Source organism: Pristiophorus japonicus, chromosome 6, assembly GCF_044704955.1.
Source record: "Pristiophorus japonicus isolate sPriJap1 chromosome 6, sPriJap1.hap1, whole genome shotgun sequence".
Classification (NCBI taxonomy): domain Eukaryota; kingdom Metazoa; phylum Chordata; class Chondrichthyes; family Pristiophoridae; genus Pristiophorus; species Pristiophorus japonicus.
In genome coordinates this window covers 63720431-63792519 of record NC_091982.1, presented here as the reverse complement: position 1 = coordinate 63792519, position 72089 = coordinate 63720431, and positions in this window count along the sequence as shown.

Genomic DNA, 72089 nt, shown 5'->3' with positions numbered 1-72089 from the left:
TTCCGTTTTGGCCTTCCCACGGGCATTTTAGAGATAAAATACGCACCTACCTTAAGCTGCTGCCCACGTTCAATTTTCTGATTCTATGGCCTCCTTCGACTGCAATTCGCAGCATGTGCATGTCGGGACATGCGCAGACCTACAGCTGGAGTTACATGGCTCTGGGCAGCCAATCAGGTAAAGTATCATATTAATAGGCGTTCCGCAGGGTCCTAAACTCCTATTACTATGATTCTGATAGAGTCCGAAACACCCAAAACACAGCCTCAAACACCCAAACCACAATAAAAAATAGAAAATAATTACACTACATTCATTTAAATTAAGGTTATTAATGTCTTAAATAAAATATAATTTCCCGATTTTAAAAAAGTTTTTTGAAATAAACTTACCGTTGTGGGGAGGGTTTTTAATGATAAAATATGTTTTAATAACTTTATTTTTATATGTTTTTATGTTTCTTAAAACACCTGCGCTTGTAAAATTAGGCTATGCGCCTGCTTTTTCAGGCGCAAGGTTTTTGAAGACATTTGTAAGTGTAAATATTGGAAATTTACATTTACAAGTGACCTCGCTCCCGATCTGGCTACGATCTATCAAGCCAGAAACTTGACAGATCGGAAATGCCGGTTTCCACCGCTTGCAGCATTTCCGATGCCTTCCCGGGCCCGTAGGAACTCCGTACGGACCCGGGGAGGCCTGAATTTCAGGGCCACTATCTTATATCTATGGCCCCTAGTTCTGGTCTCCCTGTAAGTGGAAACATCTTCTCCACATCTACCCGAAAAAAAACCTTCGTAATTAGATGAAGAATTAAGGTGGGAGGAGGCTCGTGTGGACTATAAACAGCGACATGGACCTGTGGGGCTGAATGGCCTGTTTCTCTGCAATAGTTTGCTCCAACTAAATATTGGGAAGACTGAATCCCCGTCCCAAACTCCATTCCCTAGTCATCAGCTTCATCGCTCTCCCTGGCCTGAAGCTGAACCAGAACATTTGCAACCTTGGTGTCAGATTTGACCCTGAGATGAGCTTCCGACCACAAATCCACCCCTTCACCAAGACCGCCTGCTTCCACCCCGTAACAGGGCTGACTCAGCCTCTACCTCAGCTCTCCTGCTGCTGAAACCCTCACCCATGGCTTTGTTACCTTTCGACCCAACTATTCCAACGCACTCCCTTCTTAAATATCCAAAACTCGGCTGCCCGTATCCTAACTCCCACCAAGTCCCATTCATCCATCACCCCCTGTGTTTGCTGACTTACATTGGCTCCTGGTCTGGCAACGCCTCAATTTCAAAATTATCACCCTTGCCTGGGCCTCATGCTCAAGAATTACCTTTCGAATCCTCTCAGCCTCGCTACCTCTCTCTCCCCCTTTAAGACGCACTTTAAAATCTACCTTGTTAAAATGTTGCTGTTCATGGGATCGTGCTGCTGTGAAATGGCTGATTGTAAAAGAACAATCATGCACTTTAAGTAATTCATTCCCAGGGAACACCTTGCAATGTATCTGAGAGATGCAATAAAGTGCTGTACTAACATAAGGCATTAAATGCAGATAAAACTCACAATGAGTTCTTCTGAGAGCACATTTGCTTAAAAGCTGCATGAAACTGTTTCAGTGCTCGTGTGCGTGAGTGTATGTATGCGTGTGAGTGTGTGTATGTGTATGAGTGCCCACATGTGTGAAAGTATACATTATAGATTCATAGAAATTTATAGCACAGAAGGAGGTCATTCAGCCCATGGTGTCTGTGCCGGCCGAAAAAGAGCTATCCAGCCTAATCCCACTTTCCAGCTCTAGGTCCATAGCCCGGTAGGTTCAAGTCCACACCCAGGTACTTTTTAAATGCAATGAAAGTTTCTGTCGCTACCACCCTTTCAGGCAGTGAGTTCCAGACCCCCATCACCATCTGGGTGGAAAAAAAAATTCTCCTCAACTCCCCTCTAACCTTTCTTCATCATGTCAGCTGTGGCTCAGTGGGTAGCGCTCTTGCCTCTGAATCAGAAGATTGTGGGTTCAAGCTCCACTCCAGAGACTTGAGCACAAAAATCTAGGCTGAAGCTGAGGGAGTGCTGCACTGTCGGAGGTGCCGTCTTTCGGATGAGATGGTGAACCGAGGTCCAGTCTACTCTCTCACGTGGAAGTAAAAAATTCCATGGCACTTTTTTGAAGATCAGCAGGGGAGTTATCCCCAGTGTCCTGACCAATATGTATCCCTCAATCAACATAACAAAAAAAAACAGATTATCTGGCCATTATCACATTGCTGTTTGTGGGAGTTTGCTTGTGTGCAAATTGGCTGCCGCGTTTCCTACATTCCAACAGTGATCACACTCCAAAAGTGCTTCATCGGCTGTAAAGCACTTTGAGATGTCCGGTGGTTGTGAAAGACTCTATAAATCAAAGTCTTTCTTTCATTTTTACAATTACTTTAAATCTATGCCCCATGGTAATTGAACTCTCCACTTATAATTTTATACAATTATACCTGTGTGTGAGTGTAAACGCATGTGTGTGTGTGTGTACATGTGTGCACGTGTGTGTGTGTGTGTGTGTGTGTATGTGAGTGTGTATATATACGTGTGTGTGTATGTGAGTGTGTGTATATACGTGTGTGTATGTGTGTACATGTATGTGTGTGTACATGTGTGCACGTGTGTGTATGTGATTGTGTGTGTACATGCGTGTATGTATGTGCACATGTGTGCACATGCATGTGTACGTGTGTATACATGTGTATGTGTGTGAACGTGTGTGATAGTCTGCACTCCAGAGTACTTAAGGAAATGGCCCCAGAAATAGTGGACGCACTGATGATCATTTTCCAACAGTCTATCGACTCTGGAACAGTTGCTATGGACTGGAGGGTAGCTACTGTAACACCACTTTTTATAAAAGGAGAGAGAGAGAAAATGGGGAAATATAGACCGGTTAGCCTGACATCAGTAGTGGGGAAAATGTTGGAATCAATTATTAAAGATTAAATAGCAGCGCATTTGGAAAGCAGTGACAGGATCGGTCCAAGTCAGCATGGATTTATGAAAGGGAAATCATGCTTGACAAATCTTCGAGAATTTTTTGAGGATGTAACTAGTAGAGTGGACAAGGTAGAACCAGTGGATGTGGTGTATTTGGACTTTCAAAAGGCTTTTGACAAGGTCCCACACAAGAGATTGATGTGCAAAATTAAAGCACATGGTATTGGGGGTAATGTACTGACGTGGTTAGAGAACTGGCTGGCAGACAGGAAGCAGAGAGTCGGGATAAACGGGTCCTTTTCAGAATGGCAGGCATTGACTAGTGGGGTACCGCAGGGCTCAGTACTGGGACCCCAGCTATTTACAATATACATTAATGATTTAGATGAAGGAATTGAGTGTAATATCTCCAAGTTTGCAGATGACACTAAGCTGGGGGGTGATAAGCTGTGGAGGATGCTAAGAGGCTGCAGGGTGATTGGACAGGTTAGGTGAGTGGGCAAATGAATGGTAGATGCAGTATAATGTGGATAAATGTGAGGTTATCCACTTTGGTGGCAAAAATACGAAGGCAGAATATTATCTGAATGGCGGGAGATTAGGAAAAGGGGAGGTGCAACGAGACCTGGGTGTCATGGTACATCAGTCATTGAAAGCTGGCATACAGGTGCAGCAGGCAGTGAAGAAGGCAAATGGTATGTTGGCCTTCATAGCTAGGGGATTTGTCTAGGAGCAGGGAGGTCTTACTGCAGTTGTATAGGGCCTTAGTGAGTTCTCATCTGGAATATTGTATTCAGTTTTGGTCTCCTAATCTGAGGAAGGAAGTTCTTGCAATTGAGGGAGTGCAGCGAAGGTTCACCAGACTGATTCCCGGATGGCTGAACTGACATATGAGGAGAGACTGGATCGACCGGGCCTGTATTCACTGGAGTTTCGAAGGATGAGAGGGGATCTCATAGAAACATATAAAATTCTCACGGGACTGGACAGGTTAGATGCAGCAAGAATGTTCCCGATGTTGGGGAAGTCCAGAACCAGGGGACACAGTCTTAAGATAAGGGGTAGGCCATTTAGGACTGAGATGAGGAGAAACTTCTTCACTCAGAGAGTTGTTAACCTGTGGAATTCCCTGCCGCAGAGAGCTGTTGATGCCAGTTCATTGGATATCTTCAAGAGGGAGTTAGATATGGCCCTTACGGCTGAAGGGATCAAGGGGTATGGCGAGAAAGCAGGAAAGGGGTACTGAGAGAATGATCAGCCATGATCTTATTGAATGGTGGTGCAGGCTTGAAGGGCCGAATGGCCTACTCCTGCACCTATTTTCTATGTTTCTATATTTCTATGTACATGTGTGTATGTGTGTACATACACTGGTCTCCAGTCGTCTTGGATAATCCTTGTCACTGGACCAAGACCTAGCTCTGTGGTGGCTGGTGTGCAACGGCCACCCCATGTTAAAAAAATCCACGCACAGACATCTTCCAGCTTTCAACATGTAGTTCGGGATATGGAATATTCGGTCATCCATTGAAATACCTGCGAACTCATTCCTTTATGGCATGTGTGCACCATCAGTAGGCTGGGGCCATTGGAGGGAGCAGGGTGCAGCGGCATACTACTGCAGGGAGCAGCGCATGCTGCTGCAGGAGGGCGACGGCTGAATGCAGTTCGGGCAGGCACAGCAGGAGGGGCGAAGAAGCGGCAAGAGTCCATAGAGGGAAGTGACCGGGGCCCAGGAGAGGCGGGAATCTGGGGCCCAGAAGAGACGAGGACCCAGGGACAGCACGGGCCAGCCCATACTGCGATATGTGTGCGCGCTCGGTCTGTGCAGCAGAGCTGGTCTCCAGTCGCCTTGGTTAATCCTTGCCATTGGACCAAGACCTAGCTCTGTCAAACCCGTGTGGTGGCTGGTGTGCAACGGCCACCCCACGTTAAAAAAATCCATGCACAGGCATCTTCCACCCTTCAACATGTGGTTCGGGATCTGGAATATTAGGTCCTTCATTGAAACGCCTGTGAACTCATCCCTTTTTGAAGTGGAAGCAAGTCATCCTCGATATGAGGGACTGCCAATGATCGATGATAATGGCATGGAAGCAAGTCATCCTCGATACAAGGGACCACCTATGATGTGTACGTGTGTGTTTTTCTACGTGTGTGTGTGCATGTGAGTGTGTATGTGTGTGTGTATGTATGAGTGTCTGTGTGTGTGGATATGTATGTGAATGTAAACACGTTGAGTGTGTACGTGTGTGTGTTCATGTGAGTGTATGTGTGTGTGTGTGTACATATGTGAGTGTAAACGCGTGTGAGTTGTTCGTGTGTGTAATTGTGTGAGAGCAAGCTAACTCTGCACAGTGATTCAATCTGGGATCTTCCTGAGCAAATAGCTCGGTATCACATCAGGAGGCGCACTTACCCAGAGCCATTGAGCAGCTCCTCGTTCTCCGCGGATCTGCCCGATGTGGCCCGAAACCATATTCCTGCAGTCGGGGGAAATAAGACAACAGCAAAAATTATACTCTGATCAGATTAAATATGCCTGAGGGTGAAATCATTCTTGGGCGGAAGCTCAGAGCGGGCAATAGAAATGGCCGTCCGTTTTACACCCAAGACCAATTTCACTCACACCCCTACCTTCCTCTCCAGATACCTTCTCCAAGTTTTACTTCAATTGATACTGCAACAGGTAAATATAGAGTGCGGCAGCACTGTCAACCAATGAAACCAAACTCCCCAGGTGGACCTTGCTTTGCCCCCATCCCCCCGCCCTCAGAACGGAACAACCTGTATTTTAAGTCAGAGTTTAGGTTTGGTTCCACACCCACAGCACAACGCAGTTGCAGTTATGTGAGGAAGGAGTCCATTTATCTTTGTCCCAATTATTTCGTGTCTTTCAGAAAGAAAGAAAAATAGAAAGATAGAAAGAATGAATGAAAGAAAATAAAGATAGAAAAAAGAAAAAAAGGAAAGACAGACTTGCATTTATAAAATCTTACAGCACGGAAGGAGGCCATTCAGCCCATCGTGCCTGTGCCGGCTCTGTGAAAGAATGATCCAATCAGTCCCACTCCCCCTGCTCTTTCCCCAGAGCCCTGCAAATTTATCCTGTTCAAGTATGTATCCAGTTCCTTTTTGAAAGTTACTATTGAATCTGCTCCCGCCGGCCTTTCAGGCAGCGTGTTCCAGATCACAACTCGCTGCGTAAAAAGATTTATTCTCAACTCACCTTGGGTTCATTTGCCAATCACCTTAACTGTGTTTCCTTTGGTTACCGACCTTTCTGCCTCTGCTTCTCTTTATAAAAATATGAATTTGATCACTTCTATTAAATTTCCCCTTAACCTTCTCTGCTCTAAGGAGAACAACCCCAGCTTCTCCAGTCTCTCCACGTAACTGAAGTCCCTCATCCCTGGAACCATTCCAGTAAATCTCCTCTGCACCCTCTCCCAGGCCTTGACATCCTTCCTAAAGTGCGGTGCCCAGAATTGGACACAATACTCCAGCTGGGGCCTAACCAGTGATTTATAAAGTTTTAGCATAACATCCTTGCTTGTGTACTCTATACCTCTGTTTAGATGTTCTGATAATGACTGCACGAGGCAATGTGTTGTACTTGAACTGTAGTGACCTTAGTCCTTTATTGATAACTCCAGAGTGAGGATCACACTTGGTGGCCTGCCTTTTATACTGGGCCAGGCACACCTGTACAGGTAACCTACAAGTCTCCCACTGAGGTGACCCCTGATGGCACACCTTGTAATAGTGCAAGCAATAACAATGTAGGTACATGACATCACTCTCCCCCAAGCCTTTAGTGCAAATCGCCTTCATGCATTGACTGTGCTCTGGGCTTAGCTCTATCTGGTTTCCATCTTGGAAGGTGGTGTTTCGTTGGCAGTGAGGATGCTGGTGGTTTCTGTTTATGTGTCCATGACCACGCCATTCTCTCCCCCCCTCACATATAGATTATGCTGGTGGCTCATTACATTCATATACATTCAAGTCCAGAAAAAAAATTTGCATTTACATCATTACATTTGTGGTTCAGTTGTGAGGCAAGTACATTTGACAGGTGAGGTACATACTTGATATATACTTGGAATCAATACTGGTATGTGAGGACAAACTAGTACCAGAACTGCTGGATGGTGTCCAGGTAGTCTGGTGGCGGCGCGGTGCCCAGTGCTGGCAGTAGGAACCTGGTTGACTCAAGTTGCCTGCTCTCAGGGCCTTTGCCGTTGCTCCTAGTGTCCGGCAGGTTCTCAGATGCCTGTGACCTCCCTGACTTTTCCTTGCACCCTGGGTCTCTGTTGCTCCCTGAGGAGCAGTTGTCTGGCAGTGCACAGGGGACTGCTGACTCGCTTGCCTGGGCATTATTTGGTTTGGGATCCTGGCTGGTCCCGGTCCCATTTGGGAGGACCATTGCAGGTGACCCTTCGTTCCCGGGTGTAGCCTTGGTGGCGATAGAGTCTGGGGCTGCGCCTTAGCGTGGTTTGCTCTTTCAGACTAGTGGCAGTTGGTGCCATTGGGTGCCTGAGAGGTGGAGCTGATCAGGGGCTGGGTATCGATACCAGTGCCATTGCCCTCCTGAGATCGCTTGCTCTGTGGTTTGTATGTATTGACTGCTTGTGGCCACACTCCATGGTGCATAAATCTGGTCTCAGGGATGCAGGCTACTACATTGGGTCGCTCGCTGGACCTGTTTGCTCCTGATGGGTGTCTGCCCGCTGAATTGACCATATGCAGTTGAAATCCTACATCGCACCACGTTTCATTGCTCATAGTAAATAACCTGTAGATCCGATCACGATCGCATGACTTTTCTTTGCTTATTGCATGTACACAACTCTGATCATCAATTGCACATTTTACATCTAACTCACAGTTGCACTTACATTGATTGAGAGCGTGGAACTGTCCCTTTAAGTGTGGTTTCTGGCCTCCTTTAAGAGAGCCTTGCTATCTTTATCCCAATCCTCTTCTTCGTTTGGTGCCACGTGTTGCTGCATCAGCGCTGCACCTCGTGGTCTGGCTGCCGCCATCTTTTCTTCAGCACACACCTTGTGGTTTGGACGGCATCTTTCCTCCATCCACGATGTCGACTGCGGTGATCCTCTTCTCCCCTGGTTCTGCCACCGAAGCTGGGAAGTCGCCTTTGGATCCGATTTTCTTCCTCTGGAGTCCTGCCACTGGAGCCTGGAAGGTGCGTTCGGGTCGTCTCTGCTGGTTCATCTCCACGCAGTCGTGCCGAGCGGTCTGTGCCTCGGGTGCTGTGCTGGTCTGCTCTCCGGTGCTGGGTCCTCCCTCAGGTGAGGGCTTGCTTTGCCTCTGAGCGCAGAGGACGTCGATCGCTGGAGGGATGAAATCTTCTCAACTCCAATGGATCTTCTCCATCCACCTTTTTCCAAGTAGCATTGGTCCATCACCTGCAAAAATCCACAGAGTTAACCTGTGCACCGCGCCATCATGGAGTACCTTTACATCTGCACTACCAACGACTGGGATAAGTTCATCAGTGTAGATGCGCAACTTTGCCTGAACTGGAACTAACTTGGGTCGTTCAGCTTGATTGTCCCATAGCCTCTCAAAGGCTTCTTGATTCATTACTGACTGTCTCACCCCGTGTCCACTTCCATGAAGACTGGAACGCCGTTTATCTCGACTTCCATCCTCAATGGGGAACATTCTGTGATGCAGGTAAACATGCTATATACCTCATTGTGGGGCTGAGCTGCCTCTCTGTCTATCGTTTCATAATCTGCGCTGGATTCATGGCCACCTGCAGATTCTTCATCAACACAGTGAGTCATAGTTCTTTTACACATTTGCTGGAGGTGGCCCTTTGTGCTGCAGCCTTTACACACATAGTCTTTAAAACGGCACTGGTGAGCCCTGTGAGCCCCTCCGCAACACCAGCATGGAGCTACTCAGTTAGACCCCCTCGGCGGACTCTGAGTTAAGGGACTCGGGGGCCTGTTCTTTCTTCCCTGAGAAGATTCACGTTCTACTGTCCAGCCTCTAAAAGGCACCACTCTGTGCACAGTACCTGCCGGGTTTGAGTCCTGAGGATGAGTCATCTGCCTAGAGCTGCAGGTCGAGGTCATGAATGCCTGGCTCACGGAGATGGCCTTCTGCAGTGTGACTGTGGTATCCGCAGACAGTAGCTTATGAAGAAGGCCCTCATGGACGATTCCAATGACAAAGATATCCTGCAGCGCTTCGGTGAGGTGGTTGCTGAGATCACACGGTGCCGCCAGCCTCCTGAGGTCTGCACCATATTTCGCGATTTTCTGGCCTTCGGGCCGTCGGTGGGTGTAAAACCGATGTCCGGCTGTGAGGATGCTCTCTTTGGGCTTGAGTTGTTCTTGGATCAGCGTTACAAGCTCCTCGTACATCTTGGTCATTGTCTTCACTGGTGCCAACAAGTCCCTGATGAGGCAATAGACGGTGGGCCCACAACTGGTTAGCAGGATAGCCCTGCGCTTATCGGTCAGTGTGACCGGATTGTCGTCTGCCAGGTCGTTTGCTGTGAAGAAATGGTCGAGCCTCTCCACAAAGGCATCTCAATCATCACCATCGGCGAACTGCTGCAACGTACCAAGGGTAGCCATTTTCGCATGAAGGTCCGTAATCTCGTCGCCAATTGTTAGGTCTTTAGATGCTCTGATAATGACTCCACAAGGCAATGTGTTGTACTTGAACTGTAGTGACCTTAGTCCTTTATTGATAACTCCAGAGTGATGATCACACCTGTTGGCCTGCCTTTTATACTAAGCCTGGCACACCTGGACAGTTAACCTACAAGTCTCCCATTGAGGTGCCCCCTGGTGGCACACCTTTAAGAGTACAAGCAGTAACCATGTATGATACATGACAGGTTGCAAAACAGAAGGCAGAGAGTAGGTATTGAAGGTAATTATTAGACTGGCAGATGGTGGGAAGTGGCGTTCCACGGGGATCGGTGCTGGGACCACTGTTGTTCACCATTTACATTAACAATTCAAACTCAGAAACTGGGAGTACAATTTCAAAACTTGCAGACGACACCAAATTGGGGGTTATAATTAATACAGAGGAGGATGGCAGCAAAATACAGGAAGACATTAATAAACCTGGCAAATGACCTTCAATGTAGATAAGTGTGAGGTGCTACATTTTGATGAGAAGAATAAGGAGGCCACAATATTCCTCGGAAAATAAGGGGCCAAAATTCATCACCTCAGCGCCCGCTGCTGCCCGTTGCCATTGACATTCCTCCTGCAGATCCGCCCAGTGCCACTTTCGGGGTACCCTGGAGCAGGCGGGAGGGAAGAGCCACCGGGTACCGACGTCAGCGGGTCACCGAGTGACCCAACTGAGCTCCCGCCCGCCGAGCTCCCAGATTCCTGCGCGCGGAAGTTGGCGGGAGTCGAGGGCAGAATGGAGGCGGACCGCTGGCTGGAGGCTGGTCTGTCCCCAATGGTGAGTGTGAAGAAACTGAAAGAAAGGTTAGTGAACATTTAAAAAAAAAATGTCAACAGCGACTTACCTGCCGTAATGAGATTTCAACAAGTTAAAGTCGCATCTTCCCCTTTGCAATTCACCCAGTCTAATCCCACTCTCCCCCTCACTATCTTCTGATCGTTTTTTTATTTTTTACTGTTGTTTCTTTATCAGGTCTTCGACCCTCCGCGGGCCTGGCTCCATCCTCAGCAGCACTTGGGTGGCACTTGTGCACACTTGGGCGGGAGCCAAATTCATTTCTAGAGCGATAGAATTGAAAAGTAGAGAAGTTCCCCTTGGGGAAGAGTGACCATAATATGGTGGAATTCTACATTAGGATGGAGAATGAAACAGTTAATTCAGAGACCATGGTCCAGAACTTAAAGAAGGGTAACTTTGAAGGTATGAGGCGTGAATTGGCTGGGATAGATTGGCGAATGATACTTAAGGGGTTGACTGTGGATGGGCAATGGCAGACATTTAGAGACCGCATGGATGAACGACAACAATTGTACATCCCTGTCTGGTGTAAAAATAAAAAAGGGAAGGTGGCTCAACCGTGGCTATCAAGGGAAATCAGGGATAATATTAAAGCCAAGGAAGTGGCATACAAATTGGCCAGAAATAGCAGCGAACCCGGGGACTGGGAGAAATTTAGAACTCAGCAGAGGAGGACAAAGGGTTTGATTAGGGCAGGGAAAATAGAGTACGAGAGGAAGCTTGCAGGGAACATTAAAACGGACTGCAAAAGCTTCTATAGATATGTAAAGAGAAAAAGGTTAGTAAAGACAAACGTAGGTCTCCTGCAGTCAGAATCAGGGGACGTCATACCGGGGAACAAAGAAATGGCAGACCAATTGAACAAGTACTTTGGTTCGGTATTCACTAAGGAGTACACAAACAACCTTCCGGATATAAAAGGGGTCAGAGGGTCTAGTAAGAAGGAAGAACTGAGGGAAATCCTTATTAGTTGGGAAATTGTGTTGGGGAAATTGATGGGATTGAAGGTCGATAAAACCCCAGGGCCTGATGGTCTGCATCCCAGAGTACTCAAGGAGGTGGCCTTGGAAATAGCGGATGCATATACAGTCATTTTCCAACATTCCATAGACTCTGAATCAGTTCCTATGGAGTGGAGGGTAGCCAATGTAACCCCACTTTTTAAAAAAGGAGGGAGAGAGAAAACAGGGAATTATAGACCGGTCAACCTGACATCGGTAATCGTTAAAATGATGGAATAAATTATTAAGGATGTCATAACAGCGCATTTGGAAAGAGGTGACATGATAGGTCCAAGTCAGCATGGATTTGTGAAAGGGAAATCATGCTTGACAAATCTTCTGGAATTTTTTGAGGATGTTTCCAGTAGAGTGGACAAGGGAGAACCAGTTGATGTGGTGTATTTGGACTTTCAGAAGGCTTTTGACAAGGTCCCACTCAAGAGATTAATGTGCAAAGTTAAAGCATATGGAATTGGGGGTAGTGTGCTGACGTGGATTGAGAACTGGTTGGCAGACAGGAAGCAAAGAGTAGGAGTAAATGGGTACTTTTCAGAATGGCAGGCAGTGACTAGTGGGGTACCGCAAAGTTTTGTGCTGGGGCCCCAGCTGTTTACATTGTACATTAATGATTTAGACGAGGGGATTAAATGTAGTATCTCCAAATTTGCGGATGACACTAAGTTGGGTGGCAGTGTGAGCTGAGAGGAGGATGCTACAAAACTGTATTGTGTACAGTTTTGGTCTCATAACTTGAGGAAGGACATTCTTGCTATTGAGGGAGTGCAGCGAAGGTTCACCAGACTGATTCCCGGGATGGCGGGATTGACATATCAAGAAAGACTGGATCAACTGGGCTTGTAGTCACTGGAGTTCAGAAGAATGAGAGGGGATCTCACAGAAACATTTAAAATTCTGATGGGTTTAGACAGATTAGATGCAGGAAGAATGTTCCCAATGTTGGGGAAGTCCAAAACCAGGAGTCACAGTCTAAGGATAAGGGGTAAGCCATTTGGGACCGAGATGAGGAGGAACTTCTTCACCCAGAGAGTGGTGAACCTGTGGAATTCTCTACCACAGAAAATTGTTGAGGCCAATTCACTAAATATATTCAAAAAGGAGTTCGATGAAGTCCTTACTACTTGGGAGATTCAGGGGTATAGCGAAAAAGCAGGAATGGTGTACTGAAGTTGCATGTTCAGCCATGAACTCATTGAATGGCGGTGCAGGCTCGAAGGACCGAATGGCCTACTCCTGCACCTATTTTCTATGTTTCTATGTTTCTATGTTAAACTAATCTAGAACCTTGGTTAACCACACTTGGGGTACTGTGCACAATTCTGGTCTTCAAGTTATGAAAGGGATACAGAAGCACTGGAGAGGATGCCAAAAAGATTGACTTGGATGATATCAGAACTGAAAGCTTATACCGATCAGGAAAGGCTGAACTAGCTGGGGCTCTTCTCTGTAGAAAAGGGAAGACTGAGGGATGATATACATTTATCAACAACAACAACAACATACATTTCTATGGTACCTTTAGCATGGTTAAAATGTACCAAGCTGCTTCACAGGAGCGATTATCAAACAAAATTTGAAACCGAGCCACATAAGGAGATATCACGACATATGGCCAAAAGCTTGGCTCAAAGAGGTAGGTTTTAAGGAGTGTTTTAAAGGATGAGAGAAAGGTAGATTGGCGGAGATGTTTAGGGAGGGAATTCTGGAGCTTAGGGCCCAGACAGCTGAAGGCACGGCCGCCAATGGTGGGGCAATGAAAATCGGCGCTGCACAAGAGGCCAAAATTGGAGAAACGCAGATATATTGGGCTCGAAATTCATCAAGACTTAATGACTTCATCAAGACTTCTTGGTGGTATTCCAGCGATGCGTGGTTTAAAACCTCCGGAATACCGCCAAAACCAAAGTCCGTTAGTTTCAGCATATATTTTTGGGTGGTATGCAAGCAGTGTGCAGCGGGCGGTATTCAGCATTATAGTCATCAAGATCGACTTTCTTCTCAATGGACGGAGCGGCACTGCACTGCACATGCGGAAATATTTTTTGAGACGTTTTTTATTACAGCTCCTTTTTCGGGGGACAGAGGTCACCTGCGTATGCGCAGAGCCTTGGGCCCCAAGTTTCCACATGATTTGCTCCTGTCTTTTAGGAGCAACTGGTGTAGAACGGAGTATCTTAGAAATCAGAATTCTCCACATTTAGTTTTCTGCAGTTCTAGTCAGGTAGAACAGTTTCACTTTGGAACAGAATTTGTTTTTCAAAAGGGGGCGTGTCCGGCCACTGACGCCTGATTTCAAAGTTTCCACAGTGAAAACATACTCCAAACTAACTTAGAATGGAGTAAGTGAAGATTTTTGTATGCTTGAAAAAACCTTGTCTACACTTTAAAAAATCAGGCGCAGGTTACAAATTAGGCGTCGGGAACGAGGTGGGGGGGGGTGGGGCGGAGGGGGGGTGTGAAGCGAAGTCATTAAATTCTACAATCAATCCTTAGTTATACTTATACAAATATTATACAAATAAATCCAACCTGAATAAAAATTTATAAGCAAAGAAAAAATTAAATAAACCATGTTCCTACCTGTGTGAAAGTGCTTCAGGCAGGCCTTTCAGGCAGCGGTGTGGCGTCAGTGTCTCGACGGCAGGCAGCAAGCAGCCTTCGAGCTGAGCTGCAGTGCTTGAGGCAGGGGTGTGGCGTCAGTGTCTCGACGGCATGGCAGCGGCAGGCAGCAAGCAGCCTTCGAGCTGAGCTGCGGTGCTTGAGGCAGGCCTTCATTCCCCGCGAAGATGCAGCACCCGGACGGACTTGAGGCCATTCGGCCATGGGATTGCAGCGGTGTCAGTGGCTGGCCGGCAGCCGAAGAATCAATGCAGGACACACGCAGTTCATTAAGGTACTTGAGGCCATTCGGCCATGCTTTAGGGGCGGTGTCAGTGGCAGCAGCAGCCTTCAAGCTGTGAGAGGGACTGAGGCCATTTGGACAGGGAGAGGCAGCCACATAGACAGCTTTATATTTAAATTTGCAGAATGGGTGCACCGCATATTATACAATGTTTTGCTTCCTCATGCAATAAATTCTTTGTTCTTGGTGGAAGTTGATCCATTGCAAAGTTGAATTGGCACTTTTATTTCTCCAAACACACAGTCCTTAATTTGCAGGCACCGGTTCTGCAAGTTTAGCAGTGAAAAGCTGAACTCACTGATTTCAGCAGGTGATTTATTCAGCAGTGCTGCAAAAAGCACTCCCTCACACACAGAAATATCAAGAAAATTAAAATACAAGCCTTTGCAGGGGTCCAAGAAACAAATCTTCACTTTTTCTGCAGCACTTTTAAAAATGGCCGAGTGCCAATGTTTACTTCAGACTGCGTGTGCGTGAACGCTCCAACGCGCACGCGCAGGGTTGCCGGCACCAAGAAGCCTCATTTCAATTGTACCCGCCCCCTCCTACTTACAAAATCGGCGCGAGTGGTAGGCTCCGCCCCTGTGCGCCGAGCCAAGCAGACATTGATCTCCAAGGAGCTCGAGAATACCGCACTTTTTTTCCGGCGCCGTTTTCGGCGCGAAAAACAGGCGCCCAGCTCTGAGGTGCACCTTTTTCGCCGCGTGTGGAAACTTGGGGCCTTGGAGTGGAGGGAGAGAGAGTGAGAAGGAGCTGGAGAGTAATCGAGGGTTGGTTATTTTCACCAGAGATTCCAGACTCAAATAATATTAATAACCAATAATAATAATAAAAATAGGAACAATAATAATATGTTTAATAAATAACACATAATGTAATAAACATAATAAATACTCAATGGAACTGCTTAAAAAGAAGTCTAAGCGCAAGGACATCGAGAAGGACAGGAGATTGAGGACGCCCGCCTTCGATGAAATGGAATTACCTGCCCTACTGTCGAGCATGCTTGAATGAGGTCCAGGTCGGTGATTGGAGTGCGGGCAGACACAGCAGGAGCGGCGAGGTCAGGGCGAAGGAGCGGCGAGAGATTGCAGATGGACGTGATCGAGGCCCAGAGGCGGCACGGGCCAGCGCACATTGCGATACATGTGCGCACTGGGTCCGTGCAGCAGAGCTGGTCTCCAGTCGTCTTGGGTAAACCCTGCCACTGGACCAAGACCTCGCTCTGTCAAGCCCGTGTGGTGGCTGGTGTGCAACGGTCACCACACGTTAAAAAAATCTACGCACAGGCATCTTCCACCCTTCAGGATGTAGTTCGGGTCCTTCATTGAAACACCTGTGAACTCGCCCTTTTTTTGGCTTGGAAGCAAGTCATCCTTGTTTCGAGGGACTGCATATGATGATGATGACGAACATCACGGAGAGATACTGCGACTTAACCAAGGGCATACGTGGAAAGCCCGCCCCAAAGGAGTAAAGCAAAATATGGGATGAGATCAGGGAGGCTGTGTCCTCCACAAGTACAATGGGGAAAGGTGCCATAAGAGGTGGAATGACCTGGTGAGGGTAGCAAGAGGAAGTCATTCTAGTGTTTTGATGTGTGTGTATGTATGTGTGTGTGTGTGTGTGTGTGTGTGTGTGTGTGTGTGTGTGTGTGGCGGTCTGGTCCAGCAGGCTGAGCGGCCCCCGGCCTGCGAGCACCATTGGAGCAGGCCGGGGAGCGGAAGGAGCAGTGTGGTGGAGTGCCACTCCAGGGAGCAGCACGTGCTGGAGCAGAAGGGTGACGGCAGGGAAGAGGGACGTCACCAAGATCCAGGTCGGTGATTGGAGCGTGGGCAGGTACAGCAGGAGTTGCGAGGTCGGGGCGAAGCAGCGGCGAGAGATTGTGGAGGGATGTGATTGGGGCCCAGGAGAGGCGAGAGTTCGGGGCCCAGAAGAGGCGAGGGCCCAGGGGCAGCACGGGCCAGCCCACACTGCGATATGTGTGCGCACTAGGTCTGTGCAGCAGAGCTGGTCTCCAGTCGCCTTGGTTAATCCTTGTCACTGGACCAAGACCTAGCTCTGTCAAGCCCGTGTGGTGGCTGGTGTGCAACGGTCACCACACGTTAAAAAAATCCACCCTTCAAGATTTAGTTCAGGACCTGAAATTTTAGGTCCTTCATTGAAACACCTGCAAACTATTTGATGTGGAAGCAAGTCACCTTCAATTCGAGGGACTGCCTATGATGATGATGATGCGTGTGTGTGAACCTGTGTGTGTGCGATGTTAAATGGATTGAAGATTTTTACTTCTATTTACTTCACTTTCTGCAGAAGAAGACATCTGCAATAGCAGCGGATCAGCGGCATACGGGGGGAGGACACACAACGCAAGAATCCTTGACGGAGATAGAGATCCGTGCCCTGTCGCTGATCGGGGAGAGCAACTGTGCCACCACCGGCGTTGGAGCTGACCCACCCACCCAGGATGGGCAGTTCAATACAATCGCCGGTCTGTGTTGCGGTCGTGTAATGTAACTGTAATGTTGACCTGATGTAATGTAATGTAAGTTTATTGAACTGTGATGTTGGCCTCATATGATGTACTGACAGTTTGGGAGCATGTAACGCAATGTATATGTATGTGTATATATGTATTGTCTGTCTGTGATATATAATGCAGTAATGCAGCAGCGGTGGTCATTTAAGTAAGACTGTGCTACGTCACTATACTCATGTTCTCATTTAACCCTGACCCCTCCCCTGGTGCCAAGCACTTAATTGTTGTTTTATACTTCCTGACTGCGAGGATTCAGCCCTTTGATGCCTTGTTGGAGGGGGTGGTGCCATGGGTTCATCGCGAAGCTCATCCTCATCCTCCTCCCCCTCATTTCCCTCTTCCTCCTCCGTCTCCTACATTCTCTGCTAAGGTGGTCCCGCAGTCCCCTGTGGCATTTCCTGTCCCCACATCATTGCTAAGTTCATCATCTTCATAGCCCGTCCCTCGAACGAGGATGACTTGCTTCCACGAGAGTTCACAGATGGTTCAATGAAGGACCCAATGTTCCAGTCCTGAACTCCAATTGAGGGGGAGGAAGATGCCTGTGCGTGGATTTTTTTAACATGTGGTGACCATTGCACATCAGCCATCACACGGGCTTGACAGAGCTAGGCCTTTAACCAGTGGCAAGGATTCTTTGGGATTAGTAGATTTTTCTATTGGTGTGAAATCATCTACCATCTCCTGGGTCAAATTCCCAAACAATGTTCTGGAATAACAATGAATTGCATAGTTGTTTCTGGGCATAGCCTCTTAACATGTTAAGAACATAAGAACATAAGAAATAGGAGCAGGACTAGGCCACTCAGTCCATCGAGCCCACTCTGCCACCCAACAAGACCATGGCCGATCTGACCATGAACCCAGCCCCACCCACCCCCCGCCCGCCCCCACAACCCCCCACTCCCCCATCGCTCAAAATTCCATCCATCTCCGCCCCAAACACACTCAATGACCCAGCCTCCACAGCCCTCCGGGGCAGAAAACTCCACAGACTTACAACCCTCCGAGAAAATAAATTCCCCCCAATCCCAGCCCCAAACAGGCGGACCCTCACTCCGAGACACTGCCCCCACCAGCCCCAGCACCCCACTATGAGCGGAAACATCCTCTCCGCATCCACCCCTCCGAGCCCCCCCCCACCATCTCCCACATGCCTCGACAAGATCACCTCCCACTCCTCCGAACTCCAATGTGCACTTGCCCAACCCATTCAACCCACCCTCACAAGTCAACACCCTGAAGAAGTTTACACTTGTGGGGAATCCAAAATGAGGGTCAAAAATATAAGATATTCACAAGAAATGTCTTTACCCAGGGAGTTAGAATGTGGAAATTGCTACCACAAGTGTTACGTATGAAGAAAGAGTCTGACTGGATACTGTGAGCTCAAGGTAAAATGTGACCTTAGTCTTTTATTTCAGGTCTCCAGAGTGCCTCTCCAACCTGTGAGGCCTCCTTAAGTATCTGTGCTCCAAGGGATTATGGGATCACTTGGAACACCAGGGGATGAGCCCTCTGGTGGCTGTACAGGTATATACAAGTTTACATATATAACAACGCTGCCCCCCTCCCCAAAGTCAACAGTGTAACTATTTACAAGGTGATTCGATCTGGGGCCCTTCTTGCCCTGATAGATCGTCTCGGAGCAAATGCTGGTGTTGGTGAATCATCTGTTGGGCCCTCGCTGGGCTGCTATGCAGCTGACCTTGCTGGGTTGCCTGGTGTGGATAGTCCTGCTGGGCTGCTGTGGATGGTGGTCAACTGCGGTGTCGGTTGCCACTGGTGTGTATGTTGGGAGATCAAAGAAGGTAGGGTCCAAAGTGAGTTGCTCAGGATAGTCCGTGAATCTGAGTTTGATTTGGTCCAAGTGTTTCCGGTGAATGAGTCCATTTGAAAGTTTGGCCCAAAACACCCTGCTCCCCTCTTTGGCCACAACAGTGCTGGGAAGCCACTTGGGACCTTGTCCATAATTCAATACAAATAGAGGATCATTGATTTCAATTCCATGTGACACATTTGCGCAATCATGCTATGTACTTTGTTGAAGCCGTCTGCTCTCTACTTGTTCATGTAGATCAGGGTGAACTAACGAGAGCCTTGTCTTAAGTGCTCTTTTCATGAGCAGTTCAGCAGGTGGGATCCCAGTGAGCGAGTGGGGTCTCGTGCGGTAGCTAAGCAGGACTCGGAATAGGCGAGTCTGCAGCGAGCCTTCCGTTACCCTCTTCAAGCCCTGTTTGATGGTTTGCACTGCTCTCTCTACCTGACCATTGGATGCTGGTTTAAATCGGGCAGATGTGATATGTTTGATCTCGTTGCGGGTCATGAATTCTTTGAACTCGGCATTGGTAAAATATGGCCCGTTGTCGCTCACCAGGACATCGGGTAGCCCGTGCATGGCAAACATGGCCCGCAGGTTTTCAGTAGTGGCAGCGGACATGCTTGCCGGCATTATCTCACATTCAATCCATTTGGAGTACGCATCTACAACCACAAGGAACATTTTACCCAAGAACGGGCCTGCATTGTCGAATTGGACCCTAGATCATGGTTTGGAGGGCCAAGACCATAAACCTAGCGGCGCCTCCCTGGGTGCATTACTTAACTGCGAGCATGTGTTACATCTGTGCACGCAGGACTCGATTAAGTCCGCATTGATACCACATGTGCGATCTGGCTATCACTTTCATCATTACGATGCTCGGGTGGGTGCTGTGGAGGTCACAGATGAAGGTGTCTCTACCCTTCTTGGGAACCACTACCCGATTTCCCCACAGAAGGCAGTCTGCCTGTATAGACATTTCATCTTTGCGCCGCTGGAACGGCTTTATCTCTTCCTGTATTTCCACTGGGACACTGATCCAGCTCCCGTGAAGCACACAGATTTTAACTAGGGACAGTAAGGGGTCCTGGCTCATCCAGATTCTAATCTGCCGAGCTGTGACGGGTGATTGCTCACTCTCAAATGCTTCCATAACCATGACTAAATCTGCGGGCTGCGCCATTTCCACCCCCGTGGCGGGCAATGCCAGCCTACTGAGAGCATTGGCACAGTTTTCTGTGCCTGGCCTGTGGCGGACGATGTAGTTGTATGCGGACAACGTGAGCGCCCATCTCTGGATGCGGGCCGATGTATTAATATTTATCCCCTTACTCTCGGAAAACAGGGATATCAGTGGCTTATGGTCAGTTTCCAATTCGAATTTTAGCCCAAACAGGTATTGATGCATTTTCTTTACCTCATAGACACACGCTAACGCTTTTTTTTCAATCATGCTGTGGGCTCTCTCAGCCTTATACAGACTCCTGGATGCGTAAGCAACCGGTTGCAATTTCCCAAAATCATTAGCTTGTTGCAATACACACCCGACGCCATACGACGACGTATCACATGCTAGTACCAAACGTTTACATGGATCATACAACACAAGCAATTTGTTTGAGCCTAACAATTTTCGAGCTTTTACAAAGGCATTTTCTTGGCTTTTGCCCCAAATCCATTTGTTTCCATTATGCAGTAAGACCTGCAGTGGTTCTAACAGTCTGCTGAGACCTTGTAAGAAGTGACCAAAATAGTTCAGGAGTCCTGGAAACGACTGCAGCTCCGTCACATTCTGTGACCTTGGTGCGTTCTTGATTGCCTCCGTCTTCAACTCCGTGGGCCTGATGCCGTCCGCCGTGATTCTTCTCCCCAGGAACTTCACTTCAGTCGCCAGGAAAACGCACTTCAAGCATTTTAACTTGAGCCCCACGTGGTTGAGTCGACTAAGAATCTCCTCCAGGTTCTGCAGATGCTCGACTGTGTCTCAACCTGTAACCAAGATTTTGTCCTGGAAGACCACGGTGTGCGGGACGGATTTCAGTAAGCTTTCCATGTTTCTCTGGAATATCGCTGCCGCTGATCGAATTCCAAACGGGCAGCTGTTATAAATGAAGAGACCTTTATGTGTGTTGATGCAGGTGAGGGCCTTTGATGAATTCTCCAGCTCCTGAGTCATGTAGGTGCGGTCAAGTCCAGCTTCGCGAACGTCGTTCCTCCAGCCAGTTTAGCAAAAAGGTCATCGGTCTTTGGTAGTGGGTATTGGTCCTGCAGGGAGAAACGATTGATAGTTACTTTGTAATCACCACAGATTCTGACGGTGCCGTCTCCCTTGAGGACTGGATAATGTGACTGGCCCACTCGTTGAATTCGATCGCCGAAATTATGCCCTCTCGATCCAGCCGGTCTAGCTTGATCTCTACCCTTTCTCTCATCATGTACTGTACTGCTCTCGCCTTGTGATGGATGGGTCGTGCCCCCGGAATTAGGTGGATCTGCACTTTTGTACCTTGGAACGTCCCGATGCCTGGTTCGAACAGCGAAGGGAACTTGTTTAAGACCTGGGCACTTGAAGTTTTGTCAGCGGACGAGAGCGCTCGGACGTCATCCAGCGTATCTTTCCCAGCCAGCTCCTGCCGAACAGCGTGGGACCATCACCCGGTACCACCCAGAATGGTAGCTTGTGCACCGCTCAATCGTAGGAGATTTTTACAGTAGCACTGCCGATTACAGGAATTAGTTCCTTTGTGTAAGTTTTCAGTTTTGTGCGAATTGGAGTCAAGGCTGGCCTTGAGGCCTTGCTGCATCACAATTTTTCGAAAGTCTTTTGCTCATAATGGACTGGCTTGTGCCCACGTCCAATTCCATTGACACCGGGAGTCTACTTATTTCAACCTTCAGCATTATCGGGGGAAACTTTGTAGTAAATGTATGCATGCCATGTACCTCTGCCTCCCTGGTCTGAGGCTCTGGTTCATCGTGATCCGCCGTGGATCTGTCCTCCTCTGCAACATGGTGGTTTGCAGGGTTAACAGGATTAGCAACTCGCCTGTACACACATTGGAGGTGTCCCATTGTTCCACAGCCCTTGCAAATGTACCCTTTGAAGCGGCATAAATGGAAAAGATGATCACCCCCGCAGCGCCAACAAGATATTAATGGCCTTGCATTCATCACCCTTGATGGTGGACTCTGAGACATCTGCGAACGTGCAGCTGCAGGCATGTTGGGCCTGCCCTGTATGTTACGATTTGAAATCAACATCACTTTGTTCACAGTACTAGTAGTAGCATTTGTGTGCTGAGAGATTTTCTTCGTATTGTCACTGATGGCAATGAACGCCTGGGCTATCGCTATGGCCTGACTCAAGGTTGGGGTTTCTTCAGTCAAAAGTTTGCGAAGTATGGTTTCGTGGCCAATGCCAAGTATGAAAAAGTCTCTGAGCATGTTCTCCAAATGTCCTTCAAATTCGCAATGTCCTGCAAGGCGTCTGAGCTCGGCGACATAACTCGCCACTTCCTGGCCTTCAGACCTTTTGTAGGTGTAAAACCGGTACCTCGCCATCAGAATGCTTTCCTTCGGGTTCTGATGCTCCTGGACCAGTGTGCACAAATCATCATATGATCTCTCTGTGGGTTTCACTGGAGCAAGCAGATTTTTCATGAGGCCATATGTTGGTGCCCCGCAGATAGTGAGGAGAATCGCCCTTCTTTTGGCAGCGTTCGCTTCTCCTTCCAGCTCGTTGGCCACGAGCTATTGGTCAAGTCGCTCCACGAAGGTTTCCCAATCATCTCCCTCCGAGAATTTCTCCAGGATGCCCACTGTTCTCTGCATCATTCGGTTCGTTATTTGTATCTTGTCGCCAGTTGTTATGTATGAAGAAAGAGTCTGACTGGATACGGTGAGCTCAAAGTAAAGTGTGACCTTAGTTTTTTATTTCAGGTCTCCAGAGTGCCTCTCCAACCTGTGAAGCCTCCTTAAGTACCTGTGCTCCCAAGGGATTATGGGATTCCTTGGGACTCCAGGAGATGAGCCCTCTGGTGACTGTACAGGGTATATACAAGTTTACATAAAGAACAACAAGGAGTTGAGACGACGAGCAAAAGATGTATTTAACGGGTCACCGTTTTGGAGTGTGGGCAGGAACATCGGCAGGGCCCAGGTACAGAGGAGTGGGAAGGTTCGGGCCGGATGAGCAGCGAGTGTTTGTGGCGAGATGCGATTAATGTTTATGGCGGAGGAGCGGCGAGAGATTGTGGCGGAGGTGCGATAGATGGTACGGGGCCCAGAAGAGCCAAGGGCCCAGGGGCAGCACGGGCCAGCCCACACTGCGATATGTGTGCGCACTAGGTTCGTGCAGCAGAGCTGGTCTCCAGTCGTCTTGCTTAACCTTTGCCACTGGACAAAGGCCGAGCTCTGTCAAGCCCATGTAGTGGCTGGTGTGCAACGGTCACCACACGTGAAAAAAATCCACGCACAGGCATCTTCCGCCCCCCCAATTGGAGTTCAGGACTGGAACATGGGGTCCTTCATCGAAACACCTGTGAACTCGTGGAAGCAAGTCATCCTCGTTCAAGGGACTGCCTATGATGAGATAAATACATGGAATAGAAGGATATGCTGATAGTGTTGGATGGAGTACGGCAGGAGGATGCTTGTGTGGAGCATAAACTGTAGCATAAAATAGTTGGGCCGAATTGCCTGTTTCGGTGCTGCAAATTACATGTTTTAATCTCCTTAACATCTCTTCTGCTAATTTGCCATCATTTTCCAAGATACTATAAGGGAAACTTGCACATTTCCTCCTCACTGTATCTGTACTGTGCTGAATTCAAGATTAATGTTCGCTTCTGCCTGTAATCTATCGGGGAAGAAATTCAGTATCGGCCCATTTGCAGGACTAATTTTTGAAATTCTGAAATTTTAGTGCCAGGCACTAATGATTGTGAACTTCTACTAAATTGGGTGTTAGCACCCCAAGAAGTAAGTGGAGCACCAAGTCAAGCGCTAATAATATCAGTTGGGCACTACAGGGGAGCGATTATGAATTTTAGGTGCAATGCATTCAGCAATGATCTTTCTATCCTTTGCAATGGCTCATTCCAGCTCTTAAAGGGGAGGTTGTATCATTGTGCAGCTGCTCATTTTCAGCACTGCTGGCTCTGAAGGTGACCTATGAGCAAGAGATCCCCCTGATGTCAAAGGCTTCACAGAGGGAAGCGCTGTTCACGGCCACTAGGAAGGAGGCCATTGCCCCAGGTCTTCAGGGCAATGTGAAGGGAAGTGGCCCAGGAGGTCTCGACCAGTAGTTTGATACATCGCAGCCTTACACAGTGCCGGAAGAAATTCAATGACCTCACTCGGGGTGGTCAAGATGAGTACTGTTATGTTTTTAATACTCTTATGAATGACTCCACGAGGTCTTGTATTGTAATTGAGCTGTTGTGACCTTAGTCCCATTTATTGTAACTCCAGAGTGAGACACAAACATGGTGGGCAGCCTTTTATACTGGGCCCTGTACACCTGTGCAGGTGACCCTCAGGTCTCCCACCGCAGTGTCCTCTGGTGGCAAACCTTATGTGACTATACAATTAGTATACATGGTCGCCATACATGACAAGTACTTGCTCCAACAGGTCCTATATACCAGTATCTGAACCACAGTCTGTGCACACTATGCAATGCATTGCACCGCTGACACTCACCCACCAAACATTTGCACCTATTCAAACGCACATCCACATCTCACACCTTGCATACAATCATAGCTATTCAACGACAGCAGGCGTATCTCCCAAACGCATAGCTGGTCTCTGACATACGTTTCTCTTGCAGGTCAAGATGGCCCACAATAGGGAGCAGCAGAGAACAGGCGGGGATGATACGAGTCTCCAGCAGCTCTCAGACCTGGAGGAGCGAATGCTGCATGGCCGTCGGTGAGGTCGATCCCATTTCCCACTATAAGCTTTTATCACTTTCCAATGAAGTGGCCTGGAATTAACTGGAACCAAAGTCTGATGAGGCAGTCACAAAACACCCTTCCACAAGACAAATTGAGTGGCTATCTCCTCCGTCACTGCTGCTCCTGCTGTTCCTCCTCATGCTCCTCCTCATCCTCATCCACCTCCTCCTCCTCAGGTGGTGGAGCTATGCTGCGTGGCAATGGCCGTGCCCTCATGATGGATAAATTGTACAGCATGCAGCAGACAATGACAAAAAGGTGAACAGGACTGGGAACTACATATTATGGGGTATTTGACAATTCGGAAGGACAGACAGAAAGGAAAAGGAGATGGGGGGTGGGGGGGTTAGCATTGTTAATAAAGGATGAGATCCATGCGTTAGTGAGAAACGAGATTGGCTCAGAGGATCAAGATGTTGAATCAGTTTGGGTGGAGATAAGGAATAATAAAGGGAAAAATTCACTGGTGGGCATAGTCTATAGGTCCCCTAACAGTAGCTACACTGTTGGATTGAGTATAAATTAAGAAATAACGGAGGCTTGTCAAAAAGGTACGGCAATAACTATGGGCGATTTTAACCTTCATATCGATTGTACAAATCAGATTGGCCAAGGTAGCCTTGAGGAAGAGTTCATGGAGTGTATTCGGGATAGTTTCCTTCAACAGTACATTGCGGAACCAACCAGGGAGCAGGCTATCTTAGATCTGGTACTGTGTAATGAGACAGGATTAATAAATTATCTCGTAGTAAAGGATCCTCTGGGAATGAGTGACCATAACATGGTTGAACTTCAAATTCAGTTGGAGGGTGAGAGAATTGGTTCTCAAACCAATGTCCTGAGCTTAAATAAAGGAGACTACAAAGGTATGAAGGCAGAGTTGGCTAAATTGGACTGGAAAAATAGATTAAAGTATGGGACGGTTGATGAGCAGTGGCAGACATTTAAGTAGATATTTCATAATTAGCAATAAAAATATATCCCAATGAGAAGGAAAGATTGTGAGAGAAGGGATAACCATTCTTGGCTAACTAAGGAAATAAGGGATGGTATCAAATTGAAAACAAGGGAATACAATGTGGCCAAGACTAGTGGGAGGCCAGAGGATTGGGCAACTTTTAAAAGCCAGCAAAGATCAACTAAAAAAAAGATAAAGGCCCCAGGTTTCCACATGATTTGCTCCTGATTTTTAGAAGCAACTGGTGTAGAACGGAGTATCTTAGAAATCGGAATTCTCCACATTTAGTTTTCTGCAGTTCCAGTCAGGTAGAACAGTTTCACCTTGGAACAGAATTTTTTTTTCAAAAAGGGGCGTGTCCAGCCACTGACGCCTGATTTGAAAGTTTCCACAGTGAAAACGTACTCCAAACTAACTTAGAAAGGAGTAAGTGAAGATTTTTGTACCCTTGAAAAAACCTTGTCTACACTTTAAAAAATCAAGCACAGGTTACAAATTAGGCGTAGGGAACGAGGTGGGGGGGTGGGGAGCGGGGGGAAGGGAAGTCATTAAATTCTACAATCAATCCTTAGTTATACTTGTCCAAATGTTATACAAATAAATCCAACCTGAATAAAAATTTATAAGCAAAGAAAAGAGTAAATAAACCATGTTCCTACCTGTGTGAAAGTGCTTCAGGCAGGCCTTTCAGGCAGCGGTGTGGCGTCAGTGTCTCGACGGCAGCGGCAGCAAGCAGCCTTCGAGCTGAGCTGCGGTGCTTGAGGCAGGCCTTCATTCCCCGCGAAGATGCAGCACCCGGATGGACTTGAGGCCATTCGGCCATGGGATTGCAGCGGCGTCAGTGGCTGGCCGGGAGTCGAAGAATGAACACAGGACACACGCAGCTGCAGATTTAAAATTCTTTAGGCCGTTCGGTCACGCTTATGGGGCGGCGTCAGTGGCTCGAAGGCAGCCGAAGAATCAGGAATGGACGTGAGGCCATTCGGCCATGGGATTGCAGCGGTGTCAGTGGCTGGTCGGGAGTCAAAGAAAGAACAGCAGCAGCCTTCGAGCTGTGAGGGGGACTAACTGAGGCCATTTGGACAGGGAGAGCCAGCCACATCGACATCTTTATATTTAAATTTGCAGAATGGGTGCACCACATATTATACAATGGTTTGCTTCTTCATGCAAGAAATTCTTTGTTCTTGGTGGACGTTGATCCATTGCAAAGTTGAATTGGCACTTTTATTTCTCCAAACACACAGTCCTTAATTTGCAGGCACCGGTTCTGCAAGTTTAGCAGTGAAAAGCTGAACTCACTGGTTTCAGCAGGTGATTTATTCAGCAGTGCTGCAAAAAGCACTCCCTCACACACAGAAATATCAAGAAAATTAAAATACAAGCCTTTGCAGGGGTCCAAGAAACAAATCTTCACTTTTTCTGCAGCACTTTTAAAAATGGCCGAGTGCCAATGTTTACTTCAGACTGCGTGTGCGCGAATGCTCTAACGCGCATGTGCAGGGTTGCCGGCACTAAGAAGCCTCATTTCAATTGTACCCGCCCCCTCCTACTTACAAAATTGGCGCGAGTGGTAGGCTCCGCCCCCTGTGCGCTGCGCCAAGCAGACATCGAGCTTCAAAGAGCTCGAGAATACCGCACTTTTTTTCCGACGCTGTTTTCGGCACGAAAAACAGGCGCCCAGCTCTGAGGTGCACCTTTTTCGCCGCGTGTGGAAACTTGGGGCCCAAGAGAGGGAAGATAGATTACAAAAGTAAACTAGCACGGAATATAAAAACAGATAGTACGTGTTTCTACAGGTACATAAAAAGGAAAAGAGTAACTAAAGTAAATGTTAGTCCCCTAGAGGATGCGAGGATCACAATGGAAGATACTAAAAACATCCCAATAGTGGATAATCGAGGGACTATAGGGAGGGATGCACTTAATACAATCACTATCACTAATGAAGTAGTACTCGGTAAAATAATGGGACTACTGGCGGACAAGTCCACTGGACCTGATGGCTTACATCCTAGGGTCTTAAAAGAAGTGACTGCAGAGATAGTAGATGCATTGGTTGTAATCGACCAAACCTCTCTGGATTCTGGGGCGGATCCAGGGGATTGGAAAACCGCAAATGTAACGCACCTTTTTAGAAAAGGAGGCAGACAAAAAAGCAGGAAACTATAGACCAGTTAGCCAAACAACTGTCATTGGGAAAATGCTGGAGTCCATTATTAAGGAAGCTGTAACGGAACATTTGGAAAAGCATGATTCAATCAAACAGAGTCAGCATAGCTTTATGAAAGGGAAATCATGTTTGACAAACTTGCTGCAGTTCTTTGAGGATGTAACGAGCAGGGTGGATAAGGGGGAACCAGTGGATGTGGTGTATTTGGATTTCCAGAAGGCATTTGATAAGGTACCACATAAAAGGTTACTGCACAAGATAAAAGCTCACGGGGTTGGGGCTAATATATTAACATGGATAGAGGATTCGCTAACAAATGAAAACAGAGAGTCGGAGGGAGCGTCGGACGAGGAGCGGTGAGTCGTGGGGTGGCCCAGCAGTCGGAGAGAGCGTCGGAGGAGGAGCAGTGAGTCGTGGGAACGCCCAGCAGTTGGAGGGAGCGTCGGAGAAGGAGCGGTGAGTCGTGGGGAGGCCCAGTAGTCGGAGGGAACGTCGGAGGAGGAGCAGAGAGTCGTGGGAAGGGCCAGCAGTTGAGGGAGCATCGGACGAGGAGCGGTGAGTCGTGGGGAGGTCCAGCAGTCGGAGGGAGCGTTGGAGGAGGAGCGGCGAGTCATGGGAAGGACCAGCAGTCGAGGGAGCGTCGGAGGAGGAGCGGTGAGTCGAGGCGGAGGAGCCAGCCAGTGCAGCTGCAGCAGGGAGAGAAGGCAAAAAAATAGAAAGAAATCGAAGGGTGACGTCACAGCCAAGGGGGTAAGTGATTGGCTGGTGATTGGTAAGTAGTTTTTTCTTCTTTTTCTTTTCCTTTATCAGCAGGTAACCTTTATCATTGTTGCCAAATTAAGGTAATCTAAGGGTTAAGTCATGGCAGGAAAGTTCGGACACGTGTCATGCTCCTCCTGTGCTATGTGGGAACTCAGGAATGCTTAAAGTGTCCCTGAAGACTACATGTGCAGGAAGTGTATCCTGCTGTAGCACCTGACAGACCGCATTGCAGCACTGGAGCTGCAGGTGGATTCACTCGGGAACCGGTTCTGGGGGAGGTGGAACCAGTACAAACCGGACGGTCTGCAACTGGGCAGGACCGGAACCAATGTCCTAGGGATGGTGTTTGCTAGTGCTGTTGGGGAGGGGTTAAACTAATTTGGCAGGGGGATGGGAACCTATGCAGGGAGACAGAGGGAAGTAGAATGGAGACAGAAGCAAAAGATAGAAAGAAGTAAATTAAAGTAGAGGGCAGAGAAAACCAAGGCAAAAATTAAAAAGGGCCACATTACAGCAAAATTCTAAAGGGGCAAAGTGTGTTAAAAAGACAAGCCTGAAGGCTCTGTGCCTCAATGCGAGGAGTATTCGGAATAAGGTGGACGAATTAACTGCGCAGGCAGCAAGTAACGAATATGATATAATTGACATCACGGAGACATGGCTCCAGGGTGACCAAGGCTGGGGACTCAACATCCAGGGGTATTTAACATTTAGGAAGGATAGACTGAAAGCAAGAGGAGGTAGGATAGCGTTGCTGGTTAAAGAGGAAATTAATGCAATAGTTAGGAAGGACATTACCTGGATGATGTGGAATCGGTATGGGTGGAGCTGCCTAATACCAAGGGGCAAAAAACGCTAGTGGGAGTCATGTTCAGACCACCAAACAGTAGTAGCGAGGTTGGGGATAGCATCAAACAAGAAATTAGGGATGCGTGCAATAAAGGTACAGCAGTTATCATGGGCGATTTTAAGCTACATATAGATTGGGCTAACCAAACTGGTAGCAATACGGTGGAGGAGGATTTCCTGGAGTGTATTATGGATGGTTTTCTGGACCAATATGTCGAGGAACCAACTAGAGGGCTGGCCATCCTAGACTGGATGATATGTAATGGGAAAGGACTAATTAGCAATCTTGTTGTGCGAGGCCACTTGGCGAAGAGTGACCATAATATGATAAAATTCTTTATTAAGATGGAGAGTGACACAGTTAATTCAGAGACTAGGGTCCTGAACTTATAGAAAGGTAACTTTGATGTTATGAGATGTGAATTGGCTAGGATAGACTGGCGAATGATACTTATCGGGTTGACTGTGAATAGGCAATGGCAAACACTTAAAGATCATATGAATGAAGTTCAACAATTGTACATTCCTGTCTGGAGTAAAAAATAAAATGGGGAAGGTGGCTCAAATGTGGCTAACAAGGGAAATTAAGGATAGTGTTAAATCCAAGGAAGAGGCATATAAATTGGCCAGAATAAGCAGCAAACCTGAGGACTGGGAGAAATTTAAAATTCAGCAGAGGAGGACAAAGGGTTTAATTAGGAGGGGGAAAATAGAGTATGTGAAGAAACTTGCTGGGAACATAAAAACTGACTGCAAAAGCTTCTATAGATATGTGAAGAAAAAAAGATTAGTGAAGACAACCGTAGGTCCCTTGCAGTCAGAATCAGGTGAATTTATAATGGGGAACAAAGAAATGGCAGACCAGTTGAACAAAGAATTTGGTTCTGTCTTCACGAACAAAGACACAAATAACCTTCCGGAAATAGTAGGGAACCGAGGGTCTAGTGAGAAGTAAGAACTGAAGGAAATCCTTATTCGCCAGGAAATTGTGTTTGGGAAATTAATGGGATTGATGGCTGATAAATCCTCGGGGCCTGCTAGTCTGCATCCCAGAGTACTTAAGCAAGTGGCCCCAGAAATAGTGGATGCATTGGTGATCATGTTCCAATAGTCGATCGATTCTGGATCAGTTCCTATGGACAGGAGGGTAGCTAATGTAACACCACTTTTTAAAAAAGGAGGGAGAGAGAAAACGGGTAATTGTAGACCGGTTAGCCTGACATCAGCAGTGGGGAAAATGTTAGAATCAATTATAAAAGATGAAATTGCAGCACATTTGGAAAGCAGTGACAGGATCGGTCCAAGTCAGCATAGATTTATGAAAGGGAAATCATGCTTGACAAATCTTCTAGAATTTTTTGAGGATGTATCTGATAGAGTGGACAAGGGAGAACCAGTGGATGTTGTGTATTTTGACTTTCAAAAGGCTTTTGACAAGGTCCCACACAAGCGATTGGTGTGCAAAATTAAATACATGGTATTCGGGGTAATGTACTGACGTGGATAGAGAACTGGTTGGCAGACAGAAAGCAGAGAGTCGGGATAATTGGGTCCTTTTCAGAATGGCAGGCAGTGACTAGTGGGGTGCCGCAGGGCTCAGTGCTGGGACCCCAGCTACTTACAAGATACATCAATGATGTAGATGAAGGAATTGAGTGTAATATCTCCAAGTTTGCAGATGACACTAAGCTGGGTGGCGGTGTGAGCTGTGAGGAGGATGCTAAGAGGCTGCAGGGTGAGTTGGACAGGTTAGGTGAGTGGGCAAATTCATGGGAGTTGCAGTATAATGTGGATAAATATGAGCTTATCCACTTTGGTGGCAAAAACACGAGGGTAGAATATTATCTGAATGGCGGCAGATTAGGAAAAGGGGAGGTGCAACAAGACCTTGCTATTATGGTACATCAGTCATTGAAAGTTGGCATGCAGGTAAAGCAGGCGGTGAAGAAGGCAAATAGTATGTTGGCCTTCATAGCTAGGGGATTTGAGTATAGGAGCAGGGAGGTCTTACTGCAGTTGTACAGGGCCTTGGTGAGGCCTCACCTGGAATATTGTGCTCAGTTTTGGTCTCCTAATCTGAGGAAGGACGTTCTTGCTATTGAGGGAGTGCAGCGAAGGTTCAACGGACTGATTCCCGGGATGACAGGACTGACATATGAGGAGAGACTGGATCGACTGGGCCTGTATTCACTGGAGTTTAGAAGGATCAGAGGGGATCTCATAGAAACATATAAAATTCTGACGGGACTGCACAGGTTAGATGCAGGAAGAATGTTCCCAATGTTGGGGAAGTCCAGAATCAGGGGACACAGTCTAAAGATAAGGGGTAAGCCATTTAGGACTGAGATGAGGAGAAACTTCTTCACTCAGAGAGTTGTTAACCTGTGGAATTCTCTACTGCATAGAGTTATAGGGTCCAACTTTCGGCCTCAGTTGCTCCTGATTTTTTGGAGCAACTGGTGTAGAACGGAGTATCTTAGAAATTCAAATTCTCGGCATTTAGTTTGCTCCAGTTCTAGTCAGTTAGAACAGTTTCACTTTGGAACAGAATTTTTTTTTCAAAAGGGGGCGTGTCCGGCCACTTACGCCTGTTTTCAAAGTTTCGGCAGTGAAAACTTACTCCAAACTAACTTAGAATGGAGTAAGTGAAGATTTTTGTATGCTCGAAGAAACCTTGTCTACACTTTAGAAAATCAGGCGTAGGTTACAAATCAGGCGTAGAGAATGGGGGGAGAGGGGTTTAAAGGGAAATTTACAAACATTAAACACTTCAGTTTTACAAATAAAGAGCCATCATCAATAATAAATGATAAAAACATCAATAAATCAACCAATAAATCAATCAAAAAAAATTAATAAGAAATAATTTTTAAAAAAATCAATAAATAAAACATTTTCTACTTACCGACTGCAGCACCGGGAGCCCTCCAACAGCGTGCTGGGATCCCCCCCCGCAGTGTGTCTCTCTCAGTGTCTCTATCTCTCTGTCTGTCTGTCTTTGTGTGTCTCTCACTCTCTGTCTGTCAGTGTCTATGTTTCTGACAGCGAGGGGAGGGGGAGGAGGGGGGTAGAGGGAGAGAGGGGGGGCAGGGGGAGGCGAGGGAGGGAGGCAGAGGGGGAGGGGGAGAAGGGGGAGGGAAGGTGGAGAAGGGGGAGGGGGGAGAGAAGGGGGGGAGGAGAAGGGGAAGGGGGGAGGAGAAGGGGAAGGCGGGGGAGGAGAAGGGAAAGGGGGGAGGAGGAGAAGGGGAAGGGGGGGAGGAGGAGAAGGGGAAGGGGAAGGGGGGGAGGAGGAGAAGGGGAAGGGGGGAGGAGAAGGGGAAGGGGGAGAAGAAAAGGAGAAAGGGGGAGAGGAGAAGGGGAAAGGGGGGAGAGGAGAAGGGGAAAGGGGGGAGAGGAGAAGGGAAAGAGAAGGGGGGAGAAGGGGAAGGAGAGGGGGGTAAAGGAAAGGAGGGGGAGGAAAGGAGAAGGGGGAAAGGAGGAGGTGGGGAAAGGAGAAGGGGGGAAAGGAGATGGGGGGGAAAGGAGAAGGGGGCAGGGGGGAAGGAGAAGGGGCAGGGAGGTTGAACGGGCCGGGCCCGGCAGGGCACAAGATTTTGGGCAGGGCCCGTCCCCAGCACCAGATTTACAGGTAGGTGGCGTTGGGTCGGGTCGGGTCCGGGGTCCGGGGTCCGAGGTCGGGAGCGCGGGTCGGGTCGGTGGGAGCGCGGATTGGGGTCGGGAGTGCGGGTCGGGTCGGGGGGGTGGAGGGAGGTCGGGTCGGGTCGGGCGGGTCCGGTCCGGTGGGGTGGCTGGCGGTCGGGAGCACGGGTCGGGTCGGGGGGGGGGCGGGAGAAGGGAGGTCGGGTTGGTTCAGGTTGGGGGGGGGAGGGAAGCAGCGCAGGTCGGGTCGGGTCGGTTCGGGTCGGTGGGGGGGGGGCAGACGGGTCTGGTTGGGTCGGTTCGTGTCGGGGGCGGTGGGAGGGAGGTCAGGTTGGGTCGGTTCGGGTCCGGGTGGGGGGAGGGGGGAGGGAGCGCGGGTCGGGTTGGGGGGGTGGTGGGAGGGATGTCGGTTCGGTTCGGGTCGGGGGGAGGGGAGGGAGGGAGGGAGAGGGAGGTCAGGTTGGGTGGGTGGTGGGGGGGAAGCGCGGGTCGGGTCCAGTCCGGGGGGGTCGGGTCGGGTCGGGTCCGGGGGCGGGGGCGGGGGGGGGGGAAGCGGGAGTCGGGTCGGTGTCGGGGTCCGGTCCGGTCCAGGGGCGGGGGGAGAGTGGGAAGCGGGAGTCGAGTCGGGTTGGGAGGAAGCAGGAGCTGGGCATGGGAGGCAGCCTTATGCACGCAGCCCCAGTGAGGCCATTGGGCCAGGGCTAGGGGCTGCGTGCTTCGGGGTCCTCCCACAAAGTTTTGGGCGCCTGGAGCTACTGCACATGTGCGCCCACTGTAGCGCGCATTTGCAGATGTCCCGGCACTGTTTTCAGCGCAGGGGCCTAGCTCCGCCCCCTACAGCTCGTGCTGCGCCGCGCCCGACTCCAGAAGACCAGCAGGGAGCCGGAGAATCTGTAAGTTTTTTTTAGGCGCACTTTGTGACGCGAAAAACGGGCGTCCAGGTCGGGGCTGCGCCATTCTAGGCACGGCCCGAAACTTGGGCCCATTGATGCCAGTTCATTGGATATATTCAAGAGTGAATTAGATATGGCCCTTACGACTAAAGGGATCAAGGGTATGGAGAGAAAGCAGGAAAGGGGTACTGAGGTGAATGATCAGCCATGATCTTATTGAATGGTGGTGCAGGCTCGAAAGGCCGAATGGCCTACTCCTGCACCTATTTTCTATGTTTCTATATTTAAATGGGTCATTTTCCGGTTGGCAAACCAGTAACTAATGGCGTGCCGCAGGGATCGATGCTGGGTCCTCAACTATTTACAATCTATATTAATGACTTAGATGAAGGGACTGAGTATAATGTAGCCAAGTTTGCTGATGATACAAAGATGGGTGAGAAAGCAAATTGTGAAGAGGACACAAAAAATCTGCAAAGGGATATAGACAGTCTAAGTGAGTGGGCAAAAATTTGGAAGATGGAGTATAATTTGGGAAAATGTGAGGTTATCCACTTTGGCAGAAAAAATAGAAAAGCAAATTATAATTTAAATGGAGAAAAATTGCAAAGTGCTGCAGTGCAGAGGGACCTGGGGGTCCTTGTGCATGAAACACAAAAAGTTAGTATGCAGGTGCAGCAAGTAATCAGGAAAGCAAATGGAATATTGGCCTTTATTGCAAGGAGGATCGAGCATAAAAGCAGAGAAGTCCTGGTACAACCATACGGGGTATTGGTGAGGCCACACCTGGAGTACTGCGTGCAGTTTTGGTCTCCGTATTTAAAGAAGGATATATTTGCTTTGGAGGCTGTTCAGAGAAGGTTCACTAGGTTGATTCCAGAGATGAGGGAGTTGATTTATGAAGATAGGTTGAGCAGGTTGGGCCCACACACACCGAAGTCCAGAAGAACGAAAGGCGATCCCACCGAAACACCCAAGACAATGAGGGGCCTCGACAAAGTGGAGGCAGATAGGACACCCGCACCCACAGGGGAAACCAAAACCAGGGCACACCTTCCCAGAACAAGGGGCCACCCATCCAAAACTGAGAGGAGGAGGAACCTCCCCTCCGAGAGCGCCTCCAATGCATGTAATTCTCTGTCCTGGACAGCTGCGGAGGCCGGGCCACCGAACACATTCAAGGCGGAGATAGACAAACCCCCGAGTAACAAGGGAGTGAAGGCCCGACGGGGAGTGGGGAAGGAAGCGGAGCCGAGTCCATGACCAGACCAGCCACGATCCCAATGAATGGCAGAGAAGGCCCGAGGGGTCTATGTGCCTATGACACCCATGTTCCTATGTGCCGATGACACCCGCTGAGTTGAGCATTGCAGGGCTCCTCCCGAGCGGTCAAGGCCACGGGACCATTGTTTGAGCTCTACGAGGGTTTGCACCATAGAATCACAGAAATTTACAGCACAGAAGGAGGCCATCTCTGCCCACCGTGTCCGCACCGGCTGACAAAGAGCCATCCAGCCTAATAATACTTTCCAGCTCTTGGTCCATAGCCCTGTAGATTACGGCACTTCAAGTGCATATCAAAGTACTTTGAAATGTGGTGAGGGTTTCTGCCTCTACCACCCTTTCAGGCAGTGAGTTCCAGACCACCACACCCCTCTGGGTGAAGAAATTTCCCGTGAAATCCCCTCAAAACTATCTACCAATTATTTTAAAGCTATGTCCCCTGGTTGTTGACCCATCTGCTGAGGGAAATAGGTCTGCCATGTGGGACCTTATCAAAAGCTTTTCTTGTACACTTCCTTCATCAACCCTCATCACTATCTCCTCAAAAAATTCAATCAAGTTAGTCAGACACGATTTTCCCTAAACAAATCCATGCTGACTGTCCCTGACCAATCTGTGTCATTCCAAATGAAGATTTATCCTGCCCTCAAAATTTTCTCCAATAATTTTCCCACCACCGAGGTTCGACTGACTGGCCTTAAATTACTCCGTCCATTCCTTTCTCCCTTTTTAACCAAAGATGCAATGTTAGCAGACTACAGCACCAGACGTAGCCAGAAAGGATGGGGAAATGATGGCCAGAGCCTCTGCCATTTCTTCTTTTGCTTCTCTTAACAGCCTGGGAATCATTTCATCCGGGCGGGCATTTATCCACTTTCAAAGCTGCTAAACCCCTTAATACTTTCTCTCCCACTATGTTTATTTTATCTAATATTTCAAACTCCTCCTCCCTGATTGCAATGCCTGCAGCGCTTCTCACTTTTGTGAAAACAGACGCAATGTATTCATTAAGAACCATACCCATATCTTCTGCCTCCACACACAGGTTATCTTTATGGCCTCTAATCGGCCCCACTCTTTCTTTAGTTATCCTCTTGCTCTTAATGTATTTATAAAACATCTTTGGGTTTTCCTTGATTTTACTTGCCAAAACATTTTTAATGCTCTGACTTTGTTTTCCTAATTTCCTTTTCAATTTCATGCCCTATAGTTGTTGTACTTCTTGGAAATTTGCCTACGTATTTGCTCTTCTATCACCCTTTGATTGTTTAGGGAGCTATAGTACTCTCACAGCAGTGTGAATGCCCTTTTTTGTTATTCAATTCAAATCGTATGGCCTCATTTGATGATTCTTTCAACATCTCCCCTCCTCACAGCTGTAATTGTTTCTTTGATCAATACTGCGCCCCCCACCTCCTTTTTTACCCCCTTCTCTATCCCGTCTGAAAACCCCGTAACCAGGAATGTTGAGCTGCCATACCCGCCCTTCTTTCACCCATGTCTCAGTAATAGCTATAATATCGTACTCCCAAATGTCTATCTGTGCTCTCAGCTCATCTGCCTTATTTCCTATACTCCTTGCATTGAAGTATATACCATTTAGCACTGCCAAACTCCCCTTGTTGTCTATTTTCTAGCCCTTGGTTCCTCTGTCCTCCAAATTCACTTTCTACTTTTTTGCTTTCCAATTCCAGTTTTCATTCTCTCCCTGCTATTGAGACACAATTTAATTAAACATTTAAAACAAAAAAGACATTTTATGAAACATAAATTTAAATGTTTTAAAGGGGCTGAAAATAACCTGGGAAGAATGTTCCCGATGTTGGGGAAGTCCAGAACCAGGGGTCACAGTCTAAGGATAAGAGGTAGGCCATTTAGGACTGAGATGAGGAGAAACTTCTTCACTCAGAGAGTGGTGAACCTGTGGAATTCCTTACCGCAGAGAGTTGTTGAGGCCAGTTCGTTAGACATATTCAAAAGGGAGTGAGATATGGCCCTGACATCTAAAGGGATCAAAGGGGTATGGGGAGAAAGCAGGAAAGGGATACTGAAGTTGCATGATCAGCCATGATCATATTGAATGGTGGTGCAGGCTCGAAAGGCCAAATGGTCTACTCCTGCACCTATTTTCTATGTTTCTATGATTTCAAAATGTTGGCATCACCCACTACTGCCCATTTCCACCCGTTATAGATCGAGTAAAACCAGCTTCTCCAGTACGGTGTGCATACGCTTGGCGGTATGTACCTGTTTTTTGACGAAACTTGTTTTTTACGGCGGTAAGCGGGCGGTATGTTGATAAATTTCGGGCTCCCTGTAGGTTTGGAGCAGGTTAAAGAGGTGGGAAGTCATCTGGTTAATGACACCTCTGCCACTGGAAACAGCTTCTCCTTATTTGCTCTATCAGAACCCCTCATAACTTGGAGCACCTCTCTTAAATCTTCCCTTTACCTTCGCTGCTGTCAGGACAACAATCCCACTGTCTCTAATCTCTCCTGGGCCGGTGTGCTCAGCAATCAGAGCCTTCAGGGACGCGTAGCGATGTTGGCTCTTAATCTGATAAATTGCGTGAGCCAATATGGAAATGTAACATTTCCTTTGAACACCCAGGGCAGCAATGCTACATATTTATGAGGTGCCCACACTCAGATGGGGAGCCAAGTCCTACTATGCCTTCGGAAAATTAAAATCAATTGAAATTTATTTAACAGTGTATTAAAAGAAAGCTTGAAGCTCAACCCCGCACGGTCCCTCACTAAACCACCAACAGCTGCAGTGATTAAGCATCAGCTTGTAAATTAATTTTACTAATGAGATGCACCTCTAATGTATTTTCACAAACACAGCTCAGGGTCACCATTGCTGGCCAGTCACCATCTGCAGCAACTTACTCTCCAGCCTTGGCAACGGTAATGAGATTTCAACAAGTTAAAGTCGCATCTTCCCCTTTGCAAATCACCAGTCTAATCCCACTCTCCACCTCACTCCCCGCACCCTTTAATATCCCACTCAATCTAATCCCACTCTCCCCTCACTCCCTGCACCCTTTAATATCCTGTCCAGTCTAATCCCACTCTCCCCCGCACCCTTTAATATCTCACCCAGTGTAATCCCACTCTCTCCTCAATCCCCGTACCCTTTAATATCACACCCAGTGTAATCCCACTCACCCCTCACTCCCTGCAACCTATAATATCTCACCCAGTGTAATCCCACTCGCTTGCTCACTCCCTATGAAACAGACAGGATTAGATTGCTACTCTGGGAGACCAATTTGAAGCTCCTGCTCCACTGTGACCCATGCGCTCCATGTCAAAATAACCTGGACCTCTGCCCCGCTCTCCGCAATGGTGAACCCCCCCACCTGGAGTTTTCAGCTGCTGTCGGCACCTGGGCCACCCAATGTTGTGGCAGCTTCATCGGGATGCCGCTTTGCATCGGGACACTCGCAGGTTCTATACACCTGGGCATTGAAATGGCCCTGAGCCCCTTTGCTCCCTGCATTGAGCGATGACTACTCCACCACCCGAACCCCATCTTTGGCCCGTTGGGGTTGGACTTTCTGCAGTGCATGATGGGCCTCTATATGCTTGAGTGCCTCCCTCAAACAATCCAAATAAGAGATTGGCCAGACACACGTTATTTGTTTCAAATCCCTCCATGGCCCCTACCCCCACTATCTCCATAAGCTCCTCCGGCCCCACAACCCCCCGAGAACTCTCCGCTTCTCCAATTCTGCCTTTTTGTGTCACCCCAACTCCCATCGTTCCACCATCGGTGGCCGTGCATTCAGTTGCCTGGGCCCCAAGCTCTGGAACTCCCTCCCTAAACCTCTCCGCCTCTCTACCTCGCTCTCCTCCTTTAAGACGATCCTTAAAACCTACCTCTTTGACCAAGCTTTTGGTCACCTGTCCTAATATCTCCTTATATGGCTTGGTGTCAAATTGTGTTTGATAATCGTTCCTGTGAAGCGCCTTCAGATGTTTTACTACGTTAAAGTTACTATATAAATAAAAGTTTTAACTGTCATTGGTTAAACGAAGCAAAACAGGAATGACAGATAGCCTTGGGACTTAAGTTCCTAATCTCTTAGTTGAGCGGTAAACATTTGGGCATTATAAGCCAATGATCTTCAAACTTTTCTGTGTTTCAGGAGGCCCTGGCAAACTTTGAAGCGTTCTCAGTTTTTCTCTCCCTTAACGTCTCGAAGACAAGATCAACTACCTATAGGAAAACCTTGTTGTTTCTTTCCCAATTATTATTGTTGTTATTTGTGTCAGCCGTGGCTCAGTGGGTAGCACTCTCGCCTGTCAGAAAATTATGGTTCAAGTCCCACTCCAGAAATTTGAGCACATAAATCTAGGCTGACACTCCCAGTGCAGTACTGAGGGACTGCTGCACTGTCAGAGGTGCTGTCTTTCGAATAAGATGTTAAACTGAGGCACCATCTGCTCTCTCAGGTGGCACTATTTTAAAGAAGAGCAGTGGAGTTATCCTCAGTCTCTGGCATGATATTTATCCCTCAATCAACATCACACAAAGAGATTATTTGGTCATTATCACGTTTCTGCTTGTGGGAGCTTGCTGTGCACTAATTGGCTTCTGTGTTGCAACAACGACTATGCTACAAAAGTACTTCATTGGCTGTAAAGCGCTTTGAGACATCCTGAGGTCGTGAAAGGTGCTATAGAAATGCAAGTCCTTTCTATCTTTCTTTCTTTTTTTCTTTTTTTCCCTTCACCATGGGGTTTTCAAACTTAGGCTCTTGGATGCTAAAGGTGTGTGAATGGTTTCTGCATTTGTTCATTTACTAACATTTTATTTGTCTTGCTTTGTACACATAAAAGTTGTATTTCTGCAATAAGCAGCCTTTGGGTGACTGCCGTGGAGCGAGTGGTGAATCCGCCCTGCATTCCGTTCTGGGCACTGCACCACAGGAAAGATATATTAGCCTTGGAGGGAGCACAGCACAGATTCACCAGATTGAGCATGGAGCATAAAGACATGCACGGACCTGTCAGGCCGAATGTCCTGTTTCTGTGCTGTAAATACTTAGCAATACTTTGTAATACCAGAAATTAATGGAATATGGTGTCAGGTTGCATAGACTTGGCTTATATTACCTTGAGTTTAGAGGGTTGAGTGTTGATAAGATCAAGGTGTCTAAACAGATAAAGGGATTCAGGAATCAGGAAGGCAAATGGAATGTTGGCCTTTATTGCAAGGGGGATAGAGTATAAAAGCAGAGAAGTCCTGCTACAACTGTACAGGGTACTGATAAGGCCACACCTGGAGTACTGTGTACAGTTTTGGTCTCCATATTTAAGGAAGGATATTCTTGCATTGGAGGCTGTTCAGTGAAGGTTCACTAGGTTGATTCCGGAGGTGAGGAGGTTGACTTATTAAGAAAGGTTGAGTAGGTAGGACCTATATGCATTGGAGTTCAGAAGAATGAAAGGTGATCTTATCAAAACATATAAGATAATGAGCGGGCTCAACAAGGTGGATGCAGAGAGGATATTTCCACTCAGATGGGAAACGAAAACGAGGGACTATTCTCAGAATAAAACTGAGATTGAGGAAGAATATCTTCTCTCAGAGAGTTGTAAATCTGTGGAATTCTCTGTCCCAGAGAGCTGTGGTGGCTGGGTCTTTGAATGTATTTAAAGCGGAGATAGACAGATTTTTGAGCAATAAGGGAGTAAAGGGTTATGGGGAGTGGGCAGGGAGGTGGACCCGAGTCCATGATCAGATCAGCCATGATCTTATTGAATGGCGGAGCAGGCTCGAGGGGTCAAATAGCCTACTCCTGCTCCTATTTCTTATGTTCTTATGATTTGATAGGGTAGATAGGGAGAAACGATTTCCTCTGGTGGCGGGGGGTGGGGGGTTTCAGAACAAAGCGGGTATAACTTTCAAATTAGAGCCAGGCTGTTGGGCTGTGAAATCAGAAAGCAATTTTACATACAAAGGGTAATGAAAATCTGGTAGTCTCTCAGCCCAAAAGGCAATTGGAGCTTTCAAAACTGAGTTGGATAGATTTTTGTAAGTGATGTTCACTGCCTGTGGAGCACAGATGAATTTCCCCCCATGTGCCTAATGTGCAATAAATGATTTGAAGAAAGAATGTGGCGTAACACATGCATCGCCTCAGATTGTTTGGGCATGTTTCCCACTTGTTTTATTCAGTCGTTACAGTTGTGCATGTATAATGGACATAGTCAACATATTTACTGAGGCGTATGAAAGCATGGGCCTTACGCTAAACATCCATAAGACAAAGGTCCTCCACCAGCCTGTCCTCACCGCACAGCACTGCCCCCCAGTCATCAAGATCCACGGCGCGGCCCTGGACACCATGGACCACTTCCCATATCTCGGGAACCTCCTATCAACAAGAGCAGGCATCGACAACAAGATCCAACACCGCCTCCAGTGCAGCCTTCGGCTGCCTGAGGAAAAGAATGTTTGAAGACCAGGCCCTCAAAACTGCCACCAAGCTCATGGTCTACTGGGCTGCAGTAATACCTGCCCTCCTGTATGGCTCAGATACATAGAAACATAGAAACATAAAAATTAGGTGCAGGAGCAGGCCATTCGGCCCTTCGAGCCTGCACCGCCATTCAATAAGATCATGGCTGATCAGTCAACCTCAGTACCCCATTCCTGCTTTCTCTCCATACACCTTGATCCCTTTGGCCGTAAGGGGCTTATCTAACTCCCTTTTGAATATATCTAATGAACTGGCCTTAACAACTTTCTGCGGTAGAGAATTCCACAGGTTAACCACTCTTCTGAGTGAAGAAGTTTCTCCTCACCTCAGTCCTAAATGACTTACCCCTTATTCTTAGACTGTGACCCCTGGTTCTGGAACTCCCCAGCAACGGGAACATTCTTCCTGCCTCTAACCTGTCCAATCACATCAGAATTTTATATGTTTTTATGAGATCCCCTCTCATTTTTCTAAACTCCAGTGGATACAAGTCCAGTTGATCCATGGATCATCTGCAGTAGACACCTCAAGTTGCTGGAGAAATATCACCAACGATGTCTCCGCAAGATCCTACAAATCCCCTGGGAGGACAAGCGCACCAACATCAGCGTCCTCATTCAGGCTAACATCCCCAGCATTGAAGCACTGACCACACTCGATCAGCTCCGCTGGGCAGGCCACATAGTCCGCATGCCAGACACGAGACTCCCAAAGCAAGTGCTCTACTCAGAGCTCCTTCATGGCAAACGAGCCAAAGGTGGGCAGCGGAAACGCTACAAGGACACCCTCAAAGCCTCCCTGATAAAGTGCAACATCCCCACTGACATCTGAAAGTTCCTGGCCCAAGACCACTCTAAGTGGAGGAAGTGCAACTGAGAGGGCATTGAGCACCTTGAGTCTCAATGCTGAGAACATGCAGAAATCAAGAGGAGACAGTGGAAAGAGCATGCAGCAAACCAGTCCCAACCACCCCTTCCCTCAACGACTATCTGTCCCACCTGTGACAGAGTCTGTGGCTCTTGCATTGAACTGTTCAGCCACCAAAGAACTCACTTCAGGATTGGGAGCAAGTCTTCCTCGATTCCGAGGGACTGCCTATGATGGTGATGGTGATGATGTATGTATAATGTATGTACTGTAACACTAGACCATCGAATGTATCTTCACTCCGTATATACCATGCCTGTACTACCAGAGGGTGCTACTAGTGGAGACACTGCAGGTAACCCAGTATAAAAGGGAGCTCACCTCACTGTTTTCTCACTCAAGGAGCTGCAATAAACAGACTAAGGTCACTACAGTTCAAGTAGAATAACCTTACCTCGTGGAGTCATTATTAGAGTGCTTACATATACTACAGTTACAATATGGTTTCATGCAAGTGAGATTCTCAGGAAATTTCAGGAAATTCCGGGTCCCTATGATGGATGATTGTGATTGACACAAGCACAAAAGCAAAATACTGCGGATGCTGGAATCTGAAATAAAAACAGAGAATGCTGGAAATCTCAGCGGGTCAGGCAGCATCTGTGGAAAAGTTTGCGATGTGACAGATTGTTAAGGAAGTGCAAGGGGCAGGGAAAGGGGGAGGGGAGGAAAGAACAAAAGGGAAGGTCTGTGATAGGGTAGAAGGCAGGAGAGATTAGAGAGACAAAAGGGAGGATGGGTAAAGATGAGATGGTAAAGGCACAAGTTAGGAAACAAAAGATGAGTTTAGATGGCGTGTGAATGGCAGGATCACCACCAGCTGCCTTGGGAAAGAGAGATCAAAAGGCGAGGGTTTTGTTAAAAAAAAAAGGAGGAAGGTGAAAAAAAAGGGCAGAGGTTATGGTCTGAAATTGTTGAACTCGATGTTGAGTCCAGAAGGCTGTAAAGTGCATAAACGAAAGATGAGGTGCTGTCCTCAAGCTTGAGTAGGAGGATTGTGATTGGCATCCTGGCTTTTACTGAAACTTGCCTCACAGCGGAAGACATCTTGGGATCGGTAAAAACAGGGTGGGTGCGCCACATTTCTGGCATGGGCAATATCGGCCCCCTTGCCTCTTAGCAAAGCCTCCCCCCTGGCTATCCTGTGTACCACCATGGAGCCAGTGTGCCCTCATCATCATGTCATGCCATGGTCCCTCCCTCTACTCCTCTGGCACTATACCAATGCGAGCGTTATTGTTGTTACTGCAATGTTAGTGGTGTCGAGGCCCCGGCTTCCCTCTCAGGTGGACGTTAAAGATCCCATGGCACGAGGCGAAGAGGAGCAGGGGAGGTCTCCAACATTTATCACTCAACCAACATCACAAAGACACATGAACTGGGCATTTACCTCCCAAGGTCGTGCTACAAAAACAAAAGCCTCCTTTAAAATAATGGAAAGTGGAATTTGGGACAAGGCTTTATGGATGGGCAATAAATGCTGGCCTTGCCAGTGACCAACACATCCCAGGAATGAATCAAAAAACATTCATACTAGAACACGACCGAGAGTAATTTAAGAACAAAAGAACTAGGAACAGGAGTAGGCCACATGGCCCCTTAAGCCTGGCTGATCTTCGAACTTAACTGCACTTTTCTACCCGGTCCCCATATCCCTTGCTTCCCCGAGACTCCAAAAATCTAACTATCTCAGCCTTGAATATACTCAATGATTCAGCATCCACAGCCTTTTGGGGAACACAATTCCAAAGAGTCACAACCATCTGAGTGAAGAAATTCCTCCTCATCTCAATCTTAACTGGCCGAACCCTTATTCTGTTACTATGCTCCCTAGATCTAGATTCAGCAGCCAGGGGAAATATCCTCTCAGCTTCGACCCTGTCAATTCCCCTCATAATATTATATGTTTCGATTAGATCATCTCTCATTTTTCAAAACTCCAGAGAGTACAGGCCCAATCTACTCAACCTCTCCTCATAAGATAGCCCTCTCTTCTCAGGAATCAATCTAGTGAACCTCCGTTGTACCACCTCTATGGCAAGTATGTCTTTCCTCAGATAAGGAGTCTAAAACTGTGCACAGTACGCCAGGTGTGGTCTCACCGAGGCCCTGTATAATTGTAGCAAGGCTTCCTTACTCTTATACTCCCACCCCCTTGCAATAAGGCCAACATGCCATTTGCCTTCCTAATTGCTTCCTGTACTTACTGTCTTACTACAGTTATACAGGGCTCTGGTGAGACCGCACCTGGAGTATTGTGTGCAGTTTTGGTCTCCTTCGAGGGAGTGCAATGAAGGTTCACCAGACTGATTCCTAGGCCTGTATTCACTAGAGTTTAGAAGAATGAAAGGGGATCTCATTGAAACGTATAAAATTCTGACTGGGTTGGATAGACTGGATGCAGGGAGGATGTTTACCCTAGCTGGGAAAGGGGTCACAGTTTCAGGATACGTGGTAGGAAATTTAGGACTGAGATGAGGAGAAACTTTTTCACTCAAAGTGTGGTGAACCTGTGGAATTCTCTACCACAGAAGGCTGTGGAGGCCAAGTCACTGAATATATTTAAGAGGGAGATAGTTAGATTTCTAGAAACAAAAGGCATCAAGGGATATGGGGAAAAAATGGGAATGTGGTGTTGAGATAGAGAATCAGCCATGATCATATTGAATGGTGGTGCAGGCTTGAAGGGCCGACTGGCCTACTACTGCTCCTATTTTCTATGTTTCTATGTACCTGCATGCTAACTTTCTGTGATTCTTGTACTAGTACATCTAAATCTCTCTAAACACCAAAATTTAATAATTTCGCACCATTTAAAAAACATTCTGTTTTTCAATGCTTCTTACCAAAGTGAATGACCTCACATTCCTCACGTTATTCTCCATCTGCCCACTCACGTAACCTCTCTATATCTCTTTACAGCCTTTTTTTGTCCTCTTCACAACTTACATTCTATTCTTACGTTCCAACAACGAGAAGTTTGGCAACATCTCCCAGGCAACATCCTTACCTCAATACTATGTTTATCAAAAGTGATTTTAGAGAAAACAGAAATCAATAGAAAGAAAAAGAGTTGCATTTATATAGCGCCTTTCTTGACCTCAGGACATCCCAAAACAATTTACGGCCAATGAAGTGTTTTTGAAGTGTGTTCGCTGTTGTAATGTAGGAAACGCGGCAGCCAATTTGTGCACAGCAAGCTCCCATAACCAGCAATGTGATAATGACCATATAATTTTTTTTTGTGATGTTGATTGAGGGATAATTATTGGATAACTACCCTGCTCTTCTTCAAACAGAGCCATGGGATCTTTTACATCCACCTGAGAGGGCATACGGAGCCTCGGTTTAACGTCTCATCCAAAAGACGAAAACTCTGACAGTGCAGCCCTCCCTCACTACTGCACTGGTTAGTCTCTGGAGTGGGATTTGAACCCACAACCTTATAACTCAGAGACAAGAGTACTACACAGTGAGCCAGAAAGTTAAATCTATTGCAATCCAAGTTGAGATAAGAGCTGCAGGAATACGACCAGTCTGACCGGGGATTGATACCAGGAGATGGTGAAAGAATGTCACAACAGAACTGATCATATTGCCCGATCTTTGTCCTTTGCTAGCATGTACTAATCAGAGATTTCTCTGGAAGAGCGAATAGTTGAATTGTCAGATCTCTTAGTGGTTTGGACCTATATCATACATTGTCCAAGTTAAGGATTGATTGAACGTGCACGGAGAGACACCATTGACCCTTGGGCTGTTCCTGGACTATCTGTCCATCAAAGCCCTGGAAACGGTTGCCAACTGTACAGGATTGTCCTTAAGTCTCCCAGATTGAAGATGAATCTCGAGTACATTGCGCGAGAAAACCTGGGAGGAAAATCATTAGGGCAATAAAAAAAAAATGTTTTTTCCATTTTCTTTTAACAGTTTCACTTATTAGTTGTAAAAATATTAGAGATGGGGGGGGGGGAAACAGTTTGACTGACAGTCAAGACTAATTCAATTTGGCGACAGGGGTCTGCTCCGTTTCAATTGACCATGGGGAGGCGGGCCACCTGGAGGAAGGGCCAATAGCGAGTGTGTGTGGGGGGGGGGGGCTGATCATAGTAGGAGGTCATGTGATACGCCCAACCGGAGTTGGCAAACCACGCCTTCCATGAGTCTGGAAAGTTCCTCCTGCTTCATGTCAATAGAAGTGAAGCTATCCTGGTCAGCGCTCACCCATGCCTGCATACACCAGAGGCAACCTTCTTGCTCAGACTCAAGTGAACCCTGCACAAGGCCTCCTATGTAAACACTAGCCATTGAACTACCAGGACAAGTGAACCGGTTGGTGTGTTCTAAAGCTATGCTGTCCAGGAAGGTCCTAGCTTCAATCAGGGCAGTATGATTGTCCTCACTACTCGCAGGCTAGCCGATAACCCTTGCTGGAAGTGGACATGCGTGCATACCAGTGGCGAAGATCAGCTCCGATGTCCCTCATGGGCAAACAGTCTGCTGATGCTCACTCTCTCGGTTCGCAAATGAAGAATGATCAATTGCAAAATGTACTGGAGGGCTACGGGAGCAATACACCATGCAGTGTTCTCAGAGGCTGTGTATTGAAGCTGTCTCTATTCCACATTGGCTTTACATGGGAATTGCTAAACTAAAAATACCGAGGTCCATCTAGTTTGCCTTCTACCATCCTGGTAGTCGACACAACACTACAAAAGCAAGCGCTCTACTTGGAACTCCTACACGGCAGGTGATCCCCAGGTGGGCAGAGAAACCTTTCAAGGACACCCTCAAAGCTTCCTTGATAAAGTGCAACATTTCCCACCGACAGTTGGGAGTCCCTGGCCAAAGACCACCCTAAGTGGAGGAAGAGCATCCGGGAGGGCGCTGAGCACCTCGAGTCTCGTCGCCGAGAGCATGCAGGAAAGAAGCGCAGGCAGCGGAAGGAGCGTGTGGCAAATCAGACTCCCCACCCACCCTTTCATTCAACCACTGTCTGTCCTACCTATGTCAGAGACTGTAATTCCCATATTGGACTGTACAGTAACCTGAGAACTCACTTTTAGAGTGGAAGCAAGTCTTCCTCGATTTTGAGGGACTGACTATGATGATGATGATGAGTCACATGATAAAACAGTGTCATCCATTGCTCAGTGGGTAGCACCCTCGCCTCTGACTCGGAAGATTGTGAGCTAGAAATTGGTCCTTTGGTGATAGCGGTATTTTTTCGGCATTTTTCGACAAAAATACCGTTACAAATACCGCTATTTTTTAAAGGCATAAAATTGGCAACAAAATGCACCTAAAGATAAAAACCGGTATTGCACAAGGATTTGCGGTGGAGACCGCAGTCCTTGCCAACTTTACTCCGAGGCCGACTATCACTAAAAAGGCAGGCCTTGGGAGGGGGGAAAACACACAGAAAAAATTTGCAAAAAACAAAAATTAAAAAATCACAAAATATTTACAAGACCCTTAACTAAGTAATAGCTGTAAAAGAATTAAAAAATAAAAACGTTACCTTACCTTTTTTGCCGGTCTTCACACTTACTGCTGTTTCTGGGGCTGCCACGCAGGCTTTTCTTGGGCGTTTTTTCCCGCGCAGAACACGGGTGCGCCGAACGGCCAATTTAAAGCGATGTCGCTTTTTTTGGTGTTGGATGACGGCGGTCCACATTTCAGCGGTATTTCAAAACCGCCGGCACACAACTTTGGCAAATTTAGGTGAGCACCTTTTACCGTCAAAAAAGGTGAAATATCGCCGAAAAAATGGGCACGTGGCTGGCCAATTTCTAGTCCTGTAGGTTTAAGTTCCACCCCAGACACTTAAGGGCACAATCTTGGCTGAGGCTCCAGTGCAGTGCTGAGGGAGTGCTGCACTGTCAGAGGTGCCATCTTTCAAATGAGACGTTAAACCGAGGCCCCGTTTGCTTTGTCAGGTGGAAGTAAAAAAATCCCAGGCCACTATTTCGAAGAAGAGCAGGGGAATTATCCCCGTGTCTTGGGCCAATATTTATCCCTCAGTCAACCAGATTATCTGGTCATTATCACATTGGTGTTTGTGGGAGCTTGCTGTGCGTAAATCGGTTGCCGCGTTTCCTACATTACAACAGTGACTACACTCTAAAAGTACTTCATTGGCTGTAAAGTGCTTTGAGATGTCCGGTGGTCGTGAAAGGTGCTTTAGAAATGCGAGTCTTTCATTCTTTTTAAAATGGACTTGTTGACCAATCACAGCGATCAATCTCGATCAATGATTGTACTACAGACCCAGACACGAGGTGAGAAAAGCCCCCAGTGGGGGAGAGATTTGGGAACCATAGGTCCTCAGTCACATGTTCTTCCCGAGCCATGCTACACTCCCCACACGTCACGTCTCACATTTTACACTACTCTTTTTCACAACGTTATGTCCGCTGAAGCATTTGTTAAGTTTCTTGGCAGGAAACTGAGGGTTCCTTTCTGAACTCCTCTTCATTCAAAAATAGCTTCGCACTGATTTGGGCTGATACAATAATAACTCGCTGACTGCTAACACACTACATTCCAATTATCCAATTTATTCCAGTGGTGAAACAAATTAGCTCTACCTACCGAGAGCTCAGATAGCTATAAGCCAGTGATTAGAGGGTCGTGAATCTCCACCTCAACTGTCTTTTGAATTGACTAATTTTCATTGCACAAGTTTCATTAGCTGTTAATGGAGCTCCTCGCTAGGGATGGGGCTGAAACTAAATTTACAACCTCAATGTAACCTGAATTGGACCATTGCCGGTTAATGAGAAAATCCCAAAGGTGAGCTGATTGAAATCACTGAAGCATGCAGGTATTCACCTTGTTTTAACATCTCCCGCGAAGCGATTTTCACCAGTGGGCAGCACCCTCGCCTCTGAGTCAGAAGGTTGTGGGTTTAACTCCCACTCCAGGGACTTGAGCACAAAAATCTAGGCTGACACTCCAGTGCAGTGCTGAGGGAGTGCCGCACTGTCGGAGGTGCCGTCTTTCGGATGAGACGTTAAAACGAAGTCCCGTCTGCCCTCTCAGGTGGATGTAAAAGATCCCATGGCATTATTTTTAAGAAGAGCAGAGGAGTTCTCCCCGGTGTCCTCGCCAATATTTATCCCTCAAACAAGATCACTAAAACAGTTTATCTGGTCTTTATCACACTGCTGTTTGTGGGAGCTTCCTTCCGGTGGTCGTGAAAGGCGCTATATAAATGCAAGTCTTTCTTTTCTTTCTTACTCTTCTTTCACATCCCCATGAATCAATAGGTCATGTACAGCCCTGGATAATAGGGTCATGTATAGCCCTGGATAATAGGGTCTTGTACAGCCATGGATAATAGGGTCATGTACAGCCCTGGATAATAGGGTCTGGTGTAGCCCTAGATAATAGGTTCATGTACAGCCCTGGATAATAGGGTCAGGTACAGCCCTGCATAATAAGGTCTGGTACAGCCCTGGATAATAGGGTCATGTATAGCCCTGGATAATAGGGTCACGTACAGCCCTGGATAATAGGGTCTTGTACAGCCCTGGATAATAGGGTCTTGTACAGCCCTGAATAATAGGGCCTGGTACAGCCCTGGATAATAGGTTCACATACAGCCCTGGATAATAGGGTCATGTACAGCCCTGCATAATAGGGTCTGGTACAGCCCTGGATAATAGGTTCATGTATAGCCCTGAATAATAGGGTCTTTCACTTTTGCCAGACAAACTCCAGATTTACCTATACACAGAAGAGCAGGGAAGTTCTCCCCGGTGTCCTGGGCCAATATTTATCCCTCGATCAACATCACTAAAACAGATTATCTGGTCATTATCAGATTTGCTGCCGTGTTTCCTATGTTACAACAGTGACTACACTTCCAAAAGAACTTCATTATCTGTAAAGCGCTTTGGAACATCCTCAGGTTGTAAAAAGTGCTGTAGAAATGCAAGACTTTCTTTCCTTCTAAAGGGCAACAAGTGACCACTCCAGAGACTTGAGCACTGTTGTGTATGTAGAATAACTCACAAACTGAGCCAGGAGTAATGTAACTTAACTTAACCGTGATTTCGACAACAACCCAAAAATGGTGTCCCAAACTAGCATGGACTAGTTTGATTACAGCGACTGTGAATATCTCCCACAGGGTCCTAATGCCCGTCTAATGTCCAGTAACAAACAAATCGGGCATGAACACAATATATTACCCCCATTCTGAAAACTCAGTCTATGAACAGATAAAGACATAACCAGGCCATGTTCTGATACGCTGAGACCGGTGTGGAGCTTGCGGTATTTGATCGAGGTTTCCGGTTGGGAAACAGAACGGTGCCTCTGTCCCATCCTGCTGGTCTGTTGGCCTGTGAGTTGGGATCAGTCTACGGGCGTTCCATCGAGTTCCATCATTGAGCTCGTAGGTGTGAGGGCTGAACTTTCGCCCGATCTGTTTTGGAGACGAAAGTGAAGATGCAAGCTTATGACTATGGTTTGGGCGCTTAACTCTGACCCAATCTCCGTTCTTCAGTTGGAGCTTTTGAGTGCGTTGTTTTGTGTCAGTGTACGACTTTGCTTTTCATTGGCATTCCAAAATCTGGGATGCGAGTGTGGTTATCTTCACGCTAGGTTTGGCTGGGTGTTTGAGAATATCCAGTAACCAGCGAAGATTCCGCCCAATCATGAGCTCAGCGGGTATCTTCCCCGTTAGCGAGTGCTTTGTCAAACTGTATGTGCGGAGAATGGTTTGAACCGTTTCGTTGAATGTTCGGCCTGCTGCGAGGTTGGCTTTCAAACCCTCTTTGATGATGCGGTTAAATCGCTCAACACCTCCGATGCTTTGAGGATTGTACTGAGCAGTAAGGCGATGCTCGATAGCATGACGGGAGAGGAAATCCGCGAACTGGTCGGACACAAACTGTGGTCCATTGTCAGTGATTCTGACCTCTGGGAGGTCCGACTTCGTGAACATACGCTGCAGTATAGTGATGATCGTTGATGAGGTCACTGAACTTGTTGTAGTGATTTCTGGCCATTTGGGATGGAAGTCATGTACTATGTACTACAACAAGGAAATGCTGGTGCTGTGGAGCTGCTTCAATTGGACCGAATATATCCAACTGTAGTTGTTGCCATGGTCTTTGTGGCCATGGAATGAGATTTATTAGCGCTGATCGGATGTTTGTGGCCTTTTTGCTCAGACTGCATGCTTCGTAGTGTGAGACAAACTCCTCGATGCGAGTGTCAATCCCAGGCCACCATACTGAATCGCGACATCTCTGCTTCATGCGGACAATGCCAGGGTGTCCATCGTATGCCAATGAGAGAACGTGCTATTGAAGCGACTTGAGAATTACTGCTCTATCACCACGAGCTAGGCAGCCATCATTCCAAGTGGAAAATTCATCGCAAAGTCTGTGGAAGGTTTTCAGCTCTTCTGGAATGTGCTTAGGCCTCTCAGTCTGGAGGAAGTTGCACACGTGCTGGAGCGTAGCATCACTCTGTGATTCGGTTTTGAGTTCGTCGCAGGAGACAAGGTTTCTGATGGATTGAGTGCTGATCGACGTGACATATGTGTCGTCGTCTGTGAACACGTCAGCACCAGAGTCCGAAGCAGGTGTCGAGTGGCTGAGCAGGTCAGCTACATGGTTACGACTGTCAGCGATGTACTTACACTGTACATCAAAGTTATACTGATGAAGACGATCTGATCATCAGCTGATTCGTAGCGGTCTGTGCCCAGATCCAGTTGTAGTGAGTAGCGTAGTTAGTGCTTGGTGATCCGTACGGAGGGCAACTTTCCTGCCATAGAGATAGATATGCCAGCATTCACATGCTTAGATGCAAGCGAGTGCTTTGCGTTCCCCTATAGAGTACTTATGTTCTGCAGAGGAGAGCGTGCGAGAGGCGAAGGCTACTGGGCGTTCTGGGCCCTCAATCCGTTGCAAAAGGACAGCACCCATGGCGGTGCCTGATGCATCCGTGGTGACGTACGTAGTAGCATTGGATCAATGAGCACGAGGTTAGGAGGGGATGTGATTTTCTCCTTAAGCGTGGTGAATGCCTGAGCCTGGGAATCTGTCCATTCCCAAGGGGCGCCCTTGCGCAGCAACTTGAGAAGTGGTTAGGCAATGTTCGCGTAGTGCGGGACGAACTTCAGATAGAAGTTGCAAGTGCCGAGGAATGATGAAAGTTCTTTGACGTTGGTAGCCCCCTGCATTCGCTGGATCACGTCAATGTTGTCAAGCATTGGCTTGACACCTTGTGCTGTGACTCTGTAGCCCAGAAAGTTTATTTCTCCAACAGCGAATGTACACTTATCAGCATTAAGTGTAATGTTATGTATAACAAGTCTAGCCATAACTGAGTGAAGTCGCTAGTCATGTTATTCCATTGTCCGTCCATGGACGACGATATCGTCAAGCAGATTGAGAGCTCCCTCTATGCCTGCTAGCATAGTAGTGACAATCTTCTGAAATGCACTTGGTGCAGAAGATTGTCCGTAGGGCATGCGTCGATACTGATACAGTATCGTGCGTCGTGAATGCTCCGTTAGGCGTATTTGCAGGTAACTGCGGTGCATGTCAAGTTTCGTAAAAACTATTGAGCCGTGTAATTCTGAAGACAGTTCGTTGATGGTAGGAAGAGGGTACTTGTCGGGGATGATGGCCTTGTTGACCTCTTTCAGGTTGATGCATAGGCAGATCTCCCCATTTTTACGCCAAGCAATGACTAAGTTCGAGATCCAGGGTGAGGAGTCGATGCTCTCAATGATTCCCTGAGATTTGAGTCGCCTTAATTCTGTAGATACTTGGTCGCGAACCGCGAATGGGAGACGGCAAAGTTGCTGCGTAACCGATTTGACGGACGGGTCAACGCGGGGACGATGGCAGAATTTTGTTCTCACTCCAAACCCTGTGAAGATTGAGGGATACTGCTTGTCAAAGTCCACCGTGTACACAGGTGTGCTGGTTGGGTCATAAACTTTGAACCCAAGCTTGTCAAAAGGTCAACACCCATGAGGCTTCATCCCTTCATGAAATGAAAGGAAAAGTTCTCCAATGTTATGTCCTTGTAGTGTATCGGAACAGATATGACCCCAAGTACCTCAATTTTGGAGTCAGAGTACACATGTAGATTGGAAGTTGTGGGCTACAGTTGACAGTGCGTGAAGTGGGTTTTCTTCACAGCCTCGCTCAATATGGAGACTTTGGCTCCAAGGTCAATGAGGAGGCAGCAGGGCGTGCCGTCAATGTTTACCTCACAGTCCTTGAATTTGCCCGAACCGATGTGTGAAATGTCACTAACGGTGTAAACCATACTTGGTTTATCACTATCAGGGTTGTCCACATATCAAATATGCTGCGATGAGCGACAGACACTAGCAAAATGGTTCATTTTACAACATTTCTTCCCGCATGTACGGCAGTTAGGAATCTTTGCTGAGTGTGATTTGTCCCCACAGTGGAAGTTAGGCCCATGATCCATAGTGGGTGGCTTATTACTAGCCCTGGGTCTCTGCTGTGATTTCCGCTTTGGACGAACACCTTGCACGTGGGCTGTAGCTGCAGTCCGCTGCACAGGAGGAGCAGGGGATCTGATCGCTTTTGAATAGGAAAGTGCTGATTCGATTTGGATGGCCAAATTAGTTGCTTTGTCCAATGTCAATTTGTCATCCTCCATTAGCAAACATTCCCTAATGCGGTGCTCGTTGTTTCCTCAGTAATTTGATCCCTGATCATTTCCTCTGTGAGTGCTCCAAAGTTACACATAGGTGCCAGTTCAGTTAATGAAATGATCTATAGTATAGTAAAGTATTAGGCAGTCCCTCGTATCGAGAATGACCTGCATCCACACCAAAAAGGGTTGAGTTCACAGGTGTTTCAATGAGGGACCTGACATTCGAGGCCCCGAACTACATGTTGAAGGTTGGAAGATACCTGTGCCTGAATTTTTTTAACGTGGGGTGGCCGTTGCACACCAGCCACCACATGGGCTTGACAGAGCTAGGTCTTGGTCCACTGGTAACCAAGCTCTGCTGCACGGACCTATGCACATGCATGCCCCTACTATCCACAGATCCACGATCTGAAATGATGTACAGTTTGATTGGTTCACCATTCCATTGCCTCCTTTGATGGAATTGGTATCTCTCCATCACGATACTTTTCTTTGGCCCAAAATATTTCTCTTACTGCTTTGTCTTCGATTTGGCCAAAGATGCGTTGGCCTTCGGTGTCGAGGCAGTGGATAAATATTGCATGGTGGCGAGCTGGTGTTACGTTGTCGCCGTCTAACTCACTCACCGTGATGTACATAGAAAAACTTTTTCTCCATCTCAGCCACGGGATTGGAGGGGCCCCAGGTGTGGAGAGGAAAGGCGGGGGGGTAGTGAGGTTAATTTGATTCATCCTCATCGCCAAATTATGTTGTGTCCGTAGAATAACTGACAAACTGAGCCAGGAGAAATGTAACTTAACTTAACTGTCCTTTATACAACAACCCAAAAATGGTATCCCAAACCAGCATGGACCAGTTTGATTACAGCGACTGTGAATAGCTCCCGCAGGGTACTAATGCCCGTCCAGTGTCCTGTAACAAACAAATAGGGTACGAACACAACGAGCACATAATCCAGGCTGACACTCCAGTGTAATAATGAAAGGGTGCTGCACTGCCTGATTTGTATCATAATGCTTGGCTCAATTGAGGTATGAGTTGAAGAGATACAGTTGGCCTCAATGCTGCTTGGTTTGGTATTGATGTTACCAGAGAGAGGCCTGATCTGGCCCAGAGGGAGAGATGTGATATGCCCAGAGAGAAAGATCTGATGCGGCCCAGAGAGAGAGATCTGATCTGACCCAGAGAGAGAGATCTGATCTGCACCAGAGAGAGAGCGATCTGATGTAGACAACAGCAACAACTTGTATTTATATAGCATCTTCAAAATAGTAAAACGCCCCAAGGCACCTCACAGCAGTGTTATACAATAAAACAATAAATTTGACACCAAGCTCATAAGATGAAATTGTGGCAGATGACCAAAAGGTTTTAAGGGGCGAATTAAAGGAGGAAGGAGAGGTAGCGAGGTGAAGAAGTTTAGGAAGGGAGTTCAGAGCTTAGAGCCCAGGCAGCTGAAGGCACGGCCACCGATGGTTGAGCAGTTATCATGAGGGATGCTCAAGAGGGCAGAATTTGAGGAGCGCAGATATCTCGGGGGGTTGTGGGGCTGTAGAAGATTACAGCGATAGGGAGGGGCGAGGCCATGGAGGTATTTGTAGACAAGGATGAGAATTTTGAAATCGAGGCGTTGCTTAACCGAAAGCCAATGTAGGTCAGCGAGCACAGGACTTAGTGTGAGATAGGACATGGGCTGTCGAGTTTTGGATCACCTCTAGTTTACGTAGGGTAGAACATGGGAGGCCAGCCAGGAGTGCGTTGAATAGTCAAGTCTAGAGGTAACAAAGGCATGAATGAGGGCTTCAGCAGCAGATGAGCTGAGGCAAGGGCGGAGACGGGCGATGTTACGGAGGTGGAAATAGGCGGTTTTAGTTGTGCTGTGGATATGTTGTCGGAAGCTCATCTCAGTAATACCCATTGCTCCTGGTTTTGGGGTCTAGCCTGGACCACCAATCCGGGGCAAGGAGGGGTGTAAACGTTCTTGAGCACTGCCGGTTTTAAGCAAAACTTTCCCCATGTGGGCAGGAATTCCCGCGGTATCTGGGGAGGCTAGCATCAGCCGCGAGATTCCCTTATCAATAGGTTTTCAAGGAGGAATTTGTTGAGCGGAGTTGGGACCCATTGCTGCCTGCCTGCCTGCCTACTTACCTGCCTGCCTGCCTGCCTGCCTACCTGCCTGCCTGCCAGCTTACCTGCCTGTCTGCCTGTCTGCCTGCTGTTTACCTGCCTGCCTGCCTGCCTGCTTGCCTACCTGCCAGCCTGCCTGCTTACCTGCCTGCCTGCCTGCCTGCTTACCTGCCTGCCTGCCTACCTGCCTGCCTGCCTGCCTGCCTGCCTGCCTGTCTACCTGCCTGCCTGCCTACCTGCCTGCCTGCCTGCCTGTCTGCCTACCTGCCTGCCTGCCAGCTTATCTGCCTGCCTGCCTGCCTGCCTGCCAGCTTATCTGCCTGCCTGCCTGCCTGCCTGCCTACCTGCCTGCCTGCCTACCTGCCTGCCTGCCTGCCTGTTTGCCTGCATGCCTGCCTGCCTACCTGCCTGCCTGCCTACCTGCCTGCCTGCCTACCAGCCTGCCTGCCTGCCTGCCTGTCTGCCTGCCTGCCTGCCTGCGCCTTTCTGTGGATCATAAAGAAGGAAAAGAAAAACAGCTGGCTCGAGTCGGACGGTATTGTTAATTCAGAATGATCAATTATTTCGGATTGAGCTAATGTTTTACACTGCTCGCCCCGGACTGCAAGAAAATCAAACCCATTTTCCTCAGGGAGCTGTCAAAGACCTGGGTTCCCTCCCCAGTCATTTACTCTGTAATTAGAAACTCCTCTTCCCATTTGCAGCGGTTTTCTGGCAGCGTCCTGGTGTACTCAGCTTGGTATAATCAGTCTGCATGCTGTTAGCACAGTAATTGCTTTTGCAAATAGAGGTTAAATGTGAATTAAAGAATATTTTTAATTGATTACCAACATTTCATTAATTTTTTCCCCCCCAATATTTGATGCAACCTCGGGCACTCTTCCAAAACAGATGTATGGTTCAATTTTCAGAATGAGATTTTATTTCCGATTGGTTCAAACTGTAGGTCCCACACAAACCGTCTCCCGGGATCCTAAGCCTTGGAGTAGAGGCAAGTCGATTCGATTTACTGTATAACAATATTCTTACTCGCTAGCTCGCATTTCCTGATCCTGGAGATTGGGGAAAGAGGTTTGTTCCGAGTGCTTCTGCAGTTAAATCTTAATTCCAAACGCTAACATCTGTTCATCATAGAATCATAGAATTTACAACATGGAAGGAGGCCATTCAGCCATGGTGTCTGCGCCGGCCGACAAAGAGCTATCCAGAAATCCAACTTTCCAACTCTTGGTCCGTAGCCTTGTAGGTTACGGCACTTCAAGTCCATTTGCAAGTACTTTTTAAATGTGGTGAGGGTTTCGGGCAGTGAGTTCCAGACCCTCACCACCCTCTGGGTGAAAAAAAATCCCCTCAAATCCCCTCTAAACCTCCGTCCAATTACATTAAATCTATGTTCCCTGGTTGTTGACCCCTCTTCTAAAGGAAATAGGTCCTTCCGATTCACTCTATCTAAGCCCCTCATAATTTTATACACCTCAATAAGGTATCCCCTCAGCCTTCTCTGTTCCAAAGAAAACAAACCCAGTCAATCTAAGCTTTCATGATAGCTAAAATTCTACCGTTCTGCAACATCCTCGTAAATCTCCTCTGCACCCTCTCTCGTGCAATCACATCTTTCCTGTAATGTGGTTACCAGAACTGCACGCAGTTCTCCAGCTGTGTACTAATGTTTTATACAGTTCTAGCGTAACCTCCCTGCTCTTGTATTCTATGCCTCGGCTAATAAATGCAAGCATTCTGTATGCCTTCTTAACCACCTTATCTACCCTTCCTGCTACCTTCAGGGATGTGTGGAGCTGCACTCCAAGGTCCCTCTGTTCCTCTACATTTCTCACTGTCCCACCATTTAATGCGTATTCCCTTGCATTGTTAGCCCTCCCCAAATGCATTATCTCACACTTATCTGGATTGAATTCCATTTGCCATTGGTGACAGTTAAAAGTGATGCAGCCCAGTGAATGGGAACGTGGAATTAAACTTTATGGCCCCTTAAATACTTGGGTTGGGGAAGGGCGTAAGTTGATAATTGCGCCTTTGCGGGACCATGTATTTCTGACCAGGGTCGATGTGTGCTAGCGTTCTGCAGGACAAGTTTCCCTGGGAGAAATTCCGGTCTGTTTCTGGGAGCGCTGAAGAGGTCCCACCCTCCCATTGACTGGCCGATGTCACGTATCCTCAATTCCCATCGCACCCTTGGGAATGCGCACCCACTCTTTAAATGGCGCCAGGACCCGTTGATTTAAAGAGGAAGCAAAGTGTTATATAAGCACATAAGAATTAGGAGCAGGAGTCGGTCATTCAGCCTCTCGAGGCTACTCCGCCATTCAATGAGATCATGGCTGATCTTTGACCTCAACTCCACTTTCCCGCCCGATCCCCATATCTCTGGATTCCCCTACAGTCCAAAAATATATCGATTGCAAGGATAGTTAAAGGGAGGCTGCTCACTGAGATTGTTGGTGGAGACTTTTGGGAAGCATTGCCGGTATTAGGAATGTTTCTTTGCATTCTTATGCTCGGAAATGTTCCCCCTGCATTCTGCATTACCTTCGAAGAAAGTTCCATTTTAAGAGCATTACTGATTATCATCATAGACAGTCCCTCGGAATCGAGGAAGACTTGCTTCCACTCCTGAAGTGAGTTCTTTGGTGGCTGAACAGTCCAACACGAGGGCCACAGACTCTGTCACAGGTGGGACAGATAGTCGTCGAGGACAGGAGTGGGTGGGACTGGTTTGCCACATGCTCCTTCAGCTGCCTGCGCTTGACCTCTTTACACTCTCGGCGTTGAGATTCAAAAAGCTCAATGCCCTCCCGGATGCACTTTCTCCACCTAGGGCGGTCTTCGGCCAGGGACTCCCAGGTGTCAATGGTGATGTCGCACTTTATCAGGGAGGCTTTGAGGGTGTCTTTGTAATGTTTTCACTGCCCACCTTTGGCTCATTTGCCTTGAAGGAGCTCCGCATATAGGATCTGATTATAGGATGTGCATAAACAGTCTCCCAATGGGAATCTGAAAACCATCATCATAGGCAGTCCCTCGGAATCGAGGAGGACTTGCTTCCACTCCCAAAGTGAGTTCTTTGATGGCTGAACAGTCCGAAATGAGAGCCACAGACCTTGTTACAGGTGGGACAGTCATTTGTCGAGAGAAGGGGTCAGTGGGGCTGGTTTGCCGTGCGCTCCTTCCACTGCCTGCACCTGGCCTCTTCATGCTCCTTGCGTTAAGACTCAAAGAGCACAATGTCCTCCCGGATGGACTTTCTCCACCTCGGGCGGTCTGTGGCCAGGGTCTCCCAGGTGTCAGTGGTGATGTCGCACTTTACCAGGGAGGTTTTGAGGGTGTCCTTATAACGTTTTTGCTGTCCTCCTTTGCCTCGTTTACCATGAAGGAGCTCCGCATAAAGCATTTGCTTAGGGAGTCTCGTATCTGGCATGTGTACTATGTGGCCTGCCCAGCAAGGCTGATTGAGTATGGTCAGTGCTTCAATGCTAGGGATGTTAGCCTGGTCGAGGACACTGATGTTGGTGCACCTGTCCTCCCAGGAGATTTGCAGGATCTTACGGCAACATCGTTGATGATATATCTCCAGTGACTTGAGGTGCCTTCAATATATCGTCCATGCCTCAGACCAATTCAGGAGGACGGGTATTACTACAGCCCTGTAGACCATGAGTTTGGTGGTAGATTTGAAGGCCTGGTCTTCAAACACTCTTACCTTTGTTGATCTAGTGAGGTCATTAAACTTCTTCCCACACTGCGAGGCGGTCCTTGGGTTTATGGAGTTCCCACTCACAGTCACAATTACCTCCTTCCAGGTGGTGCATGCTGTCGTGACTGAGAGCTTCTTCCCTGCTTTTCCAACAATGATATCCCTCAGCTCTTTAATTTATTGCACCAAAACTTCCTCATCAACCTCTGAAAAATTAAATGCTCTCCCTTTTCCTTCTTTTCCTCCAGCCACTTCAGACCCTCTTCCAAGCACCTGTTCCGCCCCTTAAATGCTTGCAGACTCTTAAATAGGGCCACTGAGTCGGTGCTCCTCCCCTTTCCTGCATTTCCCAGGTTCCCCCATCTGGCAGGATTTCTGTCCATGTTCCGTACTTACGATGCCGGACTGGGCCCCAGGAATTTCCAGGGTTACATCGTTACAGATACTCCATAAAGTTGCTGCCAGACATGTTTCAGTGGGTAGCACGCTCCCCTCTGAGTCAGAAGGTCGGGAGGGTTTCAGTCCCGCTCCAGGGACTTTGGCACAAAATCTAGATTGGCACTCCAGTGCACTGCTGAGGGAGTGCTGCACTGTCGGAGGTGCTGTCTTTCAGCTGAGATGATAAACCAAGGCCCTGTCTGCTCTCTCAGGTGGACGTAAAAGATCTCAAGGCCACTATTTAGAAGAAGAGCAGGGGAGTTATCCCCAGTGTCCTGGCCAATATCTATCCCTTCACCATCACTAAAGCAGGTGACCTGGTCATTATCACACGCCAGTTTCTGGGATCCTGCTGTACTCAAATTGCCTACCGCGTTTCCCACATTGCAACAGTGATGAGAAATCAGAAACAACTCAGGTGGCTGTAAAGCCCTTTGGGACATCCTGAGGCCGTGAAAGGTGCTATAGAAATGCAAGTTCTTTCTTATGTAGACAGTTGCGACAATCAATTTTGAAGCAGCACGGTCCCATAAACAGCAAACAAGTGAGTGATCAGCAATCTCTTCTTGGTGCTTGAGGGAGGAATATTGATCAGGAGAACTCCCCTGCTCTGCTGCGAATAGCATCGTGGGACCGTGGGACCACAAATACAAGATAGTCACTACTAAATCTGATGGGGAAATCAGGAGAGAATTCTTTACTCAGAGAGTGGTGAGAATGTCGGACTTGCTGCCACAGGAAGTGGTCAGGGTGAATAGCTTAGATGCTTTCAAAAGGAAACTGGATGAGTACATGAGAGCAAAGGGAATAGAGAGATATGCTGAAAGGCTGAGATAAGGGAGATGGAATGGGAGCTCTATTTCTTGCCCCGACCTGCGTTGGTGTTCTCACACAGGTCGGGGCGGCCCATGATGTTAAACACATTCATGTTAGCAATAAACTGTTTATTTTTATAAGTTTGTGAAAGCTAAAAAGTGAGTATTCCTACCCAGATAAATGATTGCACAGTATGTATTGGATATTTTCAATATTTATCATATAGTTAACACTTAAACCATTGCCTACAATTTATTTTCCATTAATCAATACAATATGGTGAATGTTCACCATACTGTTACCTTATTGATTCCAAATTGAGAAGACAGGTCGGGGCTATAAATAGAGCTGGAATGCTGGGCCCTGGAACGTCATGGCAGAGGTGCGGCGAATGAGGGTACAGGGCCCAGAATAACCGAGGGCCCAGGGGCAGCACGGGCCAGCCCACACTGCGATATGTGCGCGCACTAGATCCGTGCAGCAGAGCAGGTCTCCAGTCGTCTTGGTTAATCATTGCCACTGGATAAAGACCTAGCTCTGTCAAGCCCGTGTGGTGGCTGGTGTGCAACAGTCACCACACGTTAAAAAAATCCATGCACAGGCATCTTCCACCCCCTCAATTGGAGTTCAGGACTGGAACATCGGGTCCTTCAATGAAACATCTGTGAACTCTCGTGGAAGCAAGTCATCCTTGTTCGAAGGACCGCCTATGATGATGGGGAATGGGAGGAGACTCGTACAAACACCAGCACAGACTAGTTGGGCCGAATGGCCTGTTCCTGTACTTTTTATCCTGAGTGTCAGGTTTATCATTGGCAACACCTGTGAACTCATCCCTTTTTGGTGTGGAAGCAGGTCATCCTCGATACGAACGATTGCCTAATACTGTATCCGGTGTGTTACCTCCACCTGAACAAGCAAAAGTGACCCTGGTCTCATCCGACAGACGGCACCTCCAACAGTGCAGCACTTCCTCAGCACTGCACTGGGAGTGTCAGCCTGGATAATGTGCTCAAGTCTCTGGAGTGGAATCTGAACACCTAACCATCCGATTCAGAGACAAGAGATCCTCAACAGGAACAGCTCACATTTATATAGTGCCTTTACTGTAAACAAAAAGGCACTTGACAGAGACATGCACTCATTTACATTTTCAAATAAACTGTTAGATATTCCCCATTTGATCTGTATTTTCCCCTTGTTCCTTCTTCCACATTTCAACAACAACAACAACTTGTATTTATATAGCTCCTTTAACATAGTAAAACATCCCAAGATGCTTCACAGGGGTATTTCAAAACAAAAAATTTGACATCGAGCCAGATAAGGAGAAATTAAGACAGGTGAGCAAAAGCTTGGTCAGAGAGGTAGGTTTTAAGGAGCGTCTTGAAGGAGGAGAGAGAGGTAGAGAGATGGCGAGGTTTAGAGAGGGAGTTCCAGAGCTTAGGGCCCAGGCAGCTGAAGGCATGGCCACCAATGTTTGAGCGATTATAATCAGGGATGCTCAGAAGGGCAGAATTAGAGGAGCGCAGAGATCCACACATTCTTTAGTTTCTCTCCCGCTGCGTGCTCCGTCTCAGCATCGTGCTACACATGCTTGAATTAGACAATCCCAGCTTTCGACTCATGACTGATCGTCTCCCACTCTCCCGATCTCTTGGTCTGGATTAGCCGCATCATCTCAGGCCATTTGCTTATTCTTCCAGCCTCTTGTTACAAAGCTGAAGCTAAGATAATGCTGAAGGATTTGTATGGGTTTTTTTTTTCCCACCTCGGAGCTGTGGAGTAATCCTGCTCAGCAGAAAGGCCTCATACAGCTCAGTTCACGGAACCAATTGTCACTTTACTTGTGAAGTGCTGCATAGCAAAAACAAACATAATAGGTTACATCAGGATTACCGCTCAGCTCAGGTAGAAAAAGAGAAGTCATTTGGCTTTAGGAATTGGGGAGCTGAAGAGTGAAGGTGCAAAATAATAAGTGACAGGGCTCGACATTAGCAGGCAGATACATTGCACATTGCATAGCTCACCCATCACCGCCTGTACTCGCTGACCCACATTGGCTCCCTGTTAAGCAATGCCTCGATTTCAAATTTCTCATCCTTGTATTCAAATAAAAGTTCACAGGGTTGGGGGTAATATATTAGCATTGATAGAGGACTGGCTAACTAACAGAAAACAGACAGTCGGGATAAATGGTTCATTCTCTGGTTGGCAACCAGTAACTAGTGGGGTACTGAAGGGATCAGTGCTGGGACCCCAACTATTTACAATCTATATAAACGACTTGGAAGAAGGGACCGAGTGTAACGTACCCAAGTTTGCTGACGATACAAAGATGGGAGAAAAAGCAATGTGTGAGGAGGACACACAAAAATCAGCAAAAGGACACGGTCAAGCTAAGTGAGTGGGCAAAAATTTGGCAGATGGAGTATAATGTTGGAAAGTGTGAGGTCATAAACTTTGGCAGAAAAAATCAAAGAGCAAGTTATTATTTAAATGGAGAAAGATTGAAAAGTGCTGCAGTACAGCGGGACCTGGGGGTACTTGTGCATGAAACACAAAAGGTTAGTATGCAGGTACAGCAAGTCATCAGGAAGGCCAATGGCCTTTATTACAAAGGGGATGGAGTATAAAAGCAGGGAAGTCTTGCTACAGCTATATAACGTATTGGTGAGGCCACACATGGAATACTTCGTGCAGTTTTTGTTTCCATATTTATGAAAGGATATACTTGCTTTGGAGGCAGTTCAGAGAAGGTTCACTAGGTTGACTCCATGGATGAGGGGGTTGACATAAGGAAAGGTTGAGTAGGTTGGAACTCGACTCATTGGAATTCAGAAGAATGAGTGGTGATCTTATCGAAACGTATAAGATTATGAGGGGACTTGACAAGATGGATGCAGAGAGGATGTTTCCACTGATGGGGGAGACTAGAACTCGAGGGCATGATCCCATTTAAAACAGAGATGGGGAGAAATTTCTTCTCTCAGAGAGTTATAAATCTGTGGAATTCACTGCCTCAGAGAGCTGTGGAAGCTGGGACATTGAATAAATTTAAGACAGAAATAGACAGTTTCTTAAATGATAAGGGGATAAGGGGTTATGGGGAGCAGGCGGGGAAGTGGAACTGAGTCCATGATCAGATCAGCCATGATCTTATTGGACCTTATGGCCTACTCCTGCTCCTATTTCTTATGTTCTTATGTTCTTATTAATCCCTCCATGGCCTTGCCCCTCCCTATCTCTGTAACCTCCTCTTTTAAAATGCATTAGAAAAATAAGATAAAATAAGCCTCTTATTAACATCAGAATGTGCCTAACAGCAATTGGGCTCTGATTGACCTCAGAATGTGCCTAGTAGCAATTCAGCTCTGATTGACCTCAGAATGTACCTAATAGCAATTGGGCTCTGATTGACCTCAGAATGTGCCTAGTAGCAATTGGGCTCTGATTGACCTCAGAATGTGCTCAGTCGCAATTCGGTTCTGATTGACCTCAGAATGTGCCTAGTAGCAATTTGACTCTGATTGACCTCAGAATGTGCCTAACAGCAATTGGGGTCTGATTGACCTCAGAATGTGCTCAGTAGCAATTGGGCTCCGATTGACCTCACAACATGGCTCACAACGGGTTGTCTTCCAATTGACCTCAGGATGTCAAAAGTGCCACAAAGGGACTCAGCGATGGTGCCTCCACATAATTTGAGGTAGATTTATTTTCCAATCTCAAAACACGAGTGAAGAATGAAACGGTGGATCTTTTAAAAAGAAAAACGTTACTTTCTGAAAAACCTAACAGCGAGAGAAAGATGAAACAATGGGGAATGAAAGAATTTCCTGGGCTCAGGTAATACTTTCCCTTACTGGCTGGTGGCTGGTGACAGTTGACAGGAGTGGAGGTTCAACTCATGGGGTAAGCAACAAGATTGATCTGCAAGCTATCCTTATTCATTCTCGGGATGTGGGTGTTGCTGGCAAGGCCGACATTTATTCCCCATCCCACTGACAAGCTGGTGGTTGGTCTCCTTCTTGAACCGCTGCAGTCCTTGTAATGTAAGTGCTCCCACAGTGGTGTCAGATCAGGAATTCCAGGATTTTGATCTAGCGATGATGATAAATATAAGTCCAAATCAGGAAAGTGTGAGTTCAAGTGGAATTAACCCCGCAATTATATTTGTAATGGGTTATAATACCCCCCTCCCCCTCCCCCCCACCAATACCGTGCTCATTCCAAACCCTGAAGTTACCCATTATGTCCCCAAATATGTTATATCTGCTTTAATCCAGAGTCAGTCAAATCACCTCTGTGCTCGCTGACCTACATTGGCTCCCGGTCCCCCCACACCTCAAATTTATAATTCTCATCCTCGTGTTCAAATCCCTCCATGGCCTCAACCACCCGCCCCCCTCCTCCCTATCTCTGTAACTTCCTCCAACCCCACAAACCCCCAAGATCTCTGCGCTCCTCCGATTCTGGCCTCTTGCGCGACTCTGGCTTTAATCGCCCCACCATTGGCGGCCGTGCCTTCACTGCCTGGGCCCTAAGCTCTGGGGTTCCTTCCCTAAACCTCTCCGCCTCTCTCTCCTCCTTTAAGACACTCCTTAAAACCTCCCTCTTGGATCGGCCTCTCCAACCATCTCCTCCTTTGGCCAGGTGTCAAGGTTGCATTCTTGTGAAGCACCTTGGGACGTTATATAAATGCAAGCTGCTGTTGCTGTTGGGCAGAGAAAGGCGCAGCTCAGGCAAAATAATGCAGTGTCTGCCGTGTTATATGTACTTGGATTCACAACACAACAAACATGCTTGAAAGACATGATAATGTTAAAACATCTCACACCATCAATCATAATTGAATGCAAACAAACAACCTGTATTTGTGAAATGTTATACAGAACAAAACAAAGGGAACCTTCCTGTTTCGGGAGCAAAAAGGCTCCTTTTTTTTTAGCCTCATTTTGTGTCAGACTCAGCACTGTAAATGTGATGAGGACTTCCCCCTGATGCCAGACTTGGGTCCAGTTCTCAGCAAGTTCATGTCAGCACAAGAGCACCACCGCCATCTGCTGGTCACGCGGAGAAGCATCATGAAGCACAAATCTACAGGTGAAAAATTCCTATCAGCGAATTGATGGTCAACGGGGTCAGGGGGGCAGAAGAAGAGGCGAGGGCCCAGGGGCAGCACGGGCCAGCCCACACTGCGATATGTGTGCACACTTGGTCCGTGCAGCAGAGCTGGTCTCCTGTCGTCCCGGTTAATCCTTGCCACTGGACCAAGACCTAGCTCTGTCAAGTCCGTGTGGTGGCTGGTGTGCAACGGCCACCACACATTAAAAAAATCCAAATGCAGACATCTTCCGCCCTTCAGGATGTAGTTCGAGATCTGGAATATTAGGTCCTTCATTGAAACACCTGTGAACTTTTTGACGTGGAAGCAAGTCATCCTCGATTTGAGGGACTGTCTATTATGATGAGGGGGTGAATTTCCTCGGGGGTGTGAGTGGGGGCCGTCAGCGTTAGAGTGTCAAAAATTGCCTTTTGCTAATTTTGCGGAATTTCTGCTTCCGTGACTCAGTGAATAATACTCTCTCGTCTCAGAGTCAGAAGGTAGTGAGTTCCAGACCCACTGCGGAGACTGGAGCACTTAATTCACTAAATCTACACCGACGCTCCAGTGCAGAATTGAGGGACGCCGCACTGTCGGAGGTGCCGTCTTTCGGATGAGACATTAAACCGAGGCCCCCGCTGCTCTCTCAGGTGGATGTAAACGTTCCCCCGACCCTATTTCAAAGAAGAGCAGGGGAGTTCGCCCCAGTGTCTTGGTCAATATTTATCCCTCAACCAACATCGTTAAAAAAAACCCAGAATATTTGGTCATTATCACACTGCTGTTTGTGGGAGCTTGCTGTGCACAAATTGGCTGCTGTGTTTCCTAGTGACCGCACTTCAAAAGGTATTTCATTGGCTGTAACTCACTTTGAGACATCCTGATGTCATGAAAAGCGCTATAGAAATGAAAGTTATTTCCTTTTTTTTATGCATTCCTGGGATGTGGGAGTCACTGGCAAGGCCAGGATTATTGCCCATTACTAATTGCCCTCGAAAAGGTGGTGGTGAGCCGCATTCTTGAACCACTGCAGTCTGTGTGGATTATACTTCATCACAGCAGTTTGGTGCACCTGAGTGGCTCGCTAGGCCATATAAGAGGGCAGTTAAATCTCATCCACATTGCTGTGCTCGTCTGCCGAGGTCACAGTGAACGGGCAGGAAAATTCACCTGTAATGCCTTGCCCTAAGGTTCCTGTGTCTGCTATTTTCACACAGGCATTAAACCTTCTCATTATAACGCTTCCTTTCCAATATCATAGAATCATAGGGTTCAAAGTTGGCCCATTCTTTTTTTAGCACACTCCACGGAGATGCGCCGCTTTTTAGCATTGAGAAATGCTAAAAAAAAATCAGTCCCCACTTTGGCCGCTGTCCGGCCTTTCCCAGGTCTTCGCACCGTGTGGCCAGTCAGGTCGGGGGTGGAGCCAGCATCTCGTACTGAAAACAGTGCCGGGATGTCTGCACATGCGCGTTGGAGTGTGCGCACATGCGCAATAGCTCCTTCCCTCAGCCTCTCAGTGTGTGCTGCAGCGTGGGACCCGGTCATCATCATCATCATCATACCGACTGCCCCTGTCCCAGGCTGAGTGGCCTACTGCACAGGCTGGCCCGCTGACTTCCCAGGCTGAAGATGAAGGCAAGGGAGGACTTACTTACTTCTATTTTTTATTTGGATATTTTGAAAAAATTATGTAAATATGTTTTGTCGCTTGTGAATAGTGGTGACCATTTGTCAAGCTTATTTACCTAGTGCTATTGTGAAAGAAGAACATAAGTAATGAAGGAACACTGAGAGAATATCTTATTTATTGAAGTAGACTTTATTTTGATAACATGGGCTCAATTTTGGCCCAGTATAATCATTGCAAACAAATAGTTGTTTAAAATAGTTGTGAGATTAGGGCAATTTAATTCAACTATCTTTTACTTCTTTTATTTTTGTAGTTTAAGTTTCCATGAATGCTTCTGTTGTATAGTAAATTAACTTTGCGAAGTTTGTCATATGATGTCCTGTATAGCTGTTTGATCCTATTCATGTTCTTTAGAGAGAGAAAGCAGGAATGGGGTACTGAAGTTGCATGATCAGCCATGACCATATTGAATGGTGGTGCAGGCTCGAAGGGCCGAATGGCCTACTCCTGCACCTATTTTCTATGTTTCTATGCTTCTATGTTTAGTCAAGTCATTAAGTTCTGCTGGCCTCCAATGTACCTTCCTATGCTGATTTCTTAACTCTCTGCTGTTTTTTTAACTCTCCACAAGGGTTTTCACAAGCGGCCACAAGTGGCCATATACACTGGTTTAAGTTATTTTGGAGTAACTATTAACCTGCCAAAGTGTCCTAAATGGCCAAAACAGGTGTAGGTGGCTGGTAACGCGCCCTTTTGAAAAAAAAAACAAAACTAAAAAAATCCTAACTAACTCACTTACACTGGCGCAAATTGAATGTGCCAAATGGGGATTTTTAAGATACTCCAGAAAAATCAAGTTGCTCCAAAAAAACAGAGAAGCTCCTGGCCAATTTTGAGCCCTATGGTTACAGCACAGAAGGAGGCCATTTTAACCTTCTTATTGATTGGACAAAGCAATTGGCCAGGGTAGCCTTCAGGAAGAGTTCATAGAGTGTATCAGGGATAGTTTCCTTGACCAGTACATTGCAGAACCAACCAGGGAGCAGGCTATCTTAGATCTGGTACTGTGTAATGAGGCAGGATTAATAAATTTTCTCGTAGTAAAGGATCCTCTAGGAATGAGTGATCATAACATGGTTGAAATTCAAATTCAGTTGGAGGGTGAGAAAGTTGGTTCTCAAACCAGTGTCCTCAGCTTAAATAAAGGAAACTACAAAGCTATGAGGGCAGAGTTGGTTAAAGTGGATTGGGAAAATAGATTAAAGTATGGCACGGCTGATGAGCAGTGCAGACATTTAAGGAGATATTTCATCACTCTCAACAAAAATATATCCCAATGAGAAGGAAAGGCTATAAGAGAAGGGTTAACCATCCGTGGATAACTAAGGAAATAAGGGATGGTGTCAAATTGAAAACAAGGATAGACGATGTGGCCAAGACTAGTGAGAGGCCAGAGGATTGGGAAACTTTTCAAACCAGCAAAGAACGACGAAAAAAAATGATAAAGAGAGGGAAGATAGATTATGAAAGTAAACTAGCATGAAATATAAAAACAGATAGTAAGAGTTTCTACAGGTACATAAAAAGGAAAAGAGTTGCTAAAGTAAATGTTGGTTCCCTAGAGGATGTGACTGGGGAATTAATAATGGAGAACAGGGAAATGGCAGAGACTTTGAACAAATATTTTGTATCGGTCTTCACGGTAGAAGACAGTAAAAACATCCAATAGTGATAATCAAGGGGCTGTAGGGAGGGAGGAATTTAATATAATCACTATCACTAAAGAAGTAGTACTAGGTAAAATAATGGGACGAAAGGCGGACGTGCCCTGGACCTGATGACTTACATCCGAGGGTCTGAAAAGAAGTGGCTGCAGAGATAGAGGATGCATTGGTTGTAATCTACCAAATTCCCTGGAATCTGGGGAGGTCCCAGAAGATTGGAAAACCTAAAAAATAACACCCCTATTTAAAAAAGGAGGCTGACAAAAAGCAGAAATCTATAGACCAGTTATTGGGAAAATGCCGGAGTCCATTCATCATCATAGGCAGTCCCTCGGAATCGAGGAAGACTTGTTTCCACTCTAAAAATGAGTCCTTAGGTGGCTGAACAGTCCAATACGAGAACCACAGTCCCTGTCAAAGGTGGGACAGATAGTTGTTGAGGGAAAGGGTGGGCAGGATTGGTTTGCTGCACGCTGTATCCGCTGCCTGCGCTTGATTTCTGCATGCTTTCGGCGATGAGACAAGATTCCATTATTAAGGAAGCAGTAGCGGGACATTTGGAAAAGCATAATTTAATCAAGCAGAGTCAGCATGGTTTTATGAAAGGGAAATCATGTTTGACAAATTTGCTGGAGTTCTTTGAGGATGTAATGAGCAGGGTGGATAAGAGGGAACCAGTGGATGTAGTCTATTTGGATTTCCAGAAGGCATTTGATAAGCTGCCACATAAAAGGTTACTGCACAAGATAAAAGTTCACAGGATTGGGGGTAATATATTAGCAACAATAGAGGATTGGCTAACTAACAGATAACAGAGAGTCGGCATAAATGGGTCATTTTCCGGTTGGCAAACAGTGACTAGTGGGGTTCTGCAAGGGATCGGTGCTGGATCCTCAACTATTTACAATCTAAATTAACGACTTGGATGAAGGGACTGAGTGTAATGTAGCCAAGTTTGCTGATGATACAAAGATGGGTGGGAAAACAAATTGTGAGGAGGACACACAAAATCTGCAAAGGGATACAGACAGGTTAAGTGAGTGGGCAAAAATTTAGCAGATGACGTCTAATTGGGAAAATGTGAAGTTATCCACTTTTGCAGAAAAAATAGAAAAGCAAATTATAATTTAAATGGAGAAAAATTGTAAAATGCTGCAGTACAGTGAGTCCTGTGGTCCTTGTGCATGAAACACAAAAAGTTATTATGCAGGTACAGCAAGTAATCAGGAAGGCAAATGGAATGTTGGCCTTTATTGCAAGGGGGATAGATTATTAAGCCAAAGAAATCCTGCTACAATTGTACAGGGTATTGGTGAGACCACACCTGGAGTACTGCGTACAGTTTTGTTCTCCGTATTTAAGGAAGGATACACTTGCATTGGAGGCAGTTCAGAGAAGGTTCACTCGGTTGATTCCGGAGATGAGGGAGTTGATTTATGAAGATAGGTTGAGTAGGTTGGGTCTATACACATTGGAGTTCAGAAGAATGAGAGGTGATCTTATCAAACTATATAAGATAATGAGGGGGCTCGACAAGGTAGATGCAGAGAAGATATTTCCACTCATAGGGGAAACTAAAACTAGGGGACATAATCTCAGAATAAGGGGCCGCCCATTTAAAACTGAGATGAGGAGGAATTTCTTCTCTAAGAGGGTTGTAAATCTGTGGAATTCTTTGCCCCAGAGAGCTGTGGAGGCTGGGTCATTGAATATATTTAAGGTGGAGATGGAGAGATTTTAGAACGATAAGGGAATAAAGGGTTATGGGGAGCGGGCAGGGAAGTGGAGCTGAGTCCATGATCAGATCAGCCATGATCTTATTAAATGGCAGAGCAGGCTCGAAGGGCCAAGTGCCCTACTCCTGCTCCTATTTCTTATGTTCTTATTCAGCCTGTCAAGCCCGTGCCAGCCCTCTACAAGAGCACTTCAGCCAGTCCCACTCTCCCGCCCTTTCCCTGTTGCCCTGCAATTATTTTTCCTTCAGGTACTTATTCAACTCCCTTTTTGAAAGCCGTCATTGAATCTGCCTCCACCACCCTCTCAAGAAGCACTTTCCAGATCCTAACCACTCACTGCGTAAAAAAAGTTTTTCCTCATGTCGTCTTTGGTTCTTTTGCCAATTACCTTAAATCTGTGTCCTCTGGTTCTTGACCCTTCCGCCAATGGGAACAGTTTCTC